Source organism: Haliotis asinina, chromosome 15, assembly GCF_037392515.1.
Source record: "Haliotis asinina isolate JCU_RB_2024 chromosome 15, JCU_Hal_asi_v2, whole genome shotgun sequence".
NCBI lineage: Eukaryota > Metazoa > Mollusca > Gastropoda > Lepetellida > Haliotidae > Haliotis > Haliotis asinina.
In genome coordinates this window covers 18,490,484-18,562,572 of record NC_090294.1, presented here as the reverse complement: position 1 = coordinate 18,562,572, position 72,089 = coordinate 18,490,484, and the positions used below count along the sequence as shown (strand labels likewise).

At 38.4% G+C, this 72,089-nt stretch overlaps 1 protein-coding gene across 2 annotated transcripts; it reads left to right on the top strand.

Moving 5' to 3' along the window:
• Positions 1-21,936: 21,936 nt before the first annotated feature.
• On the top strand, positions 21,937-43,104 carry LOC137265393 (homeobox protein Nkx-6.2-like). Of its 2 annotated transcripts, none has more exons than XM_067800793.1 (3): positions 21,937-22,410; positions 25,413-25,588; positions 39,285-40,673. In XM_067800793.1, exons 1-3 carry the CDS (start codon positions 21,993-21,995, stop codon positions 39,471-39,473), a joined length of 783 nt encoding a protein of 260 aa, XP_067656894.1. In that variant the 5' UTR covers positions 21,937-21,992; the 3' UTR covers positions 39,474-40,673. The 2 variants fall into 2 exon arrangements, with proteins under 2 accessions (XP_067656894.1, XP_067656893.1); XM_067800792.1 differs by having other exon boundaries at positions 21,993-22,410; positions 25,392-25,588; positions 39,285-43,104.
• The last annotated feature ends 28,985 nt before the right edge of the window (positions 43,105-72,089 follow it).

Here is a 72,089-nt window from a genome sequence, read left to right as displayed (position 1 = left end):
GCATTTCCTCTAAACGTAATAATCCGTATTCAGGCAAAGTACGTCCCTTGATGCCCCGTATGACAATGTTTCTTTCTAATAAGGAACGTAATTAATTTATATACTACAGTACAGATTCGGCAATAAAGCCGTAACTCAACAGCTAAGTATCTTACAACATGTTTTATTCATGCTTTCTAATAAAGACACCTTGTGAAAAGCCATTCTGTGAAACACGCCACCTGTTTTGAACAACACAGAACGCAGAATATGGTAAATTATGTATATACAGTGTCAATAGCTTGTCATACACACATCCAGACCCCTGCTTGCTGCGGAAACAACGGAAGATAGTGTAATGACAGTGTGCGATTAGCATGCGTATGTGCGTCAGTTTTTAGCATTCTGTAGATAGCTGCTTCTGGACGATTCATGGGCTGGTATACTGTCTGAATGTATCTGTTAGTCTCAGTGGCATGGACACGGCCCAATGTGCTCGTTGCGTCAAACAAGGTGTAAGTACTAATACTCTCCACCAAATTCGAGAAAAGGATGACAAGAATATGTGCATGGTTACTATACCAAGTAGTTTGGACAAGTGATAATGGTTTGAAGGACACTGTCATTTCAGTTGTGTTGTTCTTCCGTTGCATCATGTGGTTATATGCAGAAAATAGAGGAAAGCTGTAAAGAAGAAAATACAGAGAGTGAGAGACAGAGAGAGAGAGAGAGAGAGAGAGAGATGATCTGCGAGAGAAAGAAAGAGAAATTCTATTTGAAGTATACAGTTGTACATATTTGTAGCGAACAAATCGAAAAAACGAGAAAGGTATGTTCTTATCCAAAATGAATCTACCACCTCTCCCTTATCCAACGTCGACTAAAATATATACATGACTATGGGTTGGGGAGAAAGCAACAAAACCATTTCCACAGTCATGAAGAATCACTGCCCACAACAAAGTCCACTGACAGATTACGACCATGATTAAACTATTGTTGCTGTCATTCTTTCGGTTTCCACTAGCCATCGACGATCTGGAACCAGAATGAAAGGTTCTTTGTTTTGCGAACCTTGATGCATCAACAGGCGACCATGCTACTCTCTCATCGATCTCTTAAAAGTGACACTTAACATTGCAAAACTTTAACCCTGATACAACGAATATATGGCCCCGCAGACCTCGTCATATCCGAAAAGGGGCGGTGAGGTAGCCTAGTACAGTGGAAGCTGTCACAACCGGCATCTGTCCAATCCGTAAAGTTGTCAACACTGGCGAAAAATCTCAGTCCCCTTCGTGGCTTGTACATCACCTCTACAATCCACCACATTGTCTTAACCGGATTATTTCCTCAGTCCCAATGACAGATTCCACTGTAGTTAAAGCGTTTACTCGTCAAGATCCGGGTTCGATTCCCTTATATGGGCAAAACAGTGAAGCCCAGTTCTGATATCCCCGTTGTGATGTTCCTGGATTACGGCTAAACCGGAGCAAAACTAAACTCTCTCACACTCACTCACTCGAATGTATACCATCCGACTGCACGTGTGGCCATGGAAAGTCATTCCAGTCATTCCCCTGCAACTTCCTTCCCAGGGTTGTATCCAAACATGAACACCATTAGGGGAAAAAGATACATTTCTCAGGTCGACTGTGCGTATCGAGTGTAAAAACTATTATTCCAACGGAGAAAAAGGTGGTTTTATATAATTTCTCTGAGAAATTAGAGCTGCATTCTCACACATCCATTCCTTATATCAACACATCCAGTCGACATCCCGTGGATCACCAAGCTGGTGATATAAATACCAGATTCAGTCGGTTTATGCTTGAAATTAGAAATAATATACTTCAAAGCCTATCTTTGCGAGCCTGCGTTCAATATGAAGAAAATCAACGATTTCTGGATGTTACCATGCCGTAACGATGTCAATTGCATCGGGATGTCAGTTTCAAGATGAAATATACATCCATCAATATCAGGAAACCTCACACCGGTGATTCGAACGCAAGAAGTAAATTTCATTTAAATGCCACTTTCTTAATGTATCAAAGATGGACGGGAAAGCAAACATTTGACGATATGTTTTGCAGACGGATTTAAGTGAGGTTGTTTGTTACATCATTAAGTCTCAGTGTGACGTAAATAAACAAGATTCCCCACCACGATAATGAGGTCCCGATGTGCCTAACATTCTTCACAGACGCACGTGCTGTGCAGGCTCACCCACACATAGTCAGGCATCCGAATAGAGTAGACTGTATCTCGGACGTCTATCGGATCACATCGGGTATGTCCGTCCGGAGACGTGAATTCGTACGATTTGATTGTTTGTTTTTTAACACCGCACTCACCAAAGTACAGGTTCTGTGACCGTGGTGGATAAATAATCCGGTCTGGGTCAGACAATCCCATGATTGACATCACGAGTTCTGATCTGTGAAGTTGGGATACGATTCCATGTGACAACCAAGTCAGCGAACTTGACCACCCGATCCCGTTAGTCAGCTCATCGGTTGCTGATGACTAGTTCTAACCCGGATCTTCAAGGGTCGTAATGGTCGGAGACTTCTGGAGTGAGAGTGTGAGTTTAGGTTTACGTCACTTTTAGCGATATTCTGGCAATATCACGACGGGGGACACCAAGAATGGGTTCCACACATTCTACCCAAGTTGGGAATCGAACTAACGATTTAATCATAAGGCTACACCACGACCCCTAGGGGCCCCTGGAAATAATAAGGGTATGTGCAACAATGAGGGTGTAGGAAAACATCCAAATTGTGGTTTACGGAGTGGTTAACAATATTCTCGCTGATTGTCTATATGCCAGCACAGCAAGATAAACCGGTGGTTGATAGCAAGAAGCCTGATCCACGGCTTTTGGATACATTGAATTCAAAGAAGCCACGCATTGTAAAGAACAACTGAGGTGCCCTACATGTGTTTATGACGCGCCACCGGTAGGCCTTGATACATTTACAATCTGATAGTAATCCATATACAGTGGAACCTGTCAAAACCCGCACTCATCAGGACTGAAGATTTAATCCAGTTTAGCCAACGTGCCGGATTGTAGAGCTAATGATGAATGTTCAAGCCACAGACGTAACTGAGCTTTTATGCTGGTGTTGACACCTTGCTGGATTGGACAGATGCCGGTTTTGACAGCTTCGTGTACTCGTGTGTCTGAGATTCATGCTCATGATATAGGCGTAACGAATCAATTGACCATTTAATGATTGCGGGAAAGTTTGGGGTTGCTTCTTCCCCAACTGTATTTATGCTAGAAGATATTATAGATGGAGTGGTTCTTTAGGAACCTCTAACATTAGATGTATGAATATTGTGATGCTGTCAAGTAATGAATAAAGTCATACTGTTCTCGAGGTTGAAACTGTACTCCATGCGTAGTTAGAGTCAGAGTTAACCTGATCAGGATCGTCTACGATGTCCGTCACTGGATTGCCTGAACCAGACTGGATTATTTACTTTCTGAAGAAGACCGGAAACACCCGTATTTTAAACATTGTTTCATCTATTATAGATGGTGGTTATTGCAACGTACAGCCTTCAAATTATTATCTAAATTGTTTGTGTATTGGATATGTATAATAATGAAGGTGGACATCTAACAAAACTAGCGTTTCCCAAATCCACGGGGGTGTAGAGCGGTGTCTTAACCCTGGTCCATCCCGCTGCCACTCCTTTCCCGTTGCTGGCGTCATGCCACAGACGTGGTACATTATAAATTATTTGGGAAGAGAGCGTACACAAAGCTTGAAATTTAAATATATCCAATATCAACACAAATTAAACCATTAAAGCAATACGAATGCACCTGTAAATTAGCCTGTGGTCCCAAAGTGCACCCGCGGTGTTTACGCCTGCAAACGAATGCACCTCTCCACCTACATCAGCATATCCTATATACGATATGTGACACTTACAGCTTTGTTTCCTTAATATAGTGAACAGCAAAAGAAACGCTAATTTTGAAACAATGAAATCTCTAAAAAGTTTATGTCTTCTATTTAAAAACTAAAAAACAGAGGTGTTTTTCTTCTGTTGTTCAGTATATAAAACGAATGAGTGAGTGAGAATTCTTTTACGCGACTTTTAGCAATATTCCAGCAATATCACGGCGGGGTACACCAGAAATGGGCTTTACACTTTGTACCCTTGTGGGGAATCGAACTCGGGTGTTCGGCGTGACGAGCGGACGCTTTAAGCACCAGGCAAAGCATAAAAGAACGTTTGGACATGGCCTGCCTGTGTAACTCGTCTAATTAGGAATAACAGCTTCCGATTTCATTACGACCGTGTGTGAAATCGGTTATGAGTAGTTACATGGAAATATATTCATTGATGTATTGTAAAATACATCTTGTGACGGATCTCTGACAGGAGTTATTACGCTAGACAGATTGCGTCAAACTGATATCCCCTCCCCTCCTCTCTCACACTCAACCACAGAGAGATATCAACTCTGTTCACTCCACTAACATATCACATTACTGTTCGCGAGATTTATTGATTGTGTCATCATGTCGTCGCATATTAAAATAATCATGCTTCGATCGTAAAATACTGCCATATTTGATATTTAATGCATCGCTTCCGTTTGCGGATTTTGTTATACAATGGAAGCTGTCAAAACCGGCATCTGTCTAATCCAGCAAGTTGTCACAACCGGCATAAAATCCAAGTCCCTTCCGTGGTTTGTAAATTTACCATCCGCTCTGCAATCCGGCATTTTGTCTACAACTGGTTATTTCCTCAGGCTCTGCCGGATTAGACAGCTTCCACCGTATCTGTGTTATATTGTGCTATATTGTTGTATTAAAAAACGAAATCTTCTGTGGTGTGGAGGATATCTTTCTTTATGTTGTACTGTCAGGAGATTATGCATCAGTCACGTTTTCTGAAATCTACGTGACTAGTTGTTTCATATGTACAACGTATTTAGTAGGTTTGCAATAAAGCATCGAACTATCGCTGGATTGCAATTTTTGAGTCTGCGATAGCAATTAATCTATGACTGACTCGAAAAACTATGATGCATCGATAGTATGAATGACTATCGCTAGTCTAGAAATTGGTTTCCGTTGATACATGCGCAGCGAGAAATACAGGATGTTTGACTGCAGACCGCCAGCTTCATTGAGTTTTATGTTTTAGATGTTTATTTGATCAGGATTTCAAGTTTCTTTGCAGTTATTCAAAGAAACTAAAACTACTTTAACTGTGTTTTGTTTCATATAAACTATACATTCATTTGGGACTTGGCTTCAAATGAGATCATTCAAGGAGAACTGTATTGCAATAGATGGCCGACATGGTATATTGCAATAGGCTATTGCAAGAGTTGCCCCCTCAACAGTCACGCCTAGTATTTAGTATATCCGTTTATAAGGGATTTAAAGACGCATTAAGTCTAGGTCTGCGTTCCATCGCTTTCGGCGGAACTGATGATTTAAAAATATGTTTCCTGATAACAAAATCATGTAATCATATGGTTGTACACAATCTGTAAAGCATGTTAGGGTTATTAGAGGAACACCAGCTGTTCCATATCGACAGTTCCCAGGTCAGGAAACGACATGTAGGACATGTTCCGACGTTAACTGTGGTAAATCTTTTATTCCTGGAACACAAACAACTTCAAATACGCATGGAATTTATATAACACACAGGTCCATATATTTTGATAATGATACATATTTTTCATGACGAGTGAGTGTCTATTTACGCCGCTTTTAGAAATGTTCCAGCAATATCAAGGCGCACCAGAAATGGGCTTCACGTATAGTACCCATGTGGGGAATCGAACCTGGGTCTTCGGCGTGACAAGCGAACGCTTTAACCATAGGCCACCCCCACCGCCTTTTTCATGACGAAGTAAACGGCATATAGGTGTTCCTTGCGACGGACACCTAACTGATAATTTTAGAAACATGCCGCAATGCCACGTTGCACAATATTTGACTTATGTGGTGCCGGCCCTGTTTGACGATTCAGAATGAGTTTATTTTTAAGCCGATTTTGGAAATATTCCAGCAACATCACGACTGTGGACTCCAGAAATCACACATTGCAAGATGAAAAACCAGCAATAACACATGTATGCTGACTCATCAGTTTATTAAATACACATACATACCTATAATAAAGCTGAGAAAATATGATGTGATATTCACTACAGGGAAATCAACACACCATTAATCCCACAACGTAGATTCCCTCAAGTAATTAAACATATTTGCCAATTTGAAATAATAAAGGAGCTCTTTTCGTGTGAGTGAGTTTATTTTTACGCCGCTTTTTTAGCAATATTCCAGTAATATCACGGCGGGGGACACCAGAACATGGGCTTCACACATTGTACCCATGTGGGGAATCGAACCCGGGTGTTCGGCGTGACGGGCGAACGCCTTTTTCGTAATAAAACGTATGATTTCTACGACAATGAATGACAAAATTGGGTTATCTGCCCAAAAGATTCGAGGTGAGGAAATTGTGAAATTCATAGCAGTGGAAATTCATAATACTGCATGGCATCGGGTGGTCAGGACCGTTGACACATGTGATCGTATCCCGATTTTCTGCGTATATCGCTCATGCTGTTGATCACTGGATTGTCCGGTTCAGACTTGATTACATGCAGACCGTCGTCATATGGCTGGATTACTCCTGGGTGCTGCGCTTAACAACAAACAGACAAACAAATCATTCCGATAGAAATCAGTAATGACGCCAGGTGTTTGCAAACGGGTAAGCATGTCCTACCCTACCCTGACGCTCAAATCATTTTGCATGACATGTTTTGTGCGTGCGTGCGTGCGTTTGTTGCTTGTTTTATCCTGGTCAAATATATAGTAACTATACAGTAACTAATGAGACAAACAATGCGTGATACGACTGTGCGTTTATTGATTTTGCAAATTATGTACGTCGGTATTACATTTTCTTGGTAAATGGCTCATTGGGTTGGTTCCATCCAGGTTTTGAACCCAGACTCGGGCACCTAATCTCCAGTTCACAAAGTCAGCAATCATACACATTTAGTCTTCGCGCCTTTCACGAGATTCACGGATCTGGCTCAATCCAAAACAAGCTTTAGAATCTGTAGTTTCCTGGGAATGTGTAATCACAAAACATATGTTGCATTGGACTACTTTCAGAAAGGCATTCTGTATTTTCTAGTTTTGTTGAAACTGAAAACGACATGTTAGACATGTTTAGAATTAGAATTACATTCGTTGTGTGCAAGTGCCAACAGCGTGTTGCTTACGGTATTTTTGCAATACAGTGGGTGGTGGGTTCTTGCCTTGACTCAAACATCATGGTAAACGTTGACTATGAAAATTGGCACGTCTGAGCCTGTGATGACATTTCTGCTAAACTCGTATGAAATAGTGCTAAAACATACGTGAACATACGCGTGTGCGTGTGTGCTAGCGTGCGCGCGTGCTCCCGCCAAATCGGACTTACACCATTTTCAAAACGCTTAGCCACTGAGTTACCATGTTGTAATAAAACATGGATACTCCACTCATGGGTTCGATTCCCTACAATATAGGCGCAATATGTGAAGCCCATTTCTGGTGTCCCCATCGTGATATCGCTGGAACATTGCCCAAAGCGACGTACAACCAAACTCACTCACGTACTCATGTTTATACACTTTCTGACTCCCTGATGTCGCGTGACAGTCAGGGTAACAAAAAGTACCATTACTTGACACGTTTATGTACGATGCCGCCGGGATCGAACAATCAGGAACATGATGTTTAACAGAAAGTCGTCGACAATTTAATATAAAGTATCAATACCACGTGTTAGAAGGACTGAGGTTGGAACTGCTCTTCAGCAGCCCATGCCTGTCGTAAAGACCGGAATCGATCGGTTAGGATCCCTGACTTGGTTGATGCTTATCGTTTCATTAAATACATCGGTGTTCAGTCACCGGCTGTTCTGGTCCAGATTCGACTATTTACAGGCCGCCATTATACAGCAGTAATATTGAGTTAAACGTCAAACAAAGAAAACCTATCCTTAAACTTTATTAAGTATTTGGATGTGTCAGATAAAATACAGAATTTGGTACTTATTCAGATGCACAATATCATGTAAATTAGGACATACACTTACACCAGGAAATACCGTAAATGTCTAAATGTGTAATAAATGTCAACATTTGTGACTCGTTAGGCAGATGTTTTGAACTGGAGCAGTAACACCTTGTTTCATGACAATTAGGGATTGATTCTAAAACACATGCTTATGACTCGAACAATGGATCCTGACTCAAAAGAAGATTTCACATGACATTGTTGTTTATTTTTTTTTCTGCATTTACAGCATTATGTTTTCTCGCATGTTATTGTTGTTATGTTGTAGCATGCTTGCTGTATTGATACTTAAGTCATGTTGCAATGAAAACGTCACGTGCACCTTCAAAATAAGGAGTTGGAGAGAATAACAACTGCAATTATACATTTTATGTTAAAAACTTTTCAACATTTTATTGATAAAACTGAACATACTGAGAACATTAGCAGATTTTGTTTTGTCAACTAGAAAACTTGCTGGATCGTGACTGTGTTTTCAAAAGAGGCGCTTTTTGGATTTGAACGCCAAGGCACAATGTCATGAATGTGCACATCGCTCATTAGCAGGACACCAGGTGTTGTTGAAAAGGGTACATGTCTGCGGTCCGTGTGCATACGTCATGCGCACAGCTGGAGACGCAGGGTTTACCTGGAACAATAGCAGATCACTTTCCTCCAAAAATAGCTTTTAGTGATGCAATTGTTTCAACTGTTCCAGAAAAGAAATCTTTTATCAAAGTTAGTTGACGTTTGAAAATTACATTTCGCTTTACATTTGTTTGAGTGAAACATACAGAATACCAATTATAAGTTGAAGCTTCATGTTAGTATGTGTTTTATATTTTTTTCAATTGGAATATTGTCATATGAATCCCAAAGGTCCATTGTGAAACGACAGTGGTTCATTTCTTGACGGTACGTTTCATGTAAATCGCCTTAACATATCCATAAATGTACAGAAGTATAAACTTGCAATGAAACATACACTGAGGTGGTATTTCTTATGAAATTTCGGTCCCAAGAGTTGAAATTTAAACTATTTCCAGTGCAGCGGAGGTGATAAATCTTTGTGGTGGAATGATTCGTCAAATGCTATTATCACACGCTATTTTCACATGAAACTGTATATTTCCGTATTTAAATCTTTTTCGTTCCAGCTGATCGGGAAACCATATCTTCGTACAGTTACTATATTTATTACAAACTATTGAACAACGGTCAATCAAAGGATTACTTTCATTGGCGTATTTTATATAATATGTCCATTCGGGGTATTGAGTATTGCAAACAAATCTTTCTCAGAAACACATGTCATAATCAGATGCTTGCTTGGCATTTTTGGAGATGCTATTTGATGAACATGGAGAATTGTCTCGACTTCACAGTTACTGTTTACCTGTCTTACGTGGTGTTGGGTCTGGAAGAGGCCCCGAAACGTTGTATCAAAGAATGAAAGAAGATGAAATCCAGCAAATTCTTTATTTTATTCTTTATTTTCAACATTTCATAATCCTCTAAGATTTACGTAATATCAATCTATCGTCAGCGGGTGTAAATCAGGTAGATCCTGACTCAAGTGTTCACAGTAGGGAATTTTATTATTTCAAACTGAATGTAAACTGACTTTAATTTAATTGAATGTCCTTTTCATACCCAGGCTGGTACATTTGATTATTTCAAAGTCTTTATGCTTTTCACAATTCTTCCAAACTATCAAGCTATCATTAAGGGGCGGTCACTGCTTATAACAATCTACATCTGAGAATGCCGTGATTGGCGTTAATGGATAAGGGTATTCTTTTGAAACGATAACGACAAAATAAAACGAAAAGTCTCGCAAACGAGTCAACAAAAATTACTTAACCTATTTAGAATTTAAGATACATGAAATTTGCTCTCAAATCTGTTTAACCCATTATCGTCTAATGACATTTTGAAAACTCTGAACACTCACCGCCCTCCCGAATGCTCGCTTTATGGATGGTGGACAAATTTATCGGTTAATTATAGTGTGCTCTAATCACCGGCATCATCAACTATCTGCATGGCTACACAGAGCAACGGTCATAGACTATAGGCCTTCAAACTGTAATTAACAGTTCCTCTTTTCATTAAAGATATGTTACGGGAAGCTTACTGTCAAAAGGTCACAATATAGCTAACCTAGTTTTAATTACACCCCTGGACTAAGAACTATACTTAGCCGCTGGAACCATTTCCTCTCTATTATTCATGATGTTAAAGACATGAAATTCATTTGTGATTACTTAGATTTCATTTGGTTAATATTCTCATCTCACAAAGGTCATTTACAGCCTCCGGTATTAAATTCATTATTAAACTGTATCATTTTTAACTCTTCTGAGATTACTGACAAATTAGTTGGATAACTTCATTGTAAAATCTCAACAAGTTGATAATGTGCCTGTCCTCTTTGTTCCAAATATGCGGAGTATGGTTTAGTAATAATTTAGTTTTAAAAACGCTAGCCTTTCAATCTGTAAGTGGCAGGTGTTACATGTAACTTTAACACAGTTTGCAGTTTATTAATATCTCATAATCCATTTATCTCTCATTATGCATCTACCAACGGGACAATCTGGAAGGTCAGCTGCACAAAAGCCTCTAAAACCACAATTTACGCATGACTACATGAATATGTTGCTTCGTTTGTAACGTTTAGTCCATCGAAGAAATTACAAGATTGAATTTAATTTGGTAAAGGATATCTATAACTGTACTGCACCATTTTGTCGCTGGAACAAACTAAAAGACGTCACAGAATACATATGAGGAGGTTTTGTAGCATTTTTTTAGAAATCACTAGGTATACACTTTTACGCCAATATATTTCAAACATATCAGAAACTCAAGGGAGATTTCTCATATGACAAATGGAAACAACAGAGACTTTGCTTTACAAAAGTGAGTATAAAGTATATGTTTAGATATTTCCGAATGTCCAAACATAGTTGTGTGTTATGACCAAGTGATGTGATATGTAAGACTAGTTTAGGCATGCGACCAATACGATAAACATGCTGGTATATTCGAAAGAAACACTACGTTGTAGAAGATAGTTCGAGATTTAAAGAACTATTAGGTACATTGTATTATACAATGTTATCCATACCAACGAAAGCATATACAGCGTATTGGTTAATTTTGATATATTTGAAAATCTATCGATTTGGGGGATTTTATACAAATACATCTGAATTATGAAGTACCCATTATTTCCATATGAGAACACCAGCTGCTTAATTTGGAATCAAAGAGATTATCAACAGTAAGGCGATGTGCAAGTTATCGATAACCACGGATAATACATATTTCAACGTAGGGCAGAGAAAATGCTGAAAGATGCTCACACAAGAGGAATTTGGCTAGTATGTGAAGTGCGGTTTCAAATGAAGAATAAAACCATCGTTTAAACTCAGTTTACCTGACGTTACCCCTGATGCATTGAATACATAATATTCAATACAATTGAATACAATATATTTCATTTTATCGAAACTAACATATGTTTTGTTCACTCATTTTAATACTGTGGAACAGGGAACGTTTCGACATGTTATCAAATACTTACTAAATAACATTCACGGAATTAAAGGTTGTAGCTCTTTTTTAGAATGAAATGTAAGAATTGAAATAATTATTTCACATATGAGTCGAGATCAAACTGCATAGCATATGTTAATTATTTTGCTTGTCTTTTGTCTATTGAGTTGAAAAAACATGTTGTTTGATAAATAAATAAATAAATAAATAAATAAATAAATAAATAAATAAATAAATAAATAAATAAATAAATAAATAAATAAATATGTCCGTTGTATGAGTCAAAAACACACACACGTGTGGACAAGGTCGACAATTATACATGTCATTTACAGGGACATCTTGTCAATAACAGATACAGATGTCGTTTCCTTGTCTTGCAAAATATTCCAAGGAGCTACCACGCAATGCGGATTACTACCATGCCTTGTCAATTACATACGGTACATGTCACATCAACAGGTGAAATATACCTCGCTCGCTCAAGGCCAGTACAGGTGTAGATAGCGATTGTCCTAGTGTCACATCGGGCACCCCTAGTGATAATTATACACCACGGTTCATATCCAAATGGGGGATCATTAACAACAAGGGAATAATTCGCTCTCCCGCAACGTGACGCACCCCTCCGTTATGGGCAGTGGTCAGTGGTGTCATCGGTGTATGGGATGGACCGCTTGACCATTGTCCTCGCTGATCTCAACTTCCGATGTCATTAACACGCAGTGTTAATTGTTGCACCACGCGGCACGTGCTGTGACGTCATAATCCCCGATAATCAATTTCGCTGGAGGAGAGAAAGAGTCATGAAACAATTCAGGGGTGAAACACGTTTCATGTCAGTAGTCGGATTCAATAAAACGGACATTATTGAAACATTATCACCGATTACTCCGTAGGGGAGAAGCTATGAAAACAAATTAATTTTGAAAATTATTTATTCCATTTTTTAAAACATATATTACAGATCTTAAAGTATTTTGAAGTTTGTCATAATAATGTGATTTCTTTTATCTGCATTGTCCTGAAACGATGAAACATGACAAGTAAAGTGCTTTACCATATTTAATGCTACGTTAGGCTAACAGTTGTATGTTTATGTTAAACATTTCATTTCATCAATGGTTGTAGCGAACCGTGCAACCTATATTTGTGTTATCGCGTGTTTTTTCTTTTCAAATACTAACAGGCCATTTTACCGTGATGAACAAAGCCGTGAACTGACTAACCTGTGTATGTTTGTGTACAAAACTATTCTATAGCTATTCCTAACTAAAATTTACTCTAAAAAAAGCAACATCAAATATCCCAACCTGACCACCTACGCAGTCAAGCTCCTTATCTGATGTTGACGTGCTAGCGTCCTATACAGTATGTGATCCGAACATATTGTGTAGTTTCTTGTAAAAAATAATAATGTAACGAAATATAAAGTTTGCATTAATTGTCTGCAAATCTGACGAACTGCATGAAGCCTGAAAACACATAGAAAAGGTCTATTCACAAAACAGAAACCGATTTCTTGTGTGGTAGATTTTACTTTTATTATTGTGTTTTATGTGTGCGTTAACATTGGGAAAGTTACATCCTTTCCGATGTGCCGTGAGTTAGGAGCAGTTGATGTACTAAGCTGAACCTATAACAACAAACAAATGGCAATATTTCATATCTGTCGCAATCTTTATGGCAATGCCATGTACGCCAAAAACATGATGACTACCGCGAATAGCGTGTTTGTTTCAGATACATTGCTCTTCTAAAGAGAGATGGTTTATTCATTTTGAGGTCGAGAAATATTTTGCACATTCGGATTCTCGAGCCGTGCAAGCGCTATGGCACATGTGTATTGGTGAAAAATTGTTACAATCAATCAAAAGGTATTTCAGAACATCTTGGAAATACTGATTTGGATTTTCGGAATATCGTTCGCCAAGCATGTCAGCCAGGCGTATAAACAATGGGCGAAATGCCATGTAGATGAGAACCTGGAATTTGCTGTTGCGTTTAGATTCAACCAATAAATACCATGTTGCATATCCATGAGAACTGCATTGCTGATCAGCAAATAATATCAAGTGAAAAGAATTATGTACAAACGAGCTGACGGTAGTACATTAGTTAAAGATACACTCAGGGTGACGATATAAGCTTATGGGGAAGATTTATTGAAGATAAACTCAGGGTAAAGGAACGAAGAATTGGAACAACATTTGTTAAAGATACACTCACTGTAACGAAGTGTTAAAGTGAAACAGCATTACCATCGGGGTAACGAATGGTCTGACTGGGAATACTGACTAAAATACACTAAGGTTAACGAAATGAGCTGATATGACGTATTAATCAAAGATAGATTGGGGATGAAGAAATGAAGTGATATAATATTTTAGTTAAAGATAGATTCAAAGTGAAAAATGAGCTGATATGATATTTTAGTTAAAGATAGATTTCAAGAAGAAATGCGCTCTTGTGATATTTTAAAGACAGACTATTTAGTCAAAGATACACTCAGGTTAACGATATGAGTTAACAAGGATCATATGTCAGATAAATAGACTCAATGAAAGGGCCGGTTAAGAACAAACAAAGATGCATCAGTTAACGATTTGATCAAGCAACCACATTAGATGGTAGAGTGACATGAGTTACACTAAGAGTAATGAAATGAACTGTTGTGATGCATTCTGGATAAGTAAAAGAATGAAGGAAGGATACAGATTCATATTGTTAAAGAAGCACTCATGGTAACCGCGCCATTGAGAGAGTGTAAAACCGAGGGTTCAGGAGAATATTTCCGATCATAAACCTTTTGGAAAACGTTGTCTCCCTGACGGACATCTCTGATCACAAGACGTAATAAATCTATTGTATTATTTCAAACACAATTTGCACCGAAATAACCAATTTGTGTGATCCAACATTTTGATACGTAGGTATAATTTGACATGATGTCATTGTTCAGTCTCGCTACATTGTTACGTCTGGGTACAGGGCAGGTTTGTGGATACTTCTATTGGGTAGCATTATCCACCCACTCAACCACCACCCATCCAGCCATCCACCCGTCTTCTGATGTATACATTTATACAAGGTATATATTGACGGACAGACTCAACATACACACACAGTATATACATTAGATTGTGACATCCGATGACTTATATAGCAGAACTGCTATAAACCAAGTGTGTAGCGTACCATAACACACGATACAGAATTACACTGGGGTTGGAACTGCTCAACAGCATCGTATTGTCATAAAATGCTGTCGTTACAGTTTGTTTACACAGTCAATATAACTCGCACTCAACGCTGATTGCCACATTTGTACTGTTTGTACAAAAGCAGAGACTGCAGGATTGTCATTTTAAACATTTGTAAAGATGATTATCTGTTTTTGATCATCCAGTATGTTAATTTCATTGTGTACTATATCGTGATTTAAGATATTTTAACATACTGCAGCTTAACTTATGAATTATTATAATTCATAACAAATAACACCTGTATGTAATATTAAAAGTTTAAAAGTCTGTGTGTATGTTTGATCTCCCCCACCCCCACCCCCTTTCAGGGCGGTTGTTCGGAAGGGATGGAGGTTGGGGGAGGGGGGGGGGTCCCGGACAGGGGTAACAGTAACTTGCAGAGGCTGGCGCAGCCAGTGCTGTTACCCAATTCCCGACATCATTAATTTACAACAGCTAATTGCAGCACTGTGCTGCACACTGTGACGTCATTATCACCACTTGCTTCCCACCTGTGTCACCCTCGTCATCCTGTCAACAACGCATATGTATTTTATTTCAAACTCTGATTACTGTGTTGAAGTAGTTTTGTACATGTCACCAAATGTCCTCCTGTAAAACATTTCGTCAAATGAGATATCAAAAAAAACTTTATTGTTTTAACAAGTAATCCGTTTAAGGATATCCAAACCATATATCATAAAGGCAAGTAATTTGTGAAATGATCCTTGACGGTTTGTTCATGTGGGTATTGGCAAGTTTGTCCACAGTGCATGCAGACAATGTTCTGATCAGTTATGCATCATAAAACATATCTAACATTCATTTGTGATTAAATTAAGATCGTAGGGAGGACATGCATCATCTGATCCCGGCAAACATGTCAGTATACGAATTATAGGAAAATAAGCATCGACGAAACCTGTCATCATGTCACCATGTCATCATCAATAAATACCAACCTATAACAACTTGTAACGGTAATGCAAGCTATGAAGTGTTCACAAACGCTTTCATTAGCATCGATTAACGATAAGCTATGGTTATCGAGAGTACAGAGCATGTGAATGTTGAAGCAACGTGAGTCTGTGCAAACCGTATGGTTGTTCTTATATCTAATCCCACACCAGAGTTACTACACGATATGTATCATATACACATATACACATATACACATATACACATATACACATCCTAACAAAGAAAGACATAGATCATGATGATAATGAGATGCAGCTTTCGGGCTTGTGTTTAACGCCACACCAATACTAGCTCATCTGGTATATGAGCTTAGGAATTGGCTACAAATTGTTTTAAGGGAAATTAAAACTGGCATGGTCTTTGGTTGTTTGCACTGAAGTGGAAGAAGCATTCGACAGATGAGGCTTGAGTTTCAGACAAGTTACAGTGTTGTTTAAGTAACGATACAGAAAGGATACGGTGTTGCGTTACAATAAGGTTACGAACTTATTACAGTGATGTAAAACACAGGTAAACCATTGGGGGAATTGTATCTTGCAAAGCCTTGGGGTTTTCATTAAAAGAAAATATCCGATACCAAAGAATCGTGTTACTGTAAAGTTGCGTAGTGTTACTGTAAAGTTGCAGTAGTGTTACTGTAAAGTCGCAGTAGTGTTACTGTAAAGTTACAGTAGTGTTGCTGTAAAGTCGCAGTAGTGTTACTGTAAAGTTGCGTAGTGTTACTGTAAAGTCACAGGGATATTACAGTGAAGTTATTACAGTGTTATTACAGTGAGGTTTCTATGATATTACAGTGCCGTTACACACTTTCTACAGTGGTATTTACGCTCTGCCTTATGTTAGAACATTGAGGTTACAGTAATAGTACAGTCGAGTTACAATAACTCAAGGTGTCCGTACAACGGATGCGACTATTTCGAACGTCCAAAAATAGTGATTTGTATCGTTGTGTGACTACTGAACAATATGTTTTAAATTATTTAACAAAGCCTTCACTTAATTCACCTGAATCACGTTTAAACCAACAGTTACATTTATAATTTTCATTGCCAACACAGAAACAATTGACTAATGTAATGTGCTCCCAAAATGCATAATGCTGTTTGATGTATATAGCTGCGTTTTTCGGGGACGTGGAAACTAGATAATATTTTCCAGATTGGTAAAGCACCTTTAAAACGTTACAACAGCACCGCTCCTGATAGCACCAAGACTGAACTTGCACGGGGAACGCTCTATCTCGAGGGGACTGCTGGTATATGAATCAACATGCAAGCGGTATAGACTGACGGGGTTTTTCCCCCTCCCTCCCGTTACGAGACCACCCAAGAAGTATATTCCTCTTGTGACAAATTTGTAGCGAACTAGACATGTTGTATACGTTTTCCCACCTCCTAAACCCGACACAACGTCACATTGCTCTATAAAGCAATCATGTTATCCTTCGGTACAAAACAATGATATTTTTTTATCCCCGAGCTGTTTTTATTCCTTCCCTCAATCATGCGTCGGAGGGAAGGAGAGATAAATATGAGATATTATAAAACAACTATGAGAACCATTATCGAGTTAATGCTCCCAGCGTTATGGCTATACAGTCCGTCGATATTACAACACAACACGAAACTAATCGTATCCCAAGTAGCGCTATGTCGCGTGTGTTACTTTAATGTACATATATCTGCCGATCCTCTCCCCTCGCATGTATGTATCCTAGGTGTAGATAACAAACGATGCACTTTGTGTAGTTTTTGCACCACTAGTTGTCTATTTCTGGTCGTTCATTTCGCCTCGATTGCATGTATATGTCACTGTGGCTGTTGCTTTTGAAAACGATGTACCGCACTTATCAGCTTGTAACCGTCATGATACGTCTACCTGGACGTGTAATAACGGAAGCTGGAATTGATTCTTGTAAAATCTTTGCCGCTAAGCATTTGAGAGATCACCTATCTGAAAAGACCATATGTTTTGAAATGAACATTTGATCGATGTACAGTGCTGTCTTTCATGTACATTTCAGGGAAATATTAAAGATATTTATGTTGAAAATGCGTATTATGAAACTTATTTCTCAATATTAAAAAAAATAACTGCACCGTTTTTACAATCATTTTTCTGTCAGTCCTCTAGGAGCATATACTGAACTGATATTAAATATCTAATTCGATATAACATTACCAATGAAAAGTAATTGAAACCTCTGTAAGCAAAATCAAATTTCCTTTGTGGTATGAACAAAACATTTAAACATATATCACTAGAATGTAAACAAGGAAGACAGTGAAATTCCGTTTACCGTTAATCATGCATTATCTAACCTTGGCATCATGTATGCAAATGCATTACATGCATATGTCTATGTTATGATTTCTCATAACATGCAAACGATTATGTGTTTGATCATTTCCCATAACACTTCATAGCAAAACACTTATTACAATGTTAAGTGCCAGCAAGTGTGTATAGTGGACAGTATAACTGACTTACCTACTCCGAATACATAAATTCAAGTTAAAAATAAGAGGGCCATTACTTAACACTTGTGACTTTTTCATTATGCACTAAGTTTAAAAAATAACAATCATACAGAATGACCAGAAAACAATTTAAATCTTTAAATTAAAATCAAAGATTTGAAAACATATAAATGATAATTATGAACATATATTAACGTAAGGTAATTGGTCTCAGACGCAGGGAAAGGGATTATACACTTGAAAAATGAATCAGGCAAAAGAATCACTTGAAAAACATGAAATGCAACAAACTTAAGACCTAGGCAGAACTATGATACCCTCATCCAACACATTACCTTCGAATAACCATTTCTTGTGTGTTTCTTTTTAAGACACCATTCTACAGGGGTGTATACCTTTTAAGTTTAAGTATTGCCAGAAAGTTGTATTCTGTTCAGAAATTAAACTATTTCCCTAATTCCCAGTAGCAAATTGGAATCAGATAATTTATATTTTCCTATGATATACAGATTAGCGTTAATTTTTGCTTCAGTTGTGTTACCACATAGGACTAACAGGACCATGCGAATTCAGATTCAGTATCATTTTAATAAAAATCAATAACAACAGCAGACTCTACAGAAATCTCAGACAAAACTACTTTACATATTACTTTACACAACTATCACTAGTGGTACTTAATACTAGGGTTGTATTATGTAACTAAACTAAACTATCATTATGTTTGACTAAAAGTCCATGTAGATCTCTTATATAAACCAGCTATAGTTTGACCACTTTTAAGGTAACATTAAGTAACAACGTATTTTACCATCATTTTAAACCTTAACTTACCTGTTTAAAATTTGAAAACCACCAAACAATACACTGCTCAGATCAGTCAAGCCGCCCAACCCATCTTATGTCAGAAAATAATTACGTTGGTTTACTGTATAAGGAACTGCTGAGGTGTATTGCCCCGCATCACTATGTTTCTATAACTAACGCTAAAGAGGGTTCTTTGAAGGAGAAAATATATTCGAAGACTTGTACAGATGGTCTTCTAGGAAGTTGTCACTACAGGGATGTTTTGTTGAAGATGAGAAGGCGCTATGCATAAGTGAGTAATGAGTTTCAAGCATATTTACTTCAGGTTTTTTTCTCCCTGAATTTAAGTGGAAGGGAGTTAACACAACGATGGTTTATTGACTCCAGCCGCGTTGTGTCATGTCCAGAAGGGGTTCAAATTACTCGAATAAACCTTTCAGTTTAATCACACGCGTGTTTATATCAACAACAGTTATCGGGTATACCATCTCCTGGATATAACGAAAGGTGATTTATGATAATACTTCTATAGTTATCAAAGAGGTGTATGTGTCGCTATACACCGCTGGCCATGATATGATAACTTAACAGTTGTATGAAGAACTCACAGAAGTTACAAAACATCAACAGTTTGTGAACTGCAGTTGTAAAACCTACAACTCGTTCTATTGTGGTTAAGACTTAATCAGTACTGTTTTGAAACAGAAAAGCAATCATACAAATCTGACCATGACATAACAGGAATATTGCTAAGTGTCGGACAAAAAGAGATGCACTTACAATTTTGATTTTACAAAAAAATATTACAGTCATTAACAAAACATTGCCAAGCTGAAAACTGAAACTTAGCGTCCAGTTCACAACAATGACATACATCTTGAATACATCTTGAATACATCTTGAATACATCTTGAATACATCACCACCGAAAAATCAGTTGTTGTTTATTATAATTTGAGACAGGATAAAGCAATGTGTGTACTTTCTTTTGCCGTGGAGTATATGATTTCCCATTGTGTCAGATCATATATGTTATATAGGTATATGCATTAATCCCTAACATTTTATAGTGTGATACACATATATAATACGTGCTACTGATCCCACGAACAATGGAACAAGTTCCAGTATTTTTCTTAACATAAGTAGGAGTCTAAAATGTATTGTTGTATGATCGTTAAAGAGATCCGTGTGAGGCCAACACATGTCCCAGACTGACCTCAATCTCAACGCACAACAAGCATATTCACATTTTACAGCAAGCATAGATATAATGAATATTGTTAAAATAGTATTCAAAATTAAATATTTGATCAAACTAATATTCACATGTTAATGAGACGCCATTAAAAAGGCGAATTGTGTGTAAAAAGAACACTTACCATTTTTATTCAATAAAAACACACATTAAATTATCCTTCCGCCACTTCAAAACAGTATCCTAAAAGCTTACTTTTATTTTATTTTCAAATTTAAATTTAACTACAGCATAATCATAAATGTAAAGAAAAAAATTAAATGGAAGATGTTAACAATAAGCTGGACACATATCCCCTTGTAGACACTGAAACGCCACCAAGAAAATCGAAGAGAATTTGCATAATTAAAAACATTTTATGCGGAGAGCGTGGCAGCCCGTGAAGAATTTATAACACAGCTTAATCAAAAGGTTGTGAGAGAAAGAACGAAAATGTAATTAATTTTGTAAAAGGGTAACACTGAAAAAAAATCAATACTTTACAACTTTGTCACCAAAATGTCACATGAAGAAATTACCTGGTTAAATCCCTTAGAGAACCCGACCAAACCCAACCTCGGGCGTGTAAAACATAACACTTTCTCCTTGAGAGGGTGATAACTGATAACTGATAAACTGGATAATACAAACAGGGTATATGCGACATTTCAGTCATTTATTTTCAGTGACACGAGTCTTGGGTGATATTTGAAAGGCGGGTCCTTCAGATAAAGGATTTTATGTCATTTGAATAAAACCAAGGCCTGGCTTTCAAGCGAGGTAACCATTTTAAGCGCTTCAAGTGTAGCCATAGCAACTACCAAGTTGTTTAAAACTTCTGGTGATGGAAATATGTAATCAGGGGTTAATATTAATATAATATTAAAACACGAGGGGTTAATTCTTTCGCATTGTGTTCAGTAAACAACAAATAATTTTAACAGATTTTAATGCGACCGTGCGGTTTCAACGAATTTTGACCCCTATCAATTTTCTTCTCGTTCGTTAAATTATTTTCGTTCAAATCTGACATTTTTCTATTCGGAGTTTCGTTTTAACACAATTTCCCAAACTCCTGGCAAAATTACAATGCAATACGGAACAGATCTGTCGTTCCACTTTAGATGCGAAAAGTGATTAGGAAATTGGACCTTATCTTCACAACATGTTGTAGAGTTTTGTTTGTTCGATCTTAAACGACCAACACGTGTAGCTGAACACAGCGTCGTCACGCTGTTGTAGCAAACCTCAAATACAACGCCTAATCATTTTCTTATCCTCAAATCCCTCAGCCAATGACACTTCACCTAAACCAGCAGACAGCTGGAATAAGCCCCGCCCCTCAACCAATCAGAACGTGCGACACGCACGACAGGACTCGCCTCCGGCGGTACAAGGTGTTATGAATTACAGGTCCCACTGATTGACAGATCAGTGTGTAAGTCGGCCCGAGTTAGAACTGTCAGAGACGTGTACATTTCTCAAACGACGACGTACTATCGCCGAGCGAACACATACTTACCTTCATATTCTGTGAGCGTAAACATCCAAAGTGACGGAAGACAAGTCATTCGATGCCAACATGTTGGACTACTGTGCCAACGATGCGTCGGGCAACGGGTACCCAACCTCAAATCCTTCCATGGCATCAATTCTAAACATGAGCGGTTCTATGGACACCTCTAGACAGAATTCCTTCGTCCTAAGCAGTCCTCCTTTAGCGGCGTTACACAATTTAACAGAGATGAAGTTCCCTTCATCACAACAGTTAACAGACTATCAACAAAATGCGTTCAAGCATTTGACTGCGAACTCAACGCCGCATGGAATTAATGACATTCTAAGCCGTCCCGTACCCGGGAATCCACTCGGAATACCACGGATTAATCCACAGATGTACCTTAGCCCACAAGTACGGTTTCCAAAAATCGCAGAATTGCCAGGTAGACAACCAATCTACTGGCCGGGTGTACTACCACAACCTTGGAGACCGTCGCCAGGTAAATATGAAAGGGTCGCTATTCACGTTCATAAAAAGTTATCTTGCTCGAACGCAGTCATGTGGGCAACATTTTTGTCGTAACTGCACCTTCTAAACTTCTTAGCTTATCAAAAGAACGTATAGATGAAAAGTTAACTTTCTTTCATGTGTTTCACAGTTAAGCTTCATTCTTTATTAAATTCTATTTATTTGTTTTTTAAGGGAACTATAACTGCAATACGATAATGTATCCAATCTACCCGTGACACCAGGAATTTGTGATTGAATTAATTTTATTTCCATTTTTTATTATTACCTTTTTTAAATTATACTTAATTAACTCATTATTATACTAATATATTACTCTTCGGCATGTGTGTCAAATATCTACAAAATAATACAGATCGCATGTTCTTATTTACGTCTCCATAGATAAACCTTAGGATCTGAAAGTCTTAGGTGGGTCCTGTATACAAAATACATGCCTCAAATTGTTGTAACGTGGTGAATAAAACCCTGTTCTTGTAACATCTATCATTCAACATATCGACTTACATTAGACGTTAACTATGTCATCAATGTTTCACTCCCTACCGCGTAGTCCCTGGACGGTAATAAAAGCCCGTCCTACATTCTTTTTCTCAACAAAAGTTTTCGTCATTTTAAATAACCATTTTTCCTAAAGAACAATTATAATATACTTAAGTGGTGCGAAATCACATTTCAATATGCCGTGTGAATAATAGGAGGTTAAATAAATAATTTAAACAACAGATCGACTACAATAAACATATCATCATATCCCACGCTGGAGCATTATCCTGTTAAAATCATGTAGCCTTATTTTCAAAACAGGTCTGTGCATTTAGTGATGTTAAAACACTTATCACAAATGTGTATACCATTCTCTATGGTAGATCTAGCACCTGGTTAGACTTTTGTTTAAGCACTTAAAAACTGACCGGAAAATATATATGTCATATCCTAATTACCTAACGACAAAATAACAGCCTTGTTAGCTCATTTAAAGTAGTTAACTCTTTCGGTATCTACCCAAGAGTCTCAGCTAGAACGCGCAATGCCGGGGGTCTCTATAACAACTGGGAGGTTTTTGAGAACTTTTTAATGTTTTAGGGGTTCTGGTGTGGTTGCCATGTAACGTTATCTGGCCGTAGGGGGTTAGGCCATCGTTGTATATTTTTATGTGTATCCCCTCCCAAGAAAAGGGGGTAAGTATTCACACATTTGGAACGTATGTCGGGGCCATTCTCACAAAGGAAAGAGTATAAGATAACTGAGCTTAGAATTAACATATACTCTTCTAGTGTTGACAAATGCGAAATAGAATCTTGATTTCTTTCTGGAAATTATTTGATTTCCTGATTCCCTTCCATGATCAAGGCATGCTGTAGTATAGCTGTACATGCAGTCATACATGATACATGTTAAAGCCAACCGTTTGTTTTGTGTATTATGCTATTGTAAAACAATTCTAAGGATTTTAATATTTTCACAGCCGATCATGTTAGAATAAGCTGCGTTGTGAGATATGGATAACACCATCACTGCTCAGCTGAAAAAAACACACTAATGTTCCTATCACTGTATACATCACAATTATGAATAAACATTTTGAATTTTTACAAGCTGAATATTTGTAAAGAATAGTCGCATAATTTTACTGACAGTCCAGTCGTAAAATGAAAGCGTGTTTGTAAATATTCCAGGATTCTGATTTACTTAACTAATGTAAAAATGTTAAAACGGAGTTAACAATGTAAAAATAACATCAACCTTTGGGAGGTACAGATTCAGACACCTTTCAATAACGATAGAAAATAGTACAAGATGATACTGCTGCATTTTCTTTTTCAAAACAAACATAAAAATCACACGTGACAAAATTATCTTTGACTGACAGCTGCCGACAACAGTCCCCACTGATTTTGACAGTAAACGGATTATACGGCGCACGCAATCGATGCCCAATAACAAGATATCGATAATATCCTAAATGATGACAGGAATAAAATCACTTGGGAGGGGGGAAAAGAGGATTGAGATCACGCAATTAACTGGTTACAGATGACACCCGCTAATTGTTAGAAACCGAAGTGATAGCAAGCGACATGGTTGTACATTTCAGCTTGTTCATAGCATGTGGTATCCATACAGGAAGTGTTCGTGTAATGTAACGTCCTTGTATATAGCAGAAAGGGATTTCGGGGCCCAGTGAACATGACAACTTCACATTGTCGACACATGTTCCAAATTAAGGGACAAATTTGCCCCCCGGCAAACGCACCAGCATCTTACATGTCCTTGTGTTGGTTTTGTGACAGACGCGTGGTGGTGGGATAAAAAAAACGGTGCAGATCTTAAGATAAGCTTGTATTGCAATTTCACGCTTGTGTACATCATACACAAAATTTGAATTACTTTTGTGAATGAGTGGGATGTTGTCTTTAGTATATGACAGATTACAACTGCAGATTCCAATCCACATTTCATTCATTTCAAAAACTGTGCTGATCTTTGAGAGAACGTAAAATGGATTATTTTTACTTTCAAATGCATTCCATCCTTGCATTGCGTCTCTATCCGCAGAAAAGTGGGAAAATTTAAATCGCAGTAACATCTATTAAAAATAATGCTAAAACTAGACGAAACGTGAGATATAAAACGTTTTTATTAGGTTCAAACCCTTCAAAATATAGTTGCATAAACCCTATAGTCCCGGCAAGCAGTTAGCTACAAACGTCCATTTTGAGAAGCAAGCTGCTTTCAAAATGCTCAAATATCAGCAAGTTAGTGAGAAGAGAGGACTATATTTCAGATTTTATTTAACGCATCGCGTTCAACACTGTTCTTTTGCGATACATCTGACTGATCCCTTGACAATCATATAGCGCCGCCCCATTATTTCATTTCATGTCTTGTTCATTAAATTAACACTTCGTCATTTGTCCTAATCCTCCCATTTTTTCGTTCCAAATGAAGGCTCCTGTGCACGTTTTACAGCCAACTCATCCAATGTAATTGTCGACAAGGATGGAAAGAAGAAGCACACAAGACCAACCTTTTCTGGACAACAGATCTTTGCACTTGAAAAAACTTTTGAACAAACCAAATATTTGGCGGGACCCGAACGGGCAAGGCTTGCATATGCTCTGGGAATGTCGGAGAGTCAGGTTAAGGTGAGTCAGATTTATTTCACATTTGTGTTGTAAGTTTAGCTATTTGTACAAATTTGTTTTTATTCTTTCTGTGACACTCTGTACTTGCTCTTAACATTAGGGAAGCACTTTTTTCTTTCTTCGTGCAGTCGAAAGGATTCTCTTCACATTGTTTCTTTACTTCCGTCTTTATGTTGGTAAAGACAACAAATTCATATTTTTTTATGAAAAACTATGACGTGTCTACAACCTAAAACAGGGATTGGAGGTGTACATGTTAATGTTTATTACACATATCCATATTCATTTCGCACGTGAAAATTCTAAATTCACACGCGATTGAATTTCTAATCACCGGGCAACTTTCCAACAATGGCATTCAAAACCTTAATGCACCAGAATTTGAATTCATATTCATTTCTATAATAATAAGAATCATATTTAATCCAATGCGAATTGTTAATTACGGAAAACAATGAATACAAATTTAAAACTAAAACAATAAAAATCATGTAAAGTGTTTCCTTGGCTGCGAGTGTGCGACGTAAGCTGTTATTATCGCTGACAGTCGGAGGTGACTGATAGCTGTGAAATCATGAAGCCATAGACGAAACAATTAAAGTTAATCCGCCAAATGTCATCCGCCAAATGAGGCGTAATGCAGCCAAAACGTCTGGTAACAATTGCACTAGAAACGGATTTCAGTTAAGAAATCCGATCGTGTCCATATCATTTTGCCTAATATATTTGTTGAAAAAACATACCGGTTTATCCACCACCATCCGCAATCTATGTTTGGTGATATGGCCAAGTCAGTGTGCTATCGAATTACATTGTGACAGATCTTTGATCTTTATTGACATGTTTGTCGATGAATTAGGCATGTAATCAACAACACTGTATACAGTTTGTCAATTTCGATTGCTGTGCATGTTTACAAAGCGGCCACCGATTTCAAGCAAGGGTAACTTTGTTGCGGGAGTAAGCGAATCATTGATTAGTTTCGCAGGTGCGCATTTATCCAATAGCTTCAAGTGAAACACGATTTCAAAGTTTATTGAATGTATAAATACATCTCGAATTTATTAAATGTAAAAATCAAATTATGAATAATAGAGAGCACAGTGCGTAAAATAAATTCATGATTAAATATATCAGTTTATGATGCAAATAAAAAAAATAAATAAACAAAAAATCAATAAAAAATGTAAACATTTGTTCCCCTTGAAAACAGCATTTCAGAACCTTATTAGTATGATATATCAGCCCCTCTTGCAATTCGTGTATCTAATTTGTTTTCGATTATTGCTTTTGGGGTGTTAATTGGTCGCTGTGTGCCCCCGGGCGGTTTGTCAATCAAGCTCATGTCTGTTTAGACTATAGTTTTGATGGGTCAATTCCGGTGCTGGTTTGTCCCAATGAGCTTCGGTCACTTTCTTCAGAATCTGCTGACAACTGATGGTGGTGAAACCACTGGAAGCTGGGTTCGTGAACAGTCGGTCTAACCCGCTATTGAATACCTTGTCAATCATATAAGGCCCATGTGCCCGATCTGTTCATGTCAGTCTTGAATAAGCCTGTCAGATGGGTTTGGTACCAGTGGATTATGATAAATATATACATTGTGGATTCTTTTGTGGTTTGGGAAACCCTCAGAAAGTGTCATATGGCATGTACTTAAGAAGTGATTCGTCATCGGTCAGATTTATTATTCCCCAGGACCACTTCCAAGAAAACCCTGGACACTTTAGGGCAGTGATGACAAATATATGCTTACATCCCTAGCGTTTTGTCACAAGAACAACTACTCGCTTATGATGTTAAAATCTGTAAATGTTGACGAAACTTCTGGGCGTCCCTATTAGCAGTGCCTGGTGGTCCGATGATAATGTACACACTACTTAATAAAATCCTTTCGGGCGTCTGTGACAGGGAACCGTGTATAGGTCTGTAGTAACAGCTGATGGTATTAACATTTCACGAACCAGTAATCAAAATAACATTTACATCACACTATGAGCGATTATTCAGAGATGGTGAATCACTACAAGCCCCAACTAGGTTTTTAATCTTTCATAAACGTTTATTTATACCCGTTTATGGTATATTCCAGTTCATTAAACCAGTGTCACTCCATGTCAGATAAAGCATAATTATCCTAATGAGATTTAATCTACTATTATGAGGAAAATTTAAGTCTATTGGCATTATGCAAACCGAGCTGTATCGCGATAGATGTCCTCTTTTTTCAAGAACTTCATGACCAAAGCCCGCCTGTTTTAAACGTGTATATTTCGCATACATCAGTAGGGCTTCTATAACGGCTGCACCACAGGAGATCTATTGAGTTAATATCTCTATTGAAATTGAGCTCGGGTGGCGGAGGGGCTCGCTTTAGACTGTAATCCTATTCCTTTGGTAGTTGGCTGACAATTCACCCAGTCGGTTCTCACATCGCGAGATCCCGCTGCGCTTCGCGAGATCCCACTGAGATCTCGACTCGAGGGACACCATCACAAAAAAAGGTAGTTGACTTTTCAGAAAGGCACAGCGTGGTCTCTATTTAATGACTTCTCTCTGCATTACGATACATTTGCCCTGTGCCGGTGTCATCATTTCGCGCCATTACAGATGAAAGGGGGACATGTTAACTTAGCGTAAACAGCTATCATCTTTGGAGGGGGCTGATGGGATATATGGATGTCCACTCTATAACAACTCCCATGATGCCTTCAACTGAGAGATGCCGAAGCAGTCAAGTGGAAAAAGCTTGTCAGTCTATTTCAGGCCTCATTTTTTTATTAATAAAATTCACTCTTTGAAATTGACACTTGTGCATTTTTAAACAGCCTGTAATGCCTATTGAAACTCCAAGTATTTGTCCCTGTTTGACAATATCTTAATCTAGTTTGTATCAAGCTTCGTTGTGAGTGACATGAGGCTTATGAAATATACACGTCGCTTAATAGCAAATGTTTGGCGCAACTTTGATCAGAAAGTATCATTTCGTGACAAACCGTGTTATATCCGTTCACATATTTCGCTGATATAAACGTAAACAAATCAGAGTTTATCCGTTTGATCGTGTAATCATTTCACTACAAGTGTAATATACCTCATCACAAGGACTTATAAACACAGCGGTAGGTGCGCTGTTGACTTTGACGTCGGAACAGAAACGGAAGTGCACACTTGGAATGTGGATTACGAATGACTCCCGCCATGTCACTTTGACAGCCGCGTAGATTTTTATCAACTCGTGTCTGGTAGAAAAGCATATCAGCGACTGCGGAAATTGTTCACTTTGTGAATGTCTTGCTTTTTGGGGGTGTTTGAACAGCAAATGTGTATTTCAAGACAGTATCTTTTCAATGGTAACATTTTTGTAACGAATAAAATCGACCCAGAATGCCTTCTTAACATCACGTGCTGCACGTGTGCTGTAAGATAAACTGGCTTTTCTGGTAATAAACTGCAACGCACATCAAAAAGAAATCACCCGGATCTGCTGTCATATTTCAAAGCTGTGACAAATGTTTCCAAATACATGATATTTCAGAAATAATTTATCGTATGAATTGCAAAAGTCTGTAAAAATAAAGAAATATGGCCCCAAGAAATATGTTGGCTTCTGCTCAAAGAATTGGACAAAATCAAGTCTTTTGATACCAATACACAAAAGGTAAAAGACGCGATATGCTTTCTCTCCAGGGATGTTTAAGAACAAGTGGTTCTAATTACTAGGAATGGGACGTTTGGGGGCTGGAACCACGTTGCAGTCTCCTATAGTTGAATTTCTTGGATAAATAAACTCATTTTTTCCTAGTTCAAAGACGCCTCACCAAAGGGGGTGACAGGGGCACAAGGACCTCAGGGATTTCATTGGTATTAAAGATCCGTCGTCTTCAATCAAACCTCACAACATCAAATAACATCGTTTGTGAAATATTTTCTAGATGTGTCAATAACGAAGTATTTTAAAACAAACTCGCCGTTTAGTCGGCATTTCGTTTGATGCATTTCTTAGGATTTGTTCAACGAGACTTCATAGAAACTCTTGTGCAGCCATACGTACGATGAATGGTTAATTTCATCACACTCGAGTTCGGGACCATTTACGGTACTTAGTGAATAGGTATACCGTATGTATCTTGCAAACATCATGCAATATTACCTTAGACACTCGTCAAACGTAATGGGAGCTTCAAAGGATTCATAAATGACTTCTCCTGTCGAACACTTCAAGCTATTTACCTTTAAGACGAAGAAGTAATCTGTTTACCTGTTTAGTAGTCCATTGTTGCTCTTTTGTGGCCATTCGCTTTGATCACGCCGCTTCTACTTATCACATTAATTTCTTTATCTCGTATCTTTGTAGTTGTATCAATGTTCTCTAAATCGAGCCGATCCTACCTTTAGTAAATTAATGCCGCTAATCTGTGACTTTAAACGCCTTACCTGTTTCCTGACAATAGAGTGTTATTGATGATATGATTAGCCAGGTAAGTTGAAGGCGATCATCACTACAGGTGTCGGAACACACCTGAAGCTTTAACTCATTGATCATGTCAATTACATCCGAAGGTTGTCGATAGCGTTTGTAAACAGCACGTTAGCACTACACGGTGGCTTGAATCGTTGTAACTTGCGGCTGTAAATGAATATATGACAAAGAAAATGGAAATTTATATTCTGCAACAAATTTTATAAGTCTCGAAACCTATACTATACGGATAAACACACGCCCTTTGCACCATCAAAATATGTGCATATGGTAATGTTTTCTTTCCATTTCATTTAATCGTCATGAATTAATTATAATTGAAAGATGAAGGATCAGGATTTCACGTGTAATAAACAATGAATAATACCCACATCTGTTTATGTAATTACAACGTTAATTGTTACTAGATACTGTCGTTGTGACAATCGCAGTACCGGCGAAATAAGAATGCTGAGATGAATCAAATCTGGCACACAGAACATGCCATTTTAATGTTGCTGTAATTCCGTCAAATTAACTCGAATGAGTGGATGCCTTACAGAGACGGTCAAGGATTAACATTTCAAGCTGAAATCAAGCGATATAAAGAAGCACATGAGGGTGGAATTCTTATGATATTGAACTTTCACCCTAACCGACCCGGCAGTATAACAATTCTTCGATGTTTGGAAAATTCGAGGATAAAACATTAACCCTCACACGAGGAAGCTGTGAGCCTGAAACATCCCATAGCGAATTTGTCAAACGCGGTGACGTAGCCTTTGTTCACGCCTTTCACGTGCAGTGATGTCGCTGCCCGTGCAGCTCAGACACAATGGTGAGCGAAAATGAAATTGCGAGTTATTGGGGAGTATGCATCCCTACATGCAATAGTGATCATGTCTTAGTTAAGGAGGACAACTCACACGGAAAAATTATTTCCTGAAGCGCAAGGAGGCAAGTCATCAGTCCTCGCTATTTCGACGGTCAACGATTCTCTTAACAGGGCACCAGTCTTTTCTCATCGTATCCAATACTAGTTAATGAAATTTTATTTCGCTTTTATATTAATTTCATTTTCTGTGTGATAAAGTTTAATTCCGTCAAGTTTTTCACTCCTTTCACGCTGCATTGAACAGGAATTGACAAGCGCGTGCGCTCGTGCGGATGTCGATTTCAGATCAGCTGTCAACCCTTTGGTCGCTCGTGCCGAAATCGACATCGTTTAGACATCTCCATCGCACGTGACGAACAACGAACTGCTTTGGGTGAAATGTGGTATTCTCTTGGAAATTCCTTTATTAAGTCCAATACTTTTGATCATAAAATATGAACAATTCAAATATTAATAATAAATAAAATTGTCAGCAACTCCTGATTAAATAAAGTTGTAATGTGATCTATTTTCACCAGCTAACATTTTAATTATTTAGTGTGATGGGAAATGGCTTTTAAATAGGACATCTCGTTAGCATGGAGGCCAACTTTTCATGACATAAATAATGTGATCACGTCCCTCAAAGACCCAGTACAATGATACAATGCATGTGCAATATCATAGTGCATGGAATAGCGCGTTGGGGACATACGCACAATCTTACCGAACATTCTGTAAAATGAAACGCACTGAAAGATCCTAACGGACAGCGTCTTTATACCTTTAAAAGAGACCCAGTTAGATGTATTATCTCCAAAGCTAGATTTTGAACATTGTTATTTTCTTCAATGGCAGAACACGCTAGGACAATGGCCCCTTGTATCTTCTTGTATCGTAGCAAGAAATGTTTAACTGATTTTCACATACTATAATGCAGACCACAGGGCGAGATTGTGCGGTATTTTTTGATTATCTAAACATAACGTCTTATTGTTTTTCGGGGCTGCGGCGATATGACAACTGTTTTGTTTTTTGATTTATAGCAACGGAAATCTACTTAACATGACCAAGTTTATTTACGTGGGAATATTTGTGGAGGGCTTGATAAATGTATGGGAACTGTCGCAAGGCATTAAGTGACTCTACAGCTTCAGAAATATTCCCCTTCTATTGTTATAGTTACGGAAATGTATATCATAAACGAATTCCTTTTGATACACGGTGAGGACAAAATATGTTATGATCACAAGTACCTAAAATGAAATGCTTCTCTACACATCTCCTTGTAAAAAACATCACTTTTTCAATGGGCCAATGAGACAGAAGATCGCTTGAAACGGATTATCATAATTTAATAATGAAATGATACTCCAAAGTCAAGATTGTACAAAATGATTATATATTCTAAATGATTAATTCCTAAATGTTTGCTCTCAGAGATTAACACAAGAAATAAGATTAATTGAATATCAATAGCATCCCCAATTATGTGTGAGAAAAAAAAATCGATTTTTTAATCACGTGATCTGACTGATCGCTTAAGTCATTAGTCGGGGTAATGGATCATGGTACTTCGATTCCTGAGCGTTTTTGTAGCGGGTTCATGACATTGAATTTTATTCCATTCGACCTTTCTTTGGTACCGCCTTAAAGCTTGTCTGCATTTAATAGGATAAATATGTTACCGACCGTGTTCGCCGATATTGAACTCAACACAGAATACAAAGTGTGTGAATTTTCATTACCATTTTATCATACATAATTAATATATAATGCGCTTCATCAACTTTAATACCACCTGTACTTCATTGATTTGTACTCATGTTGGCATAAAATATGATTCAAAGGGCTTACGTATTCATCTGAGTTCAAACAGGCAACATAAGTTCATAATTCAAATTTTTACCTTCTGTATATAACCAATGCAGAGTGTAACGGCATCCACGGACACATCAAAATATTGAAGCAATTATATTCAAAATTGATTATTTGTGTCAATGGTATTTCAGATATCTATCCAGCAGACTGGTAAATAAATAATGACTTCATAATCAGGAATTATTTACCGATATACGTATATATTTTACTCTATACATCTAGATTTTCATAGATTTCGTTTTTGTTAAAAGCTTGATTATACAATCGCGTCTAGTGTTTTCAAACAATAGGCAAGTGCTGTATCATTTCCATGAACGTGTGAAATTGTGCAGTTTGTGTATATTTGTTCAACATGTAAGGAACGTGGAGAACACAGCTAGCATTGAGCGCGTGTTATTTCAACTGAGAAAGTCAAAACGAAACAAACAACGAAAGTCTTATACCATTCCCAGGATTTTTTACTCCGCGCATTGCCCCCTAAATCATGAGCCTGTACTCCTTAAAGCAAGCATATTTATTTATTTTAACAAGCAAACGAAATTCAGAATATCTTGATAACTTAATACATTCTTCGTTGCTGCTCCTACCCACCGCTAATAACGAGAAAAGCAGACATAAACTCGAAAAAGAATAACATATTAAATAATTCCGTCATGTTATATGAGAGATGGGGTGATACAAGGGAAATGTGTACCCGTGTGGTCTCTCCACTGGGTTGGGGGTCATGCCCCACCCCCATAATGCCAGCCCGGGGGTGGCTGATAGGGAAAGTTAAGTTCTTTCGCTTACACGCTTTTACTGGGAGTTATTTACACTACACCAGCGGGCTTATATCGAGGTGGGTGATTTATGGGGATTCTGTTAGTTCTAATAACATCACTCCAAAACACGTTCACATCTCAAATATGGCTCTCAGGGCTGCGATCAAGCATATGTTTTTTGCATCTTCTCTGAAAGAAACAATTTGTTCGTTATGCTTGTTAGTTCTAAGATTGTGATTGAGATTAGTAATAGCAGTCGTCGGTGTGAAATTCACGAAGGACCACCAAGAAAGTGGCTGCACTGCTGTGATAGAGAGATGTACTCAAGGGTCGTATATCTTGTTGATTTCTTTTTTTGTACCATGAGATTCATGTCTGTTTTATTTACATAGCAACAAACTAGAACCACGATTCATATACTGACTTCCTTCATAAACAAACACGCTGCTGTTTCAAACAGAGATTATGCTTTGACAATGTTGCATGCTGCACGTGCACTGAAATCAACAAACATGTACATATCTGTCAGTTGTTTCTATTTATCTAGTAATTTATAGTAAATCTGAAGTCTAATAATACCCACGAGGCGTTTTATTTGATAAACGAAACAGGTTTAGCACCGACTTCTGTGTCCTCTGACCAAGGATGTATTTTCAAAGCACCTGCATGTTTTGATTGGCATGTTGTCTGTTTCACACGTCCCATAGTTCCATGTACACATGATACACCTCTGACGCAGATCCTCCACAGTTATAGCTATTGTTTTGAACGCAATGTGTTTATACACTATAGTGTTACTTCATAAAACACACGCGTATGGTACCTGAGGTTTTATGACACCTTTCGGTTTGGCTGTAAAGAACTTGTTAGAAAACGCAAGCAACAACTGTTCTAGAACTTTTCTAAGATTGGTGCTATATTTTCTCTTCTGAAGTCATCTCCTAAACACAGCTGATGTGTTTTACAAGTTTTCATCTACCACCAAGAGAGAAAAGCCCCTTTTCACTGCACAATCTTTCTGGAACTCTCTTTAACACTATGCTGGCATAATTTTCAGCTTGTAAAAGGATTTTTAACACTCAATTAAAGCCAATGAAGAGAACGGGCGGTTTTTACGCGAGCTAGCCTAGTGTGGGTTTCATCCTACAACAAACTTCAGCCACTGTTGGTTTTAGTGGTGTAAGTTTTTATCTCCTCCCTGCCCTCAAACTCCATAAATTGTCAACAAAAATGTGACATCTTCCTCACATGCCTATATTACTCGTATGTCAAAGAGCCCGTATCGTTGTATATGCTTTGAGAAAACAACAAAACCTAACGAAGGGTGAACGAGACGAATAGAGACAGTGCGTTAACAAAATCGCCTCCTCTCTCAACCCACTTAGTAATCGCTTATTACGTCCTTGTGCGCACATGCGTATCTTTTACCGAACGACGCACGCAATTCAGAACTTACCTAAATGTTTTGCCAGATTTTTTGTTGTCTGTCAACGTTTCAAGCTTGACTGTCACATTTTAGCGATCGTCTGTTTTTCCAGAGATTCTTGAATAAGCATCCGTTTTAGGTGTGAGTAGTAGGAGAGCGTTAGTGCAGTAAGGGACACATACCTGTCTGTAAACACTATGTAAAGTTTACTGTTCAAAGATCCACAACAGTTTTTAGATTGTATTTTTTCACTGTCATGTACGTGTTGTTTTTCACCTGACATCCAGTAATCATTGTTGCTGTAGCGCCAGTGGCATTTCGATGATCTTTGTGATGGGTGTGTTCTTTGTTTTCATTCAGAACCCCACAAAAAGATATTACTTTTTTAAATCTACTCTCTAGCCCAAAAAGAAATGCGCAATAACAGATCTTAAATATGTGCACTCTTCTTTCGATACGTACTGCGTACGTCTGTGTAACATGTTTTCGATGCAATACAAAATCTTTGCGAGAAACCACAACCAATTAATCATTACTATTAGAAAAACAACTCTTGTATATCTTTTAACTAAAGCCGTAACAAACATCAGGAAATGTGTTGATTTAATTCAAAACAAAATTTGCACGCTTTTCCTGTTAAATAATATTACTATTTATAAGTAACCAGGAGCAAACGCAACAGGTTTTGCGATAAGGAAACCGGCTTCGTATGTTTAAAGCAAATCAACATCATACTCACAGAGGGTCAAGATAACAAAGAAAAAATGAAATGAAACATTCGTCGATCAATATTATTTTTATCAAATAACCAACCTGCTATTTGATTGACCTGAATGAACCTACAACATATGGAAAACCCCACTTCTCGGCTTTATCTAGCCACGTGTTATTTCATAAACGTAATCCCTTTGTACATTCAACTCCCTTTAACGTAGATTGTCGACGGCTGCTTGGATCTGTGTCAAAAAGACTGGTTTATGATTTGAGCGTTTGTGCTTGACGGAGCGATTCTTATCCATGTACATACAAAATAGATTGTCCCCAGCTATGACTTTAGCAGATTCGTTATTTGAAACCGAAGCGTAAAATGTCATCGCGAATGATATTATTTTGTGTACTTAAGAACTTCTGTGTTTTTGTTGGAACTTAGAAATTCACTTTCTGTGTTGCCATCCTTCACGTATAAACAAAGTCTGAAACACAGGGCCATGTTTTTCAGAAGGAAATTAAGCCATCAAATCCAAGTACACATGTAAGTTCGCAGTATGATATATACTTCTAATCAATCAACGACTCATATGTAAACATACAAAATCTTGATGATCAATATGTTGCTACAAATGAAAAGAATATACTTTATCGTATGCAAGATCTCATGTTTATGTGAACTGTGAACTTGCGTATTGTTAAAAGCAGCATTTGATACAACTCATTCGCTTAATAATTGCTATAGTATACCCAGTTATCCCCATTTCTGTGAATATTCATGTAATCGCGACTGTGCAGTTGGCCTGGTTTAAGCCGGGGAGCAGTTCGCCATCAAAGCTGGCGCGGGATCTGATATGTTTGTGTATTTAGCTAGCCCGCGGACTCGCACTCATATGATAATAAACGTCAATTTTAGTAATAATGTACATACTCTATAGCCTTAGAGGGGTTCCGACAGTATATAAAATCCCAAATTTACATTCAACCGTAAACGAAATCTAGGCATCTAATCTCATGGAGACGCGATTTCTTCCTAATCAACTCATATTTATACTTTTAGAAACGGAAATTGCAACTTTGATGTTGGCAACCAACACGACCTATTACTTGGCTACGCCTAGATATTCTGCAACTTTCATTCCCGGATGAACATTTTGTAAGAATATCAAAACTAATAATCAGATTAAAATGCGATCTTTCCTTGAGAGTATTTCTTTACAAATTTAATTGTTAAATAATTATTATCCTGAAGATTAAGTTTTAGAGCTTTTTGTTAACGGCTTTCATGCCATAGCTCAAACAGCGCGATTAGTGGAAACAAGCCAATGGTTCTCTATGAACTATACAATTTTATTGCGCACCGCATAGCCTATTTTAAAATCAAACCATGACTTAATGTTGTTGTTCTTCTTCCTGCGCTCGTAAAACTAACGACCTCTGAACGTAATTCAATACATACCTTGCCCATAACTACAAATTATCAAATATTGATAATGCTTGCTCTATTATGACAGGCAGGGCTATAGAATAGTAGGCCTGTGAACACCTGGTATTAATACCACTTTTTGTTTGGTATTTACAATAGAGTCAAGTCGGTCTTTCACATCCAGTTTCATTGGTAGTCTTATCACGAGCGCAAGATATTCAAACCATAGCCTGTTTTGTAGATCAGCAAGTCTTTAGTCAAGCATGGTTCGCTCGTTTGGGCTTTGTTAGTGTTTAACACGTCGGGTGAAACGATTGGCTTTTCAAAGGCGTTGTCAATAATTCATTTTTCTTGCAAAGTGATATTCTGTTCATTTAGTTCTCTGTCTTCGGTATCACAAAACTTAGGCTTCTAATACTGGAAGTGGGTGGGCCTTGATACAGTTATTGCCCATTGATGAAACCCTACGAATGCTTTTCAAGTGGTAGTTCTTCACATCCTTCTGCGGCTACTAAGGTTACTATTTTGGTAGAATATTATTACGTCTCGTGTTGAGGCAGGTCGACATAGTGTGCTAAGGGTACGTCTTCGTCAATACATGTCTCGACGAGGAAACAGGCTAAATCATTCGAAAATGGTTGACAGATTGAATGTACCACCTGCGTCTATTCTGCGTTTAATCAACAACTGACGCAATGCGTAAATAATTCGAATTAAAACGACCTATTGATATCACAAGATTATTGAACGTTTGATTTAACGCTTAAATCATAATTACTTCCCATGGTTTTTCTCTGTTGTTTCGATTAATTCAGACAATGCCCTAATATACAAAAATATCCACTTGCAATTTATTGGGCAGGGTTAAAGAGATAACCCTTCACATCTCTTCAAAACGTAACGTAAACGGCCATCAAGCGCCTCTTTCTCAAACAAACCGTCATTGTCGCCATATATTGAGGCAAATGATTTATTTATAATGCATCGAGCAACTCAATTTGTAAAGCAGGATTTTGATAGCCGAGCATTAAACTGTTTTATACATGGGTAGGCCAGTATGATGATGAGATTCTGCCTTTTAAACATCCATTGCGTGAAGAAAACCCCTTGAAAACGTTATAACAGAACGCTTCGACTAGAATACCAGGCTGTGATCCCTTTCCTTGTTGAGATAAGTCTATTTCGTATTCAAGTCTCTGTTTAAATTATATTTTTAATATCGGATATATGACATTGAAAGGATTTACAACAATTCTACTATACCGCATATGACTGGTTGCGGAATCATTCTGCCGTTAACTGGTCGCGCTCTTCAAAGATAGAGTCGCTTTTCGGCATGTCGAAAAACCGCTCTCCTTGATCAGATAAAACTATTCGGCAATATTCGAGCCCGGCGCCTGTTTTATGTCCCTATCAACTTTATTCGCTTCTCGAGCTGAAGCTATAAGCCGGATTTATGGACAGAGAGGTGTTAAAATGGGTATATCCGATCACATCCAACAGTACTTGGTCATTCTGTGAGACGGATTTGAGTGTTGACCATTTAAATTCCTTTTACACACACGGACGATATACATGAAGGCCTATAAACGTACCATGGAGTCTCATTCTGTCAACATATATGAAAATGTAATAGACGCCCCATCTGTTTTAACGCCAAATAAAAGCCCGTCATTTCTTATGTCTTGCCAACAGCAAACGGCCTGTCTGAGATACGACACATCACGCTCTCACTTACGTTCATGACATATATCAAGGGGAGACAAATGATGTGTTTGTGAAGGTCATTGAGTGCAGTTTAATGAAATATCAGCAGTGACATATCCCGTAACTTAGTGACACAGATTATGTGCACTTGATGGCACTTTCCTGAAACGAGTCAAGTTCAAAGTTGGCACCAGTCCTCATCTGTTCATCTTTTAACCTATCATTCTCAATCTTAGCAATCTTTTTGTAATAACATTTGAGTATTAGAACTCTAAAAGAAACGACATTCTAGTTAACAACTATTTTGAAGTCGAGATGTGGCTGAAATATTGTCGACGTTACGTTAAACGTATACCCGCTGACACCATCTGCAGTTTCAGCTGTGTCTTCGTGAGTTTGTGTACGCCCGAATTATTTAACAGTATTCATTTTGTTTTGTTTTGTTTTTAAGGTATGGTTCCAGAACAGACGAACTAAATGGCGCAAGAAACACGCCGCAGAAATGGCCACTGCCAAGAAGAAGCAAGAACAGGCAGAAGATCTGGAAGGTTCTGATTTAGAAGATGACAATTTTGATGGCAGTCGCCATGACAGTTATGAAGAAAGTACACTTGATCATAACGGAGTAAACGTATGTTGAAATGCAACACTACAGACTCCTCTGTCCAGATTTAGATCTACCAGTGCTAATAATAATTCTGTGTGGTCCGGAAGTGACTGGTGCTGCAAGTTAGCCAATGAGAAGTCAGATCTCAGGCACGGCGTGGATCGGTTGCCATGGCAATAGATCTCAAGATGGCGGCTGCTCGCCGCGTATGACGTTATATAGTTATATGCCCATGATGAAGACATTTACGAGTTGGTCGCTCTCTGATGTACGTTGTTACTTAGTAACGATGTGTTGCCAACATATCTGTATTGCTATGTCCTCTCGTATAGAACTTCCGGTCACCGAACTGATGCCGTGACCTTTACCCTTGAGCTGTAGCAACATAGGTTCACAATACCCTCGCCCCCGGCCCTTTTGCAAAGGATAAAGTCAAATATATGGTTATAACTGCTAAAAACACAATTCATATAACCCGGCGACAAACATTATCATTAGCGGTTGAGTTTGCTAGCTCTACTAAGCCATGTGACGCAAAGGTTGTTGGGAAACGAATTTGACCTACTGACCTTTCTCAAAAACCCCACCCTGCATTGAACAGTCAGATCGCTTTTCTGCCATAGAGCTGGATGTCAATAGCATACTATACATCACCTGGCATTGACAGGGAAAGTCGACGTTTTCATCCGACGGCTATTTATCAGGATAAGGGCAAATAGAAAGAATTCCAAACCACTATCGGCGCGCAGGTTGCAGTTAGGTGTGTTGTCTGACAATAAAAAATATATTTCGCTCTCTTTCATGTGTAACATTTATCATGAATTTAACTTAAAATTCACTTTCAAACCATGTAGAAAAACAGTTTTATGTCTAGAAACTTAATTACACATAAACAACTGTATGTCGATCTTATTCGCCTTGACGTTGTATAGGGCTTGTATTTCTTAAGGGTGGTGTGCAAACCAGGAACACATCGCCTCTGCGATGGAAATCCATGGTACCAGTGCAAGATAACATTGTTGGAAAGAACAAATCTTTAAACCCGGCAACCGGCTGAGGGAAAGGGTGTTTGCATAGTCAAGTCATTTATTCTGTAGCTAAGAAGTTATCTGTACTACACAATTTCTAACAGACAGCCATGATTTATCACTTGAATAGAGAATGATCGTTTCACTGACCTTTTCAAGATGGACACACACTGAGAACCACAATGTCACGAAACCAAAAAAGAAAGTTAATCTTGGGTCATTCAAATTTAACCTGTCATTCTAACACATCAATTATAATATTTCGACCACAATATTCTAATATATGTGATTCTTTCAGTTAGAAATATCGATGTTTGTTTCTTTTCTCGTCCATCAAATATTATTTAAAATCTCTTACACGATGCTTTTGTATTTTTTAAATAATATTTTCATGGTTAAAACATCAGTTTTTATTGACAACAAATTTTGACGACAACGTACTGACAGAGGTTTGTTTTTATGAACCTACCATACTACCTACCGCACGACAACTTGTGCTACTATTATGAGCATACGTATTCCGTTTCATACATTTATGTATGGACTTTGTTTGAGAAAATTGACAAAGTCGGAGAAGCCATGTTTGATCGATAATGATGTCATAAATACATCCGATCACGAAAGGCACTCTTTCAAAGTGCTATTGATAAATTTGTAAAAATTGATTTGTTGTTAACAACCATTTGAATAACAATTGACTTTAATGATCCCTGCAAACTGAATTATGTCAATGAAAACAATTCGGATCATAAAACGACCGTTGCAAACCGGGTATAATTTCCCTGGTTCAATAAGCATTTGTCCGGAGATTAGTATCGAAATATTCTATGATTGGGTATCAAGTCCAACTGTCCACCATTTGCCAAGCGACCGCCTAAATATCGGGCGGCTTTTGTCTTGAAATCAATTAATTCTCCCTCAAGTTGAAGAGGTAATCATTTGTTTAATTTTGCAATCACCGTGATGTAGTGTCGATTATTGAAATCCTTGCCAGTGTGCAGACAAATTATACTTGAGACATTAACATCCGACAGCAGTTGTATGACTAGTAGTATTGACGACTGTCGCAAGGGTTGACTTCGGTTGATAAATCGTGAGCCTATTACGATGAATGTGGAAACTGCAAAATGGAACACATTCTGTGACAACATATTATTATGAATACGAGTCGTTGAAATTAATTATTTTCATAACAATGATTTGTTTGGTTCTATATCAACACAAAGAAACAAACGATATCAATGTGTGATTGTTGTCATAATTTTTCAGATAATTTACCAATTATATGTATTCAAAGTGCAATCTGCCCCAAACGTAGGGTTACATGTGTATTCTTGTTTTGACGCTGGAACACGATTTATAAATCGATGTCAACCTGTTAGTCGAGGCGCAATATATTTAGTTTAGCATTCCCCTACACAAACACCCGTGTGTGTTGACAGCTTATAGTATAAGCCGGACTTTGTTTACTTTTATATCTTTTTGTTATGTCTCTGTTCTGTTTACTCATAGGGAGTCTTATACACTTCCAACATTATCATATAGATTTATAAATCAATATCACAAATGCTTATTAGTCTGAAATCTGTGATTTTCATTTCATGACTATGTATTTTATCAAAGATCATTCAAGGTACGTTTTCACAAACGATTCAGTTTAGTTAAAGCATAGTTCTTTTAAAGCAGTCTTTTACAAACTGAAAACGCTCGTGTTTTGCCAATGTGATATTGACAACTTGTGTAGATTTCAATCAATTCCTACAACGGCAACCTCGAGTGATGACATACTGAATGTATGTAATCAATATCAGCCAGTCTTCCAACAATCACATCTTCTATAACTTATCTTTCAGAAATGTAACCTTGTCAATATCTTGATCATATGGCCACTACTAGCATGTTTTAAAGGGTAAATTATTGTACATTCACCATAACCAAAATGTATTTCAGTTAAGATTGCCGTCAGATTTAGCCTTTGTTGTTTCTTCTCGTTTGATTGACAGTTGTATATTTCTTACCTGATTAGCGATAATGCGTGATGTAATATGAAATATTTACATTTCACGTCCTCTGTGTGGATTTCTGTTGAAATGTACAAAGATGATTTAAGTGTATAGTATTTAAATGAAATTAAGTTTATTGTTAATGATATTATTGAAACAATGTTTCCTAGTCAATTGTACCTGTATGTTGAAGTATGAGCTAGGAACTAGATGATACTGAATGCCATTTGTATGTCAATTATACATGCCATCCATTAACACAGTATAGGGGTCTGCAGTATCACCACTATTTGTATTTTCATGCATATGACAAATACATGTTTCAAGCTTTATTTATTATTTCTGAAAGAGGGTATTTAATGTAAATCCTCAAAATGGAACACTACCAGTAGAGAAAATATTTCATATTGTATGAGTAGGAATTTATTTCCTACAATTATTGCACGATGTGTCAATTATTCCTACTCCCCTATGGCTGCTTGTACATGACAAAATAGTTCCGCCCCAGACCCAGGGTTGAAATTTAACAGGGGAGGTAATCGCAATGTCAGGTCTTATGCGGCCCTGAAGGGCCCCTTACGATGTGTATAATTTGTTTTAAGATGGTTCGAATAAAGAGAGCCTCGAAATTGACTATGTCTTTGTGTGGTGAATTATTCCAACTTTCTTAGTCGCCTGGGAAAAGGAGAGCCAATAACAGGCTTTGTTCTTTTTCTGTTGGGGCTTACCACTTTAGGCTAATCAGCACTCTAACAGTCAGATCGCCGAGCCGGCAGGGCGCTATTAATTTCTATCAGGTAGCCAAGCCAATTAATAATCTTGAATTTGCGCGATAAATCATCCATTTAAAGAGAGCTGATCCTCACGATGGCACAAGCCGCCGAGAGTAAATTATTTGTACCCCACACTCCTGAGTAGCAAATTCTATTCAAGTCTGGCTAGCTCTCCGTATCTACAACATGACGGATAGCATTGAGGCTGGTCTCAATACTAGGGTGAGACGCGAACAAAGACAGGAATCTGATTGATAAATTTCAACCCATCACATTCTCAAATAAGCGTCTTTCCGACTCCCTCTGTAGCAAAAATATGTCGCCTGATCCCCTTACGACTACTTGCAGCTATTTATCTCGGCAAAGAGCCCGGTAGTGAGGTTTTAACGTAATTTGTACGCCTTCCAAGTTAACCTTTCCCAACCCCCATTGTCAAAGCAGAGCAGACCGAATTGGTAAATCGCATTTGAAGAATAAGGGATGTTCTGTGATGACGGAGGAGAGTACTGGTCGTGAGGAAGATATGATTGCAACGATTGCACCCTGAAAGTGCTTAGGTTCAGACGGCTGATGCTTTATATGATGAACACGAAACAATCCCAGAAGAAGTCGATAGGAAAGCATTACTGCCGATTCGAAAATTGCATTTTTCAAATTTACGATAATTGTGCCTATTGAAAGTTGACATTTAAAAACAGTGTGACAACAACTAGTAGAATTTATATGTTTAATCAAATTAGTTGTGACAGTTCATTTTCGGGGACATGGCCTTAGTGATATGTAGCGGTGATATTTCCACATTTGTAAATGGCGACCATGAGAATGCGACACTCAGTACGAATTCAAAGACTCCACATTATCGAAGTAGTAACTTCTATAAACAGACCGTGAGAGAGAAAACGATATTTCACATTTTCATATCTATTAAATTTTCTTCTTATGAGAAGTATACTTCCGCTTGTACAAAATACACGTTTAAAGTACACAGTCACAGAAACACAGAGTGCGTGCGCGCGTGAGAGAGAGAAAAAGAGAGAGAGAGAGAGAAAGAGAGAGAAAGAGAGAGAGAGAAACACACACAAACACACAAACAAGCACACACATGAACAAACACGCAGGTGCAACTCTAACTTAGGGCTGATAAATGAATCCTAGGTTTCATAAGCCAAGGTGTCATTAGTTACTAAGCTGACGTATTTTCCTTTTCTTTTGCTGTTGTTTATTACAATATCTCAGCTATTTACATCATGTAAATAATCGCGTTTGATCCAGACGATCTAGTGATTGACATCATGAGTACTATCATACAATAACATGCATCAACCATGACTAGCCTGACCACCCATTCCCACCAGTGGCCCGCCTTTGTCTTTTTCAGGGTTCTTTTATTCGTTTTAGCAATGTATGTTTCTTAACGAGAACAAACAACGTAAACATTTCAACACAACACGTGAACACACCAACCGAGTATGTACTTCGTGGAAAGTATGAACGGGTTAATTGAAAGCCTTGATAACAGTTACATCTAACCGTGCACATAAAAGTTTGAAACGTTTATTTATCAAAAGGCACAAAATACAAACATATTTTGAAACTTCATATACTGGGCGAACAATAGCTAGGGATATAAGCAAATTTTTAAATTATGACTAATGATCTTTTGTTCATTGAAACACTGATGAAATGTCAATCATAAAAAATGCCGATATCCCTAACGTATTTTGTCCAGTATATTATACTATGTCGTTAAACCGGCATTAGCCCGGGAGGTTCTACAAACGGGAAAACATGTGTGCGCACACACACACGCATAAAGAATAAACAAAACAGAGCTCCAAACGAAAACATCCGTATATGCACACGTCTAAAATTTTCTAAATCAGATATCTGTATATCTCTGAAAACGCTAATCCCTGGCAGTCACACACACACAACATATCACAAAGTTATACGTTACTTTACATTTTACTAATTTCTGATGGCACATAACACTTATGAATTGTCTGTGGAAAACAATAAACACAGCAATACCAACATGCTTTACACATGTACAGTTGAAACCCTTCACGAGAGCAATATCACCCCAGAAATAGGTTCTACCTAATAAAACTCAACCATTAAGGAAACATAAAAGCGAGAAATGCAATTAAAACGTTTCATGAATGCGGTATGTCCTCCGTGGGACGATTCCAGCTCAGGGAGTTTAATGTCAAATCTCCACCTTACAACGCACATTCTTGTCTGGGGAATTCCACGCTATCTGTTTTTGCTGAGTGTTTGTTTCCCAGAAAACTGATGATATAAAACTATTCAAGGTTTCATATTATTAAACCCATACAGATGATTGGAAGTGACTGGGCCGAATAGATGTGTTAACGCGTGACTTATTATACTGAGAACTTCACACATATTTCTTGACTCATAGACAGATTACAAGGCCAAGGTTTTGTTTTACCAGAATCTAATGTGATGAATACATAGGAATGTTGGACAATCGACAAATCTGCATCTTCTTGACAGTTTTGATGAATAGACAGGACTTTTTGACAATCGACATGTGTGTATCTTAATCCATTCTTTACGACATACACTATCTCATTTGTTTAATTCAGATAAGACCTTCGACAGATGTTATTCGTGCAACCAACAAGGCTGATATTTGAATGTAATCGGTGGCCTCAATATTATGAACTATTTTGCTACATATATAAAAGTATTTTTTTATTGTCGACTTTTCCTGTTGGCGTGAACTGAATCCTGGAAAATGGACTTATTGAAAGTCGAATCTTCGTCAAATCCAGGAGAACCTAGTACATTGCACCTATAGAAATAGACACTTTTATCTCTCTATTACTATCAGTTATCTACTACAAATACAGTGGCTACAAGCAATCATTGGTAAAACACAAGTACATTATTCATTGTGACTGTCAAATATTTGACACTTGAAAACCCTAAAAATAAAGAGGCCCTTTTTTCACTATAACTGTCACTTATCTTCCACTATTATAGCTGTCACAAATAACAAACGGTAAAATATTAGTACATTTTATCATTGTGTGTGTTAGACGCTGTGACGTTGAAATAACTAATGGCTAGAACAAATGTCGGAATCAGTCAGTTTTCACACTTACGACATCGCCATTTATTAATGACCTTTGTGTGTACGTTCGTTCTCCCACTACGTGAGAGTGCTCTGACCACGTGAACATCACCGACGGTTACAGATATTTGTACATAATATATGCATCGATGACTGTATCCACGCTAGCCGTCATGGTCCTTGAAAGGCACTTTACTTCAATGAACGCGAAAGCATCCGAAGAGATATGTCTAGGGACAATGCATTGTGGGAAGTGAACCGAAAACTGTGCCAATAAACTCTGCAATCAACCACCCTCAGATTGTGGCCAACTTTATCAAATTTTCCAGGGTCCATTTCAATTGACCATTCTGCATGACCAGTGCAAACAATAATTCACACAGATGGACTTATCACATTAGCTGAATGACAACGATAGAACCGGTGAGATGGATCGCACTTGCTTAAATCACGGTGCTGCAGTCAGCGATGTGCTGCTGCAGATAATATCTCGTCAGATGGCTGTGAGACGTTTTCATTAATTTTGATACCGATACCACTCTACAATGCAAGTGAGTGTTTGTTTTATACTTACTTATTTTATTTCTTTTTCTCTTGTCGTTGAAGTTTTAGGGTTTGTTTGTTATGTTTTTGAATGCTTTTTTGTGTGTTTTTGTTTGTTTATATTATTTTGTTTTGATAGTTGATGTTTGGATTTGTTTTGTTTTGTTGGGTTTTTTTGGTTTGTTTGTTTGTTTTTGTTGTTGTTTTTGTAGGGTGGTGGTGGTGGTTTGTTTTGGGTTTTTTATGTTTTTTGTTTTGTTTTGTTTTGGTTTGGTTTGGTTTGGTTTTTTTTTTTTTTGGGGGGGGGGGGGGTTTGGGTGTGTGTGTGTAGGGGAGAGGATTGGAATGGGCTTGTAATATTTTTTAGAAATACAAAAATAATATACCACCTTAATGATGACTGACTTCTTTGTTACCACCTTCACACTCCTTGTGGTAATATCATGAATCGACTCACTCTCTTCTATCGAGTTTATCGAGCACAGGCAGATTCAGGGTGAGACTAGCTCCCAAGCTACCTGTGCCTGTAGAACACCTGGCTTACATAATTAATGGTTCGGGTGTTTGGTGACGTGACTTAGTTGATAGCATATCATTGTACCCTGACGGCGTGGATTGTTCCTCGCGATATCAATCACTGGATGTTCTGTTCCAGATACGATTACAGAGGGGTTGGCAACACACAACCGTTTCATGAGATGTTCTCGAGACCGCAGCATCTCATGCTAAGGGTACTGTATAGTTCCTCTGTTCTCCGACCAAGAGGATCGTTCTACACTGTGAATCCGGACTTGACAGTTGACAACAGTCTGAATTGACAGGCTTTGAGATGAAACAGTTGTTATGTACGGCAACATTTGTGCAAATATCTATCTTAAAGTAACTCGTTGAAATTTCCTTTTCAAAGTAAAATATTATGAGTACACATTTATCTGGTAGTTCCGAGACATTAAACATGAGAATGTGTCTTATTCAGACTGAAGAGTTTGTTTTTCTTTTAGCATCCCACACACTCTCACACAGACTCACTCACACACGTGCACACATACAATATTCAGGTACCATAATGTCTGTCTAATAAACCCTTTTAATACCTCAATTATTTTATCAATGTCAAATTGCTTATATATCCATGGTAAGTAAATGCAAGGAAAATGTGGTGGGCATGTTTAAATAATACATTTAAACCACCCCTAGTTGTTAAGAGGAATGATGTATAGCTACGGCCATCTGTCTAACACTTCAGCCCTTTTTAAGGAATAGTAATTTTAAGTACCTACTTATTTACCTACACTACCGCTAAGATATAAAGTGTACATCAACAAGTTAACTCGTCAGTGTGAGTGTCATGACGTCTTTTCCCTATGGACATACAAAATGAACACATCATAAACCCACGCCACGTAGAACTTTCCCAAACCCCAGCTATAAAAGTGGGTTAAATCCACTAAATCTGATTGTATAACCCACTCCGCCCAGAAATCATCATCAAAATTTCCCACAGAATCACACCCCCTCACAAAACCGCTTATATCATGACATTCTGATGGGGAACTTCTGTACGAATTATCTGTAGAAATCATTCGCCAAACGAAGTTCTCTTCAGAGGCTGTAGCCTGTGGTTGAGTTGAGTCTGGGTGGTCATGTATATAGATGCATGACTGGTAAAGTATGAGGGGGAAATCGTTATTTGGAGAAATATGTATGATTTCGATCCGGGCGGTCTAGCCCGATGAAGAGGCGTCCGTGAAAGCAATCAACCAGTGAGCGGCCTCGATTTTCGGATGTCAGATCAATTAAACGGAGCGAGCAGTTGCGGGTGTGAGAGGGCCTACCTAAGCGCTAATTGATGTGTTTTTACATGTGTAGATACACTTCAGAAATGCATGAAGCTGATAGAATTCACGCTTTTATAACTGGTATTGCTTTTAGCGGACATTACACAGCAGTAGGGCGAACCGCTTCTGAAACATGACGCCGTGTTACTAAAGAAGGGACTACTTTTTATCGGACTTTTTTCCTATCTCCTGCGGACTTTGAAAAGAGAATAAAGAAAACAGAGAGGTATTCAGACAAAAGGATAAGAAAGGGCGAAAATGATGAGGCATTTCTGTTGTTAATTATGGCACGAACGCAGTGGTAAATCGTTCTCGCTTCTTCTCACCCAAATCTCGCGGGTTAAAGAATATACGGTTTCCTGGCTTGTTGGTATTTAAAGAGCGCCACGTGGAATTTTTATACTCTCCAAAGAGATTAATTTGGATTTAAAGGTAACAAAAACGTTGAAAGTTGATTGAAATTACATCTAATTAGATCAAGCTACTCGAAAATATGGATCAGACGCAATGCGCCATGGGATTGGTTTCTCGTTATTTGTGCCATGTTTTTCCCTGCCAGTCCGTATATCCGAATTATATGTCACTTGGCAGCGTATTAAAAGACGAGCATATTCCAAGTTGAAATATGTAATTTTGATACCATATGTAACATACAATCTGGAGACTATTGAAGTGTATAGCTTTAGGCGTATCAAATATAATGTGTTTTACCACATTGCACTCATCTCGCGTGTCTAGACACTCATATATTACATTGTTACATTACCCTTTGGCGTATATATCTGTCGTATGCTCATTTATATCCGATCCTTTTCTTCCGTTCCTGTGTTAAAAGACAAAAACCTAAGATATGACAAGATAAAACGCGCGCTGAAAAATTCACCCCTTGTTAACACTCTATCGTTAAGCCATAATCCCAAATATGAAAAATAAACCACGTTCAGGTACAACATATTAATACTGACACGTGTTAAGAACAAAATTTGCATAACCGCAGTGAGTTTGTTACAGAATAGGCATTGATAGGAAAGTAACATTATAAGAAAGTCTCATGTATACATATGTCATTGCCCGATAACAGACAACTATATTTCAAAATATAGATCAGAGTATATGTGAGCAATTATTTATCTGTGGGGCATACGTAGTGATGGGAATGTATAGCGTGTACAGCTAACCCGTCATAACTAGACAGTATTTCATTGATCTACAAATGTCTGGCAGCCTAACCCTGATGAAGTAGGATAAGGGAAAATGTATATAAGATTCTTATTAATCATATTTGAGTGGAATTATATTTCTGTCTCAATTATGCGTCTACAAAATAGATAGACACCTCATTAAATGATATATGTGAAATTGAAGCTAAGCCTGGGTATTATCGTATGTTTCTCAAACAGGCTGCGCTCTTCACATAGAGAGAGAGACAGCTAGTATATAAACATCAGCCTCACGCAGTGTTAGATCTAATGAAATGTTCCTAAATTGTGCTTAATTATCCTCCTCAGGTTCTTGAGGGTCAGCGTCCCAGACGTCTCCTACATCATTGGAGTCAGCATTAGATTGCAATTTGTCAGATTCAGACGAACGTCTTACCCTGCTCCATAACAAAACTGCTCCCCCTCAGCTTCCCCGATGTCCCTCCCCACGTCCCCGGGAAGCCGCTCCGTGTCACGATTATTATGCGCATTCAGACCCGCTTGTGTTGCTAACGACCGTCCTTCACGGACATCTACGCTTCTTAGTTGCGTATCCAGTTTTATTTGTGTTTACCAAATTGAACACCCAAGAGGTAACCTATCACTATATATTTAAAAAAAATTCATTTCTAACTGATTTTGATTAATCTTCACAAAGAGTCAATTTCTAACTCTTGGTGTCATTTAGGGTAATACCATAACGGGTTTAATTTCACCGTAGAATGTGAGTGAGTTTAGTTTTACGCCGCACTCAGTAATAGTTCAGTTATATAGCGGTGGTTTGTAAATAATCGAGCCTTGACCTGACAATCCAGTGATCAACAGCATGAACATCAATCTAGATAAATGGGAACCGATGTCATGTTTCAACCGTAGTATGGGTTGTCAGTGGTCAGTATTTAACAATTTTAAGTTTTAAGTTCACCGTGTTGTTTGACGAGTGTGTGTCAGGGAAATGTTTGATTATATTATTATATGACATCAACACATAAAGAAGAAACAACAGAAGTTGACGCATGCTTTGACTTTGGAATCCACGTTGACTAACGTTCCATTTCCGTTTGTACCCGGAAGTCCTAACTGACTGAAAATGCACGGTCTCTGTGACCTATAAGAAGATACCAAGAGCTACTGACTCCGTCAGTACGTTTGACCCCTTTTTATACTGAGGAATTGCTTCTTGATGGTCATCAGGAGATTCTGACCAGCTGCCAGAGTGACCCCTTGTCTTTGAGATGGGGAAATTCATGGAAATGTACTCGCACGATGAAACGGTTTCTAATAGACGCATCACAAGAAAAGCAAAGCTGACTACAATGTCTGCTAGCCATCTCAGCGTCGACTCAACAATAAACGGCTGCAGATCAACGAATAAATAAACGACATAATGTTTGGAACACCCTTCAAAAGATTTATTCAAGTCACTACGCACAATTGCATAAAAGAGGGCATACTTTTTAATATATGGTATCTTTAACTGCTTGGTTTGGAAATAGTTTCTTGGAGTTTACCTTGTTTAGATGGTTTAGGGGCGGGACTATTTAGGAAGGATGTATGTGCATTTTCATTTCTTTTTTCTTTCGTTTTAACTTAGGGGGGGTTTGAGTGGAGCTGTTGCTTTTCATGTATAATTAGGAGTCTTCTCGATGGATATCCACATAGTATAGTCCTCTGTACCTAAATAATCAAATGGCATCGTTAGAATTGTCTTTAGCAACTCATGCTTGTCTAAGAGGTGACTAACAGATCCAGTGGATCAGGCTCGCTCTGTTGACGCAAGCCATCGTATCCCCATTGCGTAGATTGATGCTCCTGCTGTTCGTCACTGGATTGTCTGGTCCAGATTCGATTATTTACAGACATATAGCGTGAATATGTCCCGAGTGCGGCGTTAAACAACCAACCAACCGACTAACCAACCATGGCATGCACGGAGCAAATTCAGTTTCAGTTGTCACGCTTGGACAAGAGCCAGCATCATTGATTCTTGTCATCATGATACTTGAGCCAGTGTTTATCACTCTGTCAGCATCAACAGAACCAGAGCCTGATACCTGCCCAGACACATTTAGTCAGTGTGAGATGTCTGTGTCACAACCGCGACCAGTAGAGTGAATGTTAGATGTTCTTGTCACCATCCCGGCCGAGTCAATGTGAGAGGACTGTGTTACAATACCTACCATTACAGTCAATGTAAGGTGTGTCTAAGCTTACGGGTAGTATTTTTTTTTCATTACTCCTGTCGGTAGAGCACATAGCCACCATCCCAATTACATGGTTTTACCCGTCTTCCTGACAGCATAGTCAATGGTCTTTATCCTCACTATCAACAGTGCTGGAGTCAGGTGCCTATTACCTTCCGATCAATCAGTAAATATTCCATGCCTGATGCCTCCTTACTAACTGTTATAACTCTGATCAATGAGTAAATCGTCCATGTTTGTTCCTCCTTATCAAGAGGGTCAGGTGTCTGTGTCATCCCGATCAATATGTAAATGTTCAGTGTCTGATACCTCCTCATCACCAGGCCTTGAAACCAGGTGTCTGTTATCATCCCGATCAATGAGTAAATGTTATATGTCTGATACCTGTCTATCAACAGGGCTAGAGGTAGATGTCTGTTATCATCTCGATGAAAAAGTAAATGTTCAATGTCAGATACCTCCTCATCAACAGACCTTACATCAGGTGTCTGTTATCATCCCGATCCAAAGGTAATGATACCTCCTCTTCAACAGGGCTAGGGGTACATGTCCTTTATAAATCTGATCAATAAATAAATGTTACATATCTGTTACCTCTTATCAACTGGGATAGAGGTAGATGTCTGTTATCATCCCAATCAATAAGTAAATGTTCAATGTCTGTCAACTCCTTTTCAACAGGACTAGAGTCAGAGGTTAGACAGAGAGGTTGATAGAGAGGTATCAGACATTGAACATTTTCTTATTGATCGAGATGATAACAATGTGTGATACCTCTCTATCAACAGGACTACCGGTAGATGCGTGTTACATGTATATGTATCACCCCGATCAATTAGTAAATGTTCCATCTTTATTACCTCTCTATCAACAGGTTTAGTATCCGGTGTCTGTTACCATCAAGGTCATCAGTACCAGCTCCTCACCGGTTTCACCCTTATGATGTCGCTGAAGTCATCTCCGTCCACATCATCTCCGTCCTCATCCCAACCACTGGAGCAGTTCTCAGCTCTCAGCCTCGGTTTCAGATTCCGTGTTCAGAAAAGGCCCGCAGTGAGGTTTGTGGGGACCTTGTCGGTGCGCCACCCTGCAAGTTGCTGGCATGTTGGGACGTGGCTTGCATGTCATCGCGCCTTTAATCTGCTCCCGCGAGTCGCTCTCATCGAATTTGGCCCTGGGGAACGGCTAAAATTTGTTGCAATCGAATTAAGAATTAATTTCCCAAGCGAGGGGGGCGATGAAATGCGACCGAAAATTAATGATAGCGGTGCGGCGTATTAATCATTATTACACAGACGTTTTTCTAGCGATGAGCAGCCGCTTCGAATGGCCGTAACTGATTGGCTGGGAAATAGCCACTGGAGTACTGGACGTTCAGGAGGGGGGACAGGGACGAGTAAGGGGGTCGGGAAAAGGGAGACAGGGTTGTGTAAGGGGCGGGAAAAACAAAAGTCGTTAAAAGAAACAGTCTGTGCGAAAGGAGGAAACGGCTTGAGAATTGATGAGAATTGTTTGTAACTGTATTTATAATTACAAAGGTTCATTAATAGATGGACAGACTTGACCTGTGAGTGTTTAAAAATATATTTCTCATTCTCGTACTGTTGCATACCGTCAATCTTCTAAGATTAAATTGGCAAGCTGAAATGATATAGTTGGAGTATATTTGACTTAAATGTCCCTTTGTTCTGGTTTAATATATAACGTCTTTGCGACGGACTGCTACATATACTCGTTAATTAAATAAGGTAATCCGGTTATGTACATCATAAGGTTCGTTATGCAAATAATAGCAAGGCAACGTAGACTTTCTTACCTCTTAGAAAGCGCAAAATATATGTCAGTGTGACATTGTTTTATCACCTCTCTGCATTAGAGGACATCTCCATATTATTATTCTCCAGTTAAAGCACCATCTACCGTAAAGTTCCCTATTTGTGTGTGGGGGTACTAACACTTTCAGAACTATGGACCGTGAGCTAATAGACCGAAGGTAACATTATGAAACGAATACTAGTATTACCATGTAAATCCAAGTGAGTAAGTGAGTGAGTGAGTGAGTGAGTATGGTTTACGACGATATCACATCACATGTGCGGATTGGAATTCGGGTCTTCAGTGTGACGAGAGTGAGTGAGTGAGTGAGTTTGGTTTTACGCCGCTTTTAGCAATATTCCAGCAATATCACGGCGGGGGACACCAGAAAATGGGCCTCACACATTGTACCCATGTGGGGAATCGAACCCGGGTCTTCGGCGTGACGAGCGAACGCTTTAACCACTAGGCTACCCCACCACCCCAGTGTGACGAGAGGACGGTGCAACCACTAGGCTACCGCCGTGGCAAATTCAAGACATATATGAGGAATCTATACTGATAAAAATCGGGGGAATGACTAAATACAGGTATCAAAATTTTAATTAGCTCGGTTGACAATCTGCAGTGCATTTTCCTTTTAAAGTAACAAGACAATACATTAAAATGTACAACATACTGACTTATAATACCCAAAATGTCAACTATTGCATCATTCAGAAGCACACACCGTGGAAAGCTCACACAGGGTATCACCCGAATCACATTGATTATTACCCAATCAGGAGTTTTGATAACATTTGCCGCCTTAACAACGGCGTTGTTAGTTGCAAGGTTCAATACGAGGTCAAGAAGATAAAGTAGACGCCATCGTGAAGAATGGCAAATTGGTCACACGAATGAATAAAATATGAAAGTAAATACTTTAACATTTCGTAACATTTTGGGACTGCCTTAAAAGGATAAAACACATAATTCATCGACGAATCTGTCACATCCCTGCACAGAAACAGCAGATATAGACCAACTACCAGAGATCTCTTGACATAAACTTTGATTTATTTGGTTACCAGAAATTTCCGTTCAGGTCCCTCTGTCCGGTGACCTTGACTTTTCCTGACAAAAAGAAAGCATCCACATGTATGTTAAGCTCTTTTATTTATGATGCTATACTGTGACTTTAAATTATTTTTCAAGATAATGATTATATACTTGTCATTCGCAATATTATTTTCGACAGTGGAACGAGTCTGTAACTTTCAGATTAGCGTAATCTAAAACAATGGAATTTGTAAAGTTCAGTTTCAACGTCACAACATACCACGTGAATCTGGGTCTGTGCACAGTGTGAAACACCCGTTTGCTCTGCAGTAAGAATGATGCCATTGACACCAATATCCAAATTAGAAATCAGTACATTCATATAACCTTGAATCATTACTCAAATACTTGAGAAGATCCGGATTAGAAATGGTCAAAGCCATACTTGTGGTAAGAGTAGACTGACGCGATCAGGTGATGCATATCATCGTAATACAGCCATCGATGCTTATGATGTCTTTCACTAGACTGTCTGGTCTAGTCTCGACATGGCCACATAGCTGGAAAATTGCTGAGTGCGGCGTTAAACAACAAACAAACACATTTGTATTGTGAAAAAACATATTCCAGGGAACAACTTTGAAGTTCTGGAACATTTAGAAGTTCTCTTTAGTTTTTCAGTAATATACTGAAGAACAAAAGAAACGCAAATTTCGTAAAAATGAAATCTCATAAAAGTAAGCGTTCATTTTTATGTTACAAACTTGACCAACCACAGAGTTGCGTTTCTTTCGCTATTCAGTATAGATTATCCTCGTAGGAAAAAAAGCAAAGATATACCAAATAACTTCTCATTCACTGACTTCCGCTTATGTATACAAGATTGCTGTTGTTTGAATATCATTTATGAGACGATTTCGAGTAACCGGAAATCAAATGATGGCAACTGTAACAGGGAATGGTCGGGACAGACCGGTACCTTGTGTAGTGCTTTATATTCGAGACGACGGAATTCGACTCATCGAGATTTCACTGTATTTCATCTTCAGGCGAAACGATGGCAGTGTTTCAGGAAGATGCCATGAACGCTAAGCCTAGACGGGAGGACGAGGGACTGATGGCTTGGCACTCGGAGTAGGTTTGAAACTTCATATGGTTTCCAGATGCAGGAAGATCTCTATAAATAAAAACGACAAAACCATTTCCATATTCATAAGAACACGTGATACAAGATACATGATACACGATATTACGTCAGGCAATGGCAGATATATTATCTTTTCCTTTTCCATTTTTCCCAAGGCTATTTCTGAAACGTCACAGACCGAGTTCAGACATCGGGAAAGTCGTTCCGATATGCAGGAATTGGTGCTGTCATCGCGAAATTAATTCCATCATCTTAGACTTTATTCTAACATTGGGAAACGCCGCCAAGGGATCACTGATTGGGTTCAGAAACGTTACATCTGTTTCAGACATCGAGAAAAGTTCCAAAGCGTCAGCAGACAGCAATCTATGTGGTTATTGTAATAACCAATGCGAATCAGTTGTTCATCTGTTTTTGTATTGTGACCATGTCAGTTTCCATCATTTTGAAACATGGGTCCACCAGAAAGCTGATTTGTCCATTAAACTTAACAAGACATACACACTTCTTGGTTCCCTGTTACCAAATTTTGGACCAATAGATCTTGTAATAACTGTATGCAAACAAGAACACACACGAAACAACTAAATTGTGAAATGACCGAGGATGAACTTTCATGCTTTTATTGCTTAACAAAAAATACACAACAAAAATGTCTTAACCAATTTACTGATATACATACATGTATAAATGCAACAAAGTAAAAGAAAATAAAAATGATAATTATATTTTTTCTAAATCAGTGATTGGGTTCAGACACGTTAGATCTGTTTCAGACATCGAGAAAAGTTTCAAACCGCCAGATATGGCTCAGTCGAAAAGAGTTCGTATACGTCCTGTTTGGACAAGCGTAGTTACGAAACATCGTAGTTACGAAACGTTAAATGTGGTTAACAAATCAGGTTAAATGATTTCATAACATCGAGTATTATTTAGAGAAGGAATAAAAGGTTTGGCCAGGCGTTGGACGAGGTTGTCTCGACACGGAATATGTTCATACTGGAAATAGATCTTGTCCAGCTACGGTAACAAAGCGTTGTTGGGAAGTAGTTGAGCCGTGAAAATTCGAGTCTTCAGAAACCCATATTTATCTTAAAAGGCGACGTAAGTGATCTCGGTGGTTCGTTGATGCATGTCATCGTAACCCAATTGTATAGACGCTCGTGATGTGATCACTGGATTGCCTGGTCCAGAATCGATTATTTACAGATCGTATAGCTGGAATGTTGGTGTGTGCGGCGTTAAACAACAATCAAAAGTCAACAGTCGTTGGACCAGTGTTACACCCGTGGTGAGTCTCGATAACACGGTTGATGCATAATGAGAATATAACAATGACAATATTTAGAACGCGCCTCTACCGGGCTAGATATCCTGCTCAAAACGCACAATTTGATCATTATTACCCCTAAGAACCCAAGCTGTGAGTTCGGCGCTTGAAGTTTTAAAGTCTCCCGAGTTATTTCACCGTGTTCCCATTTTCTCCTGGGTGAACAGAGGCAGCTTTGTACAAACTGACTTGCCTAAGATGAGACCGCACGTATCTCATGAGCTTCGTTATAGGGCAAGACCAAATCGTAGAAACTCCCAGAATTCAAGCTGTCACACACTGTCACCCATCCACGAACTCGCCGTGCCCTGCGTTGTTTTCGCTTCAACTCATTTGTGACCTGAGCACAGGACCACAAACCACCACATGTCATCTGGTCCAAAGTGCTTGGGTCGATGCCCATGATATCAGTAACTTCACTGTCATTTCAAGACCTAATTATATTCCAAACAATATTATACACCCACGCATTATCAATCGTACAATGTGAACCCCCTTTCAAGAGACACTTGCAATTATTGAAAGGGTTTAGTCGCTTTTATGACTGGGCATGGGTTAATAGTCAGGGCACGACTCAAAGTAAACGGAAAAGAAATAAACAAGAGTTCGCAGTGGTGGGTAGTCATGTGGTTAAAGCGTTCCTTCCTCAAGTACATGAAAAGATATCGAAGTCAAAGATTTTTCCTTTTCAAGAAGCAAAGGCTACCTACGCATCATTTCGGGGAACTCGATTAGGTTTTTTCCCAGTACTGTCGTATTTCTTGAATGAATGAATGAATGAATGAATGAATGAATGAATGAATGAATGAATGGAAATGTGTTCCCACATCTGTTCAAGACCGCTTAGTCAAGTTAAAGGGTTTCTTTCTTGAATGAGACCCGAGGTATTTTCAACAGTCTACAGTTAACCTCATTTTTTCAAAGAAAACCAGTGGTAACGTGAATATTAGACTAACAGCTAGTATCTGAAATGAACATATTTTATTGAGAAAAAAAACGTTCATAGTGAAAAATAATAATATAATGAAATGGAGCTCTGAGAGTTTCTTCTAAAGCTATGGAAATCTAGACTTGACACATTTTCTAGACTTGCGTGGGCCTTCTTGGATATATATACTTCAGGGTCTGTACGACAGGACACGTGAATACTGGTATCTGCGGAGTTGACTGAAGGAATTGGGACAGCGAATGAGACAGAGCTCAGTCAAGCAGTAGCGAACAAACTCGGCACCTTTGAGCGTTTGATCTCATGACCGACACAGATGCACTATCCGGACAGTGGGTAATGTATAGAATTGGGTATGACGTGTCTCGTTCCTTCTTTTGCACTATCCCACTTTTACACGTATCTAGTCACGAGAGAACATGGTATTAACTGATACATAATGAGTTGGGAAATGGATAAGTACTTTGCGTATGACACATGAAATGGGTATCAATGTGTAACCAGTAGCTTCAAGAACAAATGAGGCTGCTCTCTCTTTGACTCGTTATCTTAGTATCTGGTAAACCATTTTCATCAACTTCATATTACATCCTGGAATCCTTTCGCCTCTGGCACCTCCCGAAAAAAATAATTTCTCTCCAGAATAAATGGGAAAACGTGCTGATTATGAATACAATAGCACAGCATATCCTACCTAAGCAGAACAGATGGCGCTTCAGTATGTTACAACGACTGTTCCAGTATCTACGAAAACAACTACGAAAAGTCAGCATTGCTACCGGCAGTTGTTGTTTCTCGTTGTCCCTGACAATACTATTTCAGCTGGAAAGACAGATAACGTCATATTGCAAAACCCATCACAGATGTCATGCAGCTGGGTTGATGTAAAATCACTCCCGGCTCCCTGAACCGACACGGAACCAGAACTTTTCTTACGTTAAAAACCGGATCGGAAATATTCTGAATGTGGATTCCTGAAAGCGGACGTCTTCTCGCTAATTACAGTTGAGGAGTCTGAGGGGCCTTCCGTGTATCAATTTGCTCCAACACAATTGATTATCATTACGGCTGCTTCGGTCCAAGTGTTTTATTACATCTGCAACGCATTTGAGTAAATTCAAAAACCGTGTCTTTTGCTGCTTAACGCTAGAACAATATATAATGTTATCGCCGCTACCCTATCAATCGTCACAGTGTTCAGTGTTTAGAGGGAATTATTGTGATATCATGATAATTTCAACTCGGAGGATGTCAAATGTCTTAAATAAAACCACACCACAGAAAACCGATTTGACCTGTCGAAAATAAATTTCCTAACAAAGATACAACTGCTCATTATTTACGAGGTCAGCATCAATATATTTTCATAGAAGGCTCTGAAAACCTAAACCACAATCATAAAGATCAGCTATATTGAGTTGAGTAAAACAATCCGTCTGCGCTAATGAACCATCATTTTATCTTAGTCATGTTGTATTGAAGGATTTCACAACCGCAAAGCATATAAAATCCTATTTTTATCACAAATCCCCTTGTCTTGCTATCTTCTCCTTCATATTTGACCATTTTATCAAATTATCCTAATCGACGCGTGAATTGGTTATATATAAATAATCACAATCGCTGGAAATAATGAGGTATTTCATCACACAGCCAATAAACAACATTGATTGAGACATTCTTGGGTGTTTTATAGGGTCACTCGCTACCGCGCAATTGCCGATGTAGTATATTTTCTAATAAAATATCATATTTAATTAACAGAATTAACAATATTCTAATATTTCCAGAAATTAATATCCCCAAAGTTTACATGCTGCCCATCAAACGTCAATCGCGTTTCTTAAACGTCGTTTATCGGGTATGGAAATTCTACAACATTTCAACAGCGAGAACGAGAGGTGCCGAAATTTATTTGTTTTAATCTCGGCAGTTAACTGGAGACGACTGTTAAACGCGTGTCGGGCTTCGCGCTAATTCAGCCCTCCTCTGATTAAGACAAGGTCTCTTTGTCATCCCCGTTAGATCAACAAGCAATAAAAGAAGTATCTTTGGAGGAAGATTAAAATCAAAGTTTATCAAACATAATCAGAGTGGAACATGCCCCTATGGATCGAGGTTTCTAACAAAGAATTATGAAAACATTTGGTGAGTGTTTGCATCGTACAATCAGATCCTGTTGTCTCGGTGGTTCATGAACTTCTATCTCCTTAGTACCTTAGTAGACCAAGTCACAAGTCACATCATTACGAATTCATTTCTGTTAATGAAACCGTTTCTTCTCATCTAAAATTCCAAATTTGGGAGTCCGTTAAAAAAATTATCAAATTGTTGATAAATATTTTTTTATCCTGTGAACATGGATAAGATTAAGTATGGTATTGCAGTTAGTTTACTAATACGAGTATATTTCAAATCGTGTGGAATTTGTAGCATGAGTGACGTTGCCAGAGGAAAGGCAGGGCCTGTTTAACCTTTTCGGAACACCAGGTGTCATATTCTCAGTGATCCATTCACACACACATTTTGCCTAGCAGATGAAACATAATAATCGAGACGGGATAACGTTCTGTATTTATGTACCGGGTGAATTTGTACTTTCAAGACTGTTGACAGACAGTAGTGCGCATATGGACTAAATTTCTGCCACAATATCTTATCAATATTATAAGATGGGAATGACAAACGACACAGTCTTCATTACGCATGTAATACAAGCAGTGCCGCACAATATTACAATTTCTGAAATGGACGTAGGCATGACGAAATGCAAGATCGTGGAATCACAATCAAATGTAAGATCGTGAAACACAATCAAATGCAAGATCGTGAAATCACAATGAAATGCAAGGACGGCATCTGTGACAATGCCCATGATATTACATCCCATATTCTATTGATTCCATGTTGGTCTCTTTTGAAGAAAAATATTTTTTTGATGCACATCTTTTAATACTGATTTATAGATACTAAAACTGGGTTTCAAACCCTTTATTTCCATTATATATATATACCGGACAAGTGATGTTTGTAAATTATGGAATTAATAATGATGTATTTATTCACTAACATTCTGATAAAATATCAGTCATAAAAATACCAATACCCCTAATTTATTTTGTCTAGTATATATGGCGACTGGCCAATAATTTCTTGTGGTTGACCAGGTGGATTGCTATAGCAGCAGAATAATATATCTGTAGTAGAAAGTTCGTAAGTTGTGTTCAATAGTCAATTAACAAGGCTGATGAAATATATCCAAGACAGTCTGATAGTTGGATGTTCTCACTTACCGAGACACATTATATACATAAATACTGATCAAACAATTTCATTTTAAGCATCCCCCTTTTTGTAGAACTGGCTATCTATACATTCATATTGAAACTCTAGAAGTTTTGTGTCTCTGTCAGATTGCCGATGTTGTAGACATGACCTTTCAATATAAATGCCACGGAGTTTAATTATGAATGGAGAGCATGTCAAAAAGTATTATAATGTATGGATGACATGCCACCAGACAATCATAACACACGTATGACATGCCACCAGACAATCATAACACTCGTATGACATGCCACTAGACAATCATAACACACGTATGACATGCCACCAGACAATCATAACGCACCCAACCTTATCACTAACGGATGCAATGTCATATAGTATTATGATATATTGTACCTATGACATGTCCCGTGGTATTTCAATACCTATAACATGCCATGTGGTATTGCAATATACCTGTGACATACCACGTGATATTTCAATGTATCTTGACATACCACAAAGTATTTGTAACGTGTGTATGGACTGCCACGCACGCACGTGGGGGGCATTCTTGCACGCGTTTGACAGTACAAGTTCCACATACACAGAATGCAGGATGCTTCGGTCAAGGTCAAACGAAAAACCAGAAACATTCAATTCGGGGCGTCTTAAGACAATGCCAGCTAGACATGCAAATGAGGCCACATCCGACATTTACAAAGAGCCGGAAATGTACGAAATACAAATGAAACCAGTGAATGGTTGTATGCCTGAATGAAAGCACCATAGTTTCTAAAGAATAGGTGCTATATTACTTCGGGCCAACTGATATTGTATGTTCATTACAATTTCTTCAGCTTGTATGTTATAATCTACAAAATTCACAAACCATTCCATGACAGATACAAAGTACTACATGAAATGCTAAATACTATAGGAACATAAGCTCTCTCTGAACACTTTGCTGAAACCATCAGTTAATCATTCATATATCACATGAATGGTTCAGGCAATGCAGATGGCACCGTCGCAGGATGTCTTCAGGGCTTGAAGCTCACACTTTATTGCTCTGGGAGCGTCCGGTTGTTCCAGTCTTGCGCCCCGTTCCACAAAGTTATCGTAGCGCCAAGATAACCGTAACTCCCATACTTTAACATAGAGTTACGGGTATCGTAGCGCCAAGATGATCGTAACTCCCATACTTTAACACAGACTTACGACTGTCGTTGCGCTACGGTCGCTTTGAGGAGCGGGGCCCTGATCTAAATATGTTTAACTCTGGTTATTCACGTGCTGACGTAATGTCATTTTTAATCATTTCTCTGAGGTCAAAATGTTCAAAATATGAAGTCTTTGAATTATTTAAATGTCCACTTTACAAAGAGCATGTATTCAGCATTGCAGAGTCGTTATGAAGGATTTCTGTATGACCTACTTTGTTTTTTTTTAATTTTGGGGATAAAAAGGCATCCTACTAAAGCACCGCTTTCGTTCTACGCACATGACATAGAAGTCAGGTATTCAACCCCAAACTAGATACATGTGAAATAGGCGATGACTTATGGCAAAGACCTTAAGATCTCTATTGCTTGATGCCTTTCAAATCCAAATCTAGGCATTGTATCGTTGTTTCAGGAAATAAATAAATCTCATCTCCAAGAACCAAATTATTTTTTACGTTTCTGAAATAAAAATACAACTGCATTGTCAATCAATCCGGGCGCCCGAGTCATTGCGCTCCATTAAGGAAAATATATGAGTTGAACTTAGACGCTGTAGCAGGAAATCCGGAAAGTCGTTTAAAACCAATCGCAACTGTTCGACATAGGAACGTAAATTTCACACTCATTTTCACCGATCGATAGCTAATTGACTTAGCGAGATATTTTAAATGACAGCCCTTCTTAACAAATACTCATTTTTGCAATTCGCATTAAGCGAAATTATTGATTTTGCAATTAACATCCAATAACCAATCGATTGATTTTAGCTAAATCGTATTCCTCGCTTTATGGGAAGAGGGTATTAGCAAATATTTCGTTGGATGGCTAGCTTGATGGTCGCTTTTGACATTATAAACAAATTAGATTAAGTAAATCTCGCATCGCAACTTATAGAGGTGTCTTGTTTTCACCTTGATGTTCTGAAATACGCGCTTTTCCCAGCAGTTTCACCGTTTCGCTGATTTGTTTGTCGAACTTTTGGTTCAGCGGGCATGGAATCCAGGTTCCCTCAAGATTAATTGAGCGCAAGTTATTATCCTCGAACAAAAATGTCCAATTTATCATGGCGGCGACGAAATCAGATAACTGCAGTGCACTTCATACTAGTCGGCATTGATTTCTATCTCACACTGTTTGTCAAACACTGGCAGTGCTCTCAACACGTAACAGATGCCATGATCCTGGAGGATCTCTTGTTTTTAATGTTTAAGTGTTATTTGTAATGTACAAGGCAATACGAATCAGCAAACGTGACACTCGTGTTTGCATAGTTTACCACGTGGTGCCTTTTTCAAATGTCACTACAAACATCGGAGTCGATAATTCTGAAAACAAACACATCTGCATAAGATATTTAGGAAACTATTTCAAACTGACAGGAATAGTTTCTGCAGATAATTCTTACGAATGAACATAGATCTGTGCAAGCACCACGCTGGTAATTAAATCATATCTTTTGGGTGGTGAAATACTGGTTATATGATGATCATCTTTGACCAATTGATAGTCTTATGTGGAACAATTATTACAGCAACAACCTTCAGTCAATGTACTTAACTTTTTATCATTGTTGTGTCTGTGTTTTGAGAGAGGTGCTGTTCCATTATCAAAGGTGTCTGTTATTTTCGGTGAAATTAAATTTCTTTCATGAACTGCTTAATGGAGTGCATTTAGGACCAGTTTCGGTTTTTCTCAATTATAAGCGTTGACAGATGACACTACTTCGAAGTTGGGGTCAATAAATTCGCCAAAGGTGCCACTTTGGAATGGCAGATTTATTCCCAGGGTATTCCATGAACTACCCGGACTGTGACGAACAGAAATAACACAACCTTACTGAAGATAAAAGCCAACCGTAAGCCGTGACAAAGGCAATGAAAGGTATTGAAACGCGAGTTCAAATGTGAGACAGAAATTACGAAGGCCATGAACATCCTTTAGAAATTCCTTCACTCTCAAGACACCTGGAAACCTTTACGCGGGTGATTGGGCACGTGTCAATGACCGAATTACGTCATCTTCACACGTGAAAGCATGAGACGTCACGTTGATTGGTCGGTCATTGTGGTATGGTCACGGAAAGGGTCATTAACGGGCAATAATCGTCATTAAACTATCGTTTGAAAGCAATTTGCTTCTGTGTGGCGATATTCTTGTATATTGTTGTTAGCGTCAATTATCTGCTAATCGGGTCCATTTTGCCTGTTTAAACCCCTCTTTGTATGCACGACCGGTACATGCGGGGCTCATGGCTTGTTTAGGCCTGTCCATTCGCTTTGGGTTGCTCGCTCTAAGCTTTCCTTTCTAGGTGCCTTGGACAGATCTATTTAACGCCCGGTAGCTTTGATCTTGATAAACGAGTCGTTTGGGGGAAAGAAAGAAAAAGATTCGCGGCTAATTCCCTGATGACCGACAGTATTCTTTCAATTATGGACTAATTTCCAAACATTATGTGAAGAATTCATCTCTTTAGGTCGCAAAATGACGGTCCGTAAGGATTTTAAGCGGAATTTGACTGTCACAATGTTGTGCGGATCGTGCATCATGTCTTATTTAAAGATTAAGCCCGCCATCAAATATGGTCCCCGGAATCTAGTCAATGAGAAAGAGAGGCTGAAAATGTCCTTCCCAAATCCTAACCTTTCTTTACAGTCATTTTCCATCAATAAAAGGGGGTCATGAAAAATGCACACACATGATCAAGTTTTAATCGGTACTAATGTGGGATTATGGTCAAACAAAAACGTCCTCTGGATCCACTTGCTTCGAATTACTATTGCGAGCTTTTGCAAATAGTGCCACGACTGGGACTATTTATGAGGAGCGAACTTCCCAAAATAAATTCGATCTATATTAACAGTTGGATTAATGTTTCCCGAACGGCTCTGGTCAAACGACAATTCATGATTATAACCAAAATGACAAAATTAATCTACCAAACTTTGTAACTAAATCGGTGACTAAAAGAAAACAACAGTTCTAGAACTTTTGAACTTTAATTCAAATAAAATCATATTTCTGATGCCAAACCAAAACATATATGTATATATCAACCTATATTTTTCACCATACACAAACAAATGAAACTGTCAGCTTTGCAATTTTAACAAATAATAGCTTTGGAACTGAGAGATCAGCGTTCTGGTCTACATGAAGATATAACACTGGTATATGACACCTCTTTTAAACATCCTTTTGGCTTACAGATAAATATTCACAACATATCACCGACAAGGCTCTGACATTTATTTGCAACTTTCCCGGCGAAGGAAAATCCCTACAGGGAATTCTGTAGAACATTCTGCAAAATGTAATGAAGAAAATTTCAGATACACGTTTCAAAGGCTAACATTTCGAAGGAACCGCTATTCTTTAGGTTTCCCATGCAGGCGCTCTCACCGATAACAAACGGATACATCATGAAGATTGCACTTAACTTTTGTCTGACATGCGCAAATTTTATACACCTCAGCCAATCAAATCAAGTGACGGATGGGAAAATAAGGACGGCGGAAAACGACAGCCAATCTATCTTTAGGTAGGTTGTCGCTTATGGACTTCAGCGTAAGACCGTTTTAGATGAGTTCATTTTCAGAAAGGCGAAAATGAGGCTGACGATAAAGTATGGGAAGCATGACGCCCCATGGCTTCTACATAAAGACGAATCGGAAAACAATTATTAATGGTGTGGGCTGAGTCTCGAGGTAAATGGAGTATTTAGATTAAGTTAATAAAATCGTATCCATGGTTATTAACTGGCGATGAGTAAATGTCTGAAGATCGACGGATAAATGTTAGACATAAAACTGTCGATAGATACCGCTTCATCATCTGAACGTTTATTTTTCAATTTTGTGATTAATTTTAGGTGTAAAAAATATTTTTGCCGATTTTATTTTGCAACTATTCCATTTCGGAATTGGAAATTTCAGGTGCAGTAGAATTTGATATTTGTTCAGGGATGATTACTAAATTTGACTGGAGTGACTAAAGTTTAAAAGAACACAAACAAAAGTTTTTAAGCGCAATATTTAAATTAAAGAAAAAAATCTTGAAACCTCTTCAACGCTAAATATCAAACACGATGTCAACAAAGAACTATTTTGTTAATCCTGAAAGTAAAACAATATAGACTACATTTTGAGATCCTAATTTGACGAAAACGGGAAACGTAGCAAAATAGTAACTAGCATTTTTCAAAATTTAACGGAACGAAATGTTCACCAAATATGAAAGATGGTCTGCAAAAATGGTTCCCATAAAAAGTACTTGAAGCAATGACAAAACTGATGATCTGTCTCGCATGAAAAAAGACAAACCAATAACAGACATCTTCAATTCTAAACAGTCATTTTGAAACCTAAAACCTTTAGGTGCAAACAGAATAAAAACCAACAAAGAATAAATATTTCTGAATTTGCATGTGTATTTTCTAGTGTAAAGTAAATACGATGACATGCTACAAGCACGTCATGGAACTGTTCGTCGCGTTTAATAACAAGCATGCATTGCTGAAAAGCAGTTCTAGCCCGGATATTCACGCTTATATTGATGATGTTTGGGATAATAAAAGCAGTTGGCATATATGCTATTTTGGCTTACCCATCAGACCTTGACACCTGTGTGAAACATCTGAGATAAATATCTTAAGTGATCAATTGAGAAACGAGCACTATACAAGCACTATTTACAGCTAAACTCCTAGTAATGCAAGCATGATTTGTTATATTGATAATTATACTGCTATTATTCAGTACTTCAGTATTTCAAGTCAAGTAACACATATCATAAGAAAAGGTTTATTTAATTTTTATCATCAGTGTTTCTTTAGGCGTCAGCGTTCGTTAGCCACAATGAAAACCCAGGTTCGATTCCACACATGGGGTACAATCAATCGCCAGATCACCGTATGAAAACAAACACCTGCAGGCGAAGCCAAACAGCCTCCTGTGTAGAACACACAAGGAGTGCTGAACTTATGATCTACAAATAATTATAGCCCATTCATTTTGCAATGCTGCACAGTAGTGTCTTCAAAAAACACGGGAGGTAACTCTAGGTGGGGGTGTCGGCGTTGATATACAGACCCTGGTTACCACATTACGGTAACTGCGACGCGCAATGCCGTCTTCGTATGATTGATGCTAATGACAAGCATGTGTATACGAGAGAAGCGGCAAATTCCCCGGCCTTTGTAGAGAGAGAAATATCTGTAAACAAACAGACACGAGCGCTCAGGGAGGGTACACACAATCTTGCCAACACTGACAATTACAAATGACAGACTATTTCCACAAGAGCCTGACCTTGTCAGTTTAAAACTTTATTTCTTTCCGAGGCACGATGGGAGTTATCCGTTTTGTCCATATTTAGAATACGTCATCGGGCAGTTTTCAATTAAATTGGACCTGAAGAAGAAACAGTTTCGGTTAATCCTACAAACAAAATGGCCGCCATATCAAAGGGAGATAAACGAAAAGAGTAAAATCGGCAAGTGACTATTACGCCGTCTTCGAGATGTCGTATTTTTTTTTGCCCTCCTTAACCCAGACATGTCCAGGGCAAAGTTTTAACTTAGTGGGTGTTAATATGCAATCATTGCTAGATTTGTCGCCGTAGAGTGTTACAACCCTTTTAAATTAGTTCCGCTTTACTGTGGGTTAAAAATTGCATCACTAATTCCACGAAATATCCACACTGTCCACTAGCCGTCATAAACTGAGTGATTTACAGCCTTATAAAACTTATAATTACAGCAATACGTCGACATGTTCTAACCGCAAACATTAGATTAACTTCAAATCATCTTTAAAATTGTTTTATTAAGATTAGATTTTATTAACTGACGTTGTAAATATCCAATCGTACGCAGTATCACTGAAAATGATTTCCTGCTCATGTAATTATCAATCTAATCATTTTTTAAAAATATTAAATTAAGCACAGGATTAAAAGTCCCTACTAAAACATTTTTTCTCCATAAATGAATATCAGGGTATATCAAATGAAAGTATGAACACGGCAACTTCAAAAAGGACATAATTTGGTCTGAGTGAAAAAATAAGACAGAGAGAATTTTGGTTATTCTGTGGTGTAGCCAAGTGGTTAAAGCGTTAAAGCGTTGACTCGTCACGCCGAAAAACCGAGTTCTGTTTCCCAGGTGCCTACTGTCTACCGCTGTTATGTGCTGAAATATTGCTAAAATCGACGTAAAACCATGCATACTGTAAGCGTAAAGACGACCAGAGATGGAGTTCATACCGTAATTTGTAACGGTGATTGTTCAACAGCTTTCCTGTACGTGTTTTTCACTGTACGCAACGTGTTTTTGTTTGCTTGTCAGCTCCAAATAGTGACCTGACAAGCTCAGTCCTTGTCAGCTTGACCCGGATGCTGGGATGCAGATAGGGCGTTGCGGGGCTGCAGCAATGGGCGGACCAGACTCGCATAAAATTGTCAACCACTACAATACCGATCAGTTTCCTTGAAGTCACTTTTGTCGGGTGTTAGGGCGGGTGGGCGAGATCAACATTGTCTGAAAGACGGGTCTTTTAATCACCTGGTATCTGTAGAAATATTTTGGTTTCAGCGGGTTTAATGCCTGTCTCTCTCGTGATTTCAATACGTGCTCATGAATTGAATTCTCCCGTCGCTGGCAAAACCTCAGCCAAAGAGCCCATGTCGGAATAAAAGGGTGGAAAAGCCTTTGACTTGTTCTTCGTGTTTATGACCCCTGAGCGTGATAATCAGCGCTTTAGATAAACACCCCCTATCCATCAAACACTGATTTCTGATTTACAGCTCGCATACCGCGCGCGTGTAACGCTGTATCCGCGGGTAGTGTTAGACGCGAGATAAGGGCCCTTACCGCGTTGAACCAACCGCTAATAAATGTCCCCTCCACTAAATAATGTTACAATTAACTTCGGCGATTTCTCACAGTAAATTTGTCTGCCCAATAAATGCATCATTTCCCACTTTTTACCATTCCCGTGGCGACATAGATAACTCGCCATACATCAAACCACGTTTATAAAGTCAATACTCCGAGACAGGGCCTCGGTAGGTATCGCTACGTCAGGGACAGGTAACTCTAAGTTTGGAGACAGATTATAATTCATGGTATTGATAACACATCATATTTCCTTCTCTCCTGTTAAACTGACTGATGTATTATGTTGTAAGTTCGTTAGTTGCCAAGATATAAACTAATATGTGTTGCCACAGAAATGGAACTTGTGTCATGGACACCATGGGTTACTCGAGCTAGACAGTTACCGGTATATGATAGCAAAAAGTGGAATTTTAATACACAGAGGTGGCATAATTATATTAATTGATGGACCAAAACAGGAACGACGATGACACAATAGGAAACCCGTGCGATCAATGTTCGTGTTAGCCATGTTAAACGGTCATCGAGCTATAACACTTTGTTAAAATGCTTTCATTTGTTGATTGATGTTCTTCACGTTTTCAAAAAATATGTAAAATAACATTTGTTTGTTATTTAACATCACACACAGAAATCTTCCACATATGGTACAACTCTATGCAATAAATCGGGCCGGTTGGGTAGCCTTGTGGTTAAAGCATCCGTTCCTCACACTGAAAATCCGGGTTCGATTCCCCACATGGATATAATATATGACGCCCATTTCTGATGTTCCCACACGTGACTTTGCTGGAATATTGTTAAAAGTGGCGTAAAACCACACACACACACTCTCACTCACTGTAACAAGTCTGCACCAGATGATACCGTGATTGATATTATGAGCATCGAAATGCGCAACTGAGATACAACAACCATCTGACCACCAGCGCGCTTATGCTGCTTCAAGCCCCAGTTCCATGAATAAATATGGCCACAAGTTATAGCGTTAGTGCAGTGGCATATAGCGAGTAAATAACGCCAAGAGGGAGATGTGTATCCAGGGTGGAGAAAGTAATGTCTGAACGGAAAAGTGTGTCTATGGTGCTGAAACAAGTAATGTGTAGACGGTTTGTAGCCAGGTGGGGTAGTTTACGTGAACATGAAACGAGGTGATGCATGTGACGTCTGGAATGAGACGTGTGCATCGAAGGTGGAGTAAATATTGTCGAGAGGTAAAGGTGTGTGTCGGGGTAGGTTCAAGTAATGTCTTATGTACATGGTGTGCATCGTATAGTTATGTCCAAAGGAAACGATTTGTATCGGGGATGCAGTAAGTAACTTTCGGGGTAAAATCTGTATCGATGTTGGAGTAATGTCTAGACGGATTGGTGTGTATCAGGGGTGGAATAAGTAATGTCTAGTCGGAATGGTGTGTATCGGGGGTGGAGTAAGTAATGTCTGGACGGAATGGTGTGTAACGGGGATGGAGTAAGTAATGTCTAGACGGAATGGTGTGTATCGATGGTAGAGTAAGTAACGTTTGGGGTGAAATCTGCATCGGTGTTGGAGTTGGTAATGTCAAGACGGAACGTTGTGTATCGGGGAAGTAATAAATAATGTCTAGACGGAATGGTGTGTATCGGGGATGGAGTAAGTCATGTCTAGACGGAATGGAGTGTAATGGAGGTTGAAGTAAGTAATGTGTAGACGGAATGGTGTGTATCGGTGGTAGACTAAGTAATGTTTGGGGTGAAATCTGCGTCGGTGTTGGAGTTGGTAATGTCAAGACGGAACGTTGTGTATCGGGGAAGTAACAAATAATGTCTAGACGGAATGGTGTGTATCGGGGGTGGGGTAAGTAATGTCTAGACGGAATGGTGTGTATCGGGGATAGAGTAAGTCATGTCTAGACGGAATGGAGTGTAATGGAGGTTGAAGTGAGTAATGTCTAGACGGAACGGGTGTGTATCGGGGATGTAGTAAATAATGTCTAGACGGAATGATTTGTATGGGAGACTGAGTAAGTAATGTCTAGACGGAACGGTGAGTATATCAGACAGAGTAACTAATGTCTAGGCAGAACGGTGTATGTGTGTTCTTTGGGAATCGTATAAGTAATGTCTGGAGGGAGATGCGTACATCGGGGGAGGCATAAGCAATGTCTGGGGGGAGATGTGTTGATGGGGGTAGGTATAAGTGATGTCTGGAAGGAGATGTGTTGATCGAGGGTGGTATATGTAATGTCTGGGGGGAGATGTGCTGATCGAGGGTGGTATATGTAATGTCTGGGGGGAGATGTGTTGATCGAG

Excerpts from the sequence above, each read along its gene's own strand:
- LOC137265393 (XM_067800792.1), top strand. The coding sequence starts at position 21,993 with ATGTTGGACTACTGTGCCAACGATGCGTCGGGCAACGGGTACCCAACC. Across the intron at positions 22,411-25,391 it reads ACCTTGGAGACCGTCGCCAG|GCTCCTGTGCACGTTTTACA; the intron begins GTAAATATGAAA and ends TTCCAAATGAAG. Across the intron at positions 25,589-39,284 it reads TGTCGGAGAGTCAGGTTAAG|GTATGGTTCCAGAACAGACG; the intron begins GTGAGTCAGATT and ends TTTGTTTTTAAG.